Source organism: Carcharodon carcharias, chromosome 27, assembly GCF_017639515.1.
Source record: "Carcharodon carcharias isolate sCarCar2 chromosome 27, sCarCar2.pri, whole genome shotgun sequence".
Classification (NCBI taxonomy): domain Eukaryota; kingdom Metazoa; phylum Chordata; class Chondrichthyes; order Lamniformes; family Lamnidae; genus Carcharodon; species Carcharodon carcharias.
This window is the reverse complement of record NC_054493.1, coordinates 19,795,459-19,867,547: the sequence shown is the minus strand read 5'-3', so window position 1 is coordinate 19,867,547 and position 72,089 is coordinate 19,795,459. Positions and strand designations below refer to the sequence as shown.

At 44.5% G+C, this 72,089-nt stretch overlaps 2 protein-coding genes and 2 long non-coding RNA genes across 10 annotated transcripts; 1 reads left to right on the top strand and 3 right to left on the bottom strand.

Moving 5' to 3' along the window:
- Positions 1-25,205: 25,205 nt before the first annotated feature.
- Positions 25,206-27,141, bottom strand: LOC121270353 (zinc finger protein 239-like; the record flags this gene model as incomplete). The annotated part of the gene is made up of 1 exon (XM_041175644.1): positions 25,206-27,141. A coding segment is annotated over one exon (963 nt), but the record flags the coding sequence as incomplete, so codon positions are not given.
- A 12,819-nt stretch (positions 27,142-39,960) lies between these two features.
- Positions 39,961-57,027, top strand: LOC121270508 (gastrula zinc finger protein XlCGF8.2DB-like). 6 transcript variants are annotated; one of them, XM_041175849.1, is made up of 4 exons: positions 39,984-40,070; positions 40,907-40,952; positions 44,162-44,407; positions 53,597-57,027. In XM_041175849.1, the coding sequence occupies exon 4, from the start codon at positions 53,906-53,908 to the stop codon at positions 54,941-54,943; it is 1,038 nt and encodes a 345-aa protein (XP_041031783.1). In that variant the 5' UTR covers positions 39,984-40,070; positions 40,907-40,952; positions 44,162-44,407; positions 53,597-53,905; the 3' UTR covers positions 54,944-57,027. The 6 variants fall into 6 exon arrangements, 5 of the variants coding, with proteins under 5 accessions (XP_041031786.1, XP_041031782.1, XP_041031783.1 ...); XR_005941556.1 differs by lacking the exons at positions 40,907-40,952; positions 53,597-57,027 and adding an exon at positions 49,079-50,505 and having other exon boundaries at positions 39,961-40,070; XM_041175852.1 differs by lacking the exon at positions 44,162-44,407 and having other exon boundaries at positions 39,961-40,070; positions 40,907-42,215; positions 54,016-57,027.
- Positions 57,028-63,924: 6,897 nt separating this feature from the next.
- On the bottom strand, positions 63,925-64,872 carry LOC121270542. Its single transcript, XR_005941564.1, has 2 exons — positions 64,815-64,872; positions 63,925-64,203 (listed from the first exon to the last, which is right to left on the bottom strand). It is a non-coding gene; the product is annotated as an uncharacterized LOC121270542 (long non-coding RNA).
- Positions 64,873-64,875: 3 nt separating this feature from the next.
- LOC121270540 lies at positions 64,876-70,628 on the bottom strand. Of its 2 annotated transcripts, XR_005941562.1 has the most exons (4): positions 70,473-70,628; positions 69,557-69,608; positions 67,948-68,054; positions 64,876-64,930 (listed from the first exon to the last, which is right to left on the bottom strand). It is a non-coding gene; the product is annotated as an uncharacterized LOC121270540 (long non-coding RNA). The 2 variants fall into 2 exon arrangements; XR_005941561.1 differs by having other exon boundaries at positions 69,557-70,628.
- Between the last annotated feature and the right edge of the window lie 1,461 nt (positions 70,629-72,089).

Here is a 72,089-nt window from a genome sequence, read left to right as displayed (position 1 = left end):
GATAATGGTACTTGCCAATATCCTTTCAGCAAGTCAATCTTTATGATAAACTTTGATTGTCTCAATTACTGAATACAATACAACAACCATGGTATAGGACATGAATCCACTTTTGTCACCTCATTCACCTTTCGCTAGTCCACACACAGTTTTTGTGTTCCATCTGGTTTCGCTATCAGGGACAATAGGCGAACTCCAGTTACTGCAACTAGACTCAATGATATCATTTTGAAGCATGAAGTTAATTTCTTTTTGTACTTGTGATAACTTTGTCGGATTTAATCTATAAGGTTGTTGCCTCACTGAAGTTGCAACTTCTACAGACATATCATGTACAGCTAAATCTGTCTTCCCCAACTTATTTCCACAAGTAGCTTTGTGTAACTGCAATAGCTTTTCCAAATCACTTTGACACTTGTCTGGAAGGTAACTCAATGTTACATTTAAACTTTCAAGTACTCCCTCGTTATCCAATTTGATTAGAGGAAAATCAATTTCAGAATCCTGCATTTCTACTTCTTTCTGTTTATCTCCGACCATCAACACCTCCTTTTGGTCCTCTTCCCTGTCAAAGTACTTTTTAAGAATATTTACATGACACTTCCTCTGTTTCTTTCTTCTATCTGGAGTATTTATTAAATAATTTACTTCACTCAGTTTCTTTTCAATCATGTAAGGCCCATTAAACCTTGCCGTTAATGGGTCACCCAGTACTGGTAACAGAACGAGCACTTTCTCTCCAGCAACAAAATTCCAAACTGTAGCTATCCTGTCTGCTTTCACTTTGATCACTTGCTGTGATATCCTTAAACGTTCCTTAGCTGACTCACATGCTCTGTCTGAAATTTGATACGTAATACAGGAGAGTAGTTTATGAATATTGACCCACCAATTCCTCATAAATCAATTTTAGTGGTTCCCTTGCCTCATGACCATAGACTAGTTTGAAAGGACTAAAACCAGTCGATGCATTAGAAGCGTCTCTAATAGCAAATAAGAAGAATGGAATTCCATTACCCCAATCCTGTGGATAATCCTGACTGTTCGTCTCATCATAGCTTTTACAGCTTGATGCTATCTTTCCAAAGCCCCTTGTGACACAGCATGATAAGCTGTTGCCTTAAATTTTTTATCCTTAAACTGTTCATTACTTCCTTAACCAGCTGTGACATAAAATTTGAACCCTGATTTGATCGTATTTCCTTAGAAAAACCATATCTTGTAAAACTCTTTCACAATCTTTTGTCGTAATGTTTCCCAAAGGTATTGCTTCAGGAAGCCTGTGGACACATTCATTGTTTTAGTCTTAGAGAGGGCTCCTACACAATCAATCATGACCCTAGCAAAATGTTCTTCAAATGGTGGAATTGGACTTAAAGTTGCGGCTTAATCACTGCTTGTGGTTTCCACAATACCTGATGTGTGACATGTTCTACAAAATTTGACTACATCCCTATGCAATCCAGGCTAATAAAAATGTTTTTGTATCTTCGCTTGTGTCTTTCTGTTTCCTAAATGTGCCCCCACCATTGGAATGTCATGAGCTATCCTCAGAATCTCATTTCTATACCCAACTGGGATAACAGTCTGATGTCCCCACCCCCCAGCTTTCATTTGCTGAAACATGATACGGCCTCCATTTTCTCCTTAAAATATTACCCTTCAGGTAATGACATTCAAGAATACATTTAGCCTCTGTTCCTGAGTAAGCTGTTTGATATAAATGTTGTATTTGCAAACCTTTTTTCTGCAGCTCCACTGTTGAGTTAAATACTTCAGCTGTGCCCTTTAGCCTTTCTTCCTGAACAATGTTATCAAGTACAGTGGGCAGGAATTTCCACGCAGCAGGCGGGCGCGTGCCTGACCCGCTTGAGTGTGAAATGGCATGGGTTGACGTCAGTCGAGCATGCCCACGTCAACGTGCAGGCGTGCGATCGTTTGGTCGGCGGGCAGGTGCTGGAGCCGGCAGCGCGCCTGCCGACAATTAATAGGTCAATTAAGGCCATTATGTTGTCAATTAAATTAAAATTTCTGCTGCCCAGCAGGCAGGTGAAAAAGCCCAAGCGGCCTCTGCATTCTTTTGGAAACTGCATCCACGGGCAGGATGAGGCTTCCAAAAGTAAATAAAAATAAAATAAAAACTTTAATTTTTCATTCACAACATGTTCCTGCTCATGTGACAGAGTCATTTAGAGACATTTTTATTTAAAATTTTTAAAAAATATATCTCTACATCTCCATGAGGCAGCTCCGTGCCTCAGGGAGATTATGCAGCACTCACTCGTGCGCAAGTGCGTAGTTTTCGCTCGGCCAGCTCAACCCCCACCTGCTTGCTCACCCCCCTCCCGCCCAGGCAGCTACTTCGGCGTGAAATCGCAGTGCGGTGCCAATTGTGGGCAGCCGTTGGCTTCCTGACCACCCCAGCCGAGCTTGCCCGCCAAGGGTGAAATTCTGCCCGGTGCCAGCTAATTGGATTTCGACATCTCCTTTCTGCCTTTGAACTGCCTGCCCCTCCTGTTTTCTCTTGTTTCAACGCATTAGCCTGTGATCTCGTTATCACACAATCTGGAAACAACCCAGGATGCTCGCTCTGCAACGTTTCTGTTGAAAACACCTCTACAGGCTGCTCAACTACTACAGGCATTGTCCATGTTTTTGTGATCCAGCTACTTCATTACCCAGAATAATTTGAACCCCTGCAATGGGCAATTTTTTCCACCATTCCATGAGTCACTTCACCTGTTTTCCACTTGCTCTTTAAATTTACCTTCTACAATGGATCAGGTTTAGCATTTCCATGAACCTCATTTATTATCACCTGTTCCTGCAATACTCCCTCTGAACAACAAATGTCACTATCCCACAACATTAATGACTGACTAGCCCCCGTGTCTCTTAAAATTTTAACATCTTTACCTCCTCCACCCTGGACACATGGAAAGACTTTCCCTCCACATACAAAATCTGCAACCTGCTCCTCCGAATTATCTTGGATAAATTGCGAACACATTCCCACTTCTTTACCTATCACTGATTCTCCCTGTTTCACCTGTACACAAACCACTGGTTTCTCCTGTGCTTGAACCTCAGAACCTTTATTTCCAGTACTTTTTTTGCACCCCTATAATTCCAACAGATTTTCCCTGCAATTTCCAACACACTGGCTTTGTGTGTCCAACTTTATTACAATGAAAATGCCTCAATTTTCAAATGTCTTTTAACCCTCAGCACCTTCCTTTTTATTCTGAAAGAAAAACTTACTGGGAAGTTCCACCTACTCCTCTTTCCTAACTACCCACCTTCATTTCACCTTCCCACGTTCTATCCTTTTCCAATTTGAAAGGGTGACAGAAAAAAGGTTTGGCTCTATGAACTAACTCATAATCATCAGCTATCTCTGCTGCTTGGCTTACCGTTTGAACTCTCTGTTCCTCCACATGAGTTCTCACTACCAAAGGAATTGAACCTTTAAATTCTTCCAAATGAATGACTTCTATAAGAGCTTCATATGTTGTCTCTATTTTTAATGCCCAGTGTCCACCAGTCAAAATTACTTTGTTTTACTCTTTCAAAGTTTGTCCAGGCTGTTTTCTCATATTCCTAAATTTCTGCCTGTATCGCTCAGGAACCAACTCATCTGCACTCAAAATAGCCTTTTTTTACGACATCTTAATTCACCGACATTTCTTCTGTTGTCTCCCCACCTCACGTTGTCTACCCACCAGCAAGGATTGTAACAACAATGTCCAGTTTTCCTATGCCCATTTTGTCTGTTTTGCTACCTTCTCAAATGAAATAAAGAATGATTCAACATCTCTCACCTCAAACTCTGGAAGAGCTTGTACAAATTTAAACATCTCCCCACTAGGTTTTAAGTGAAAGGCTTTCTCATCATCAGAACTTCCTTCAGAATTGTTAACTTCCAGCTTTTTAAGCTGATATTCTCTGTCTCTTTCCTTAATTCTGTCTTCCATTGCTAATTTTTCCCTCAGGAGATCAAGTTTGCGTTTTTCCATTTCTTTTTGAAATAATCTCACTTTTTCACTTTCTTTTCCTGCTGCCTGTAGTTCCAGTTTTGTTTCATTTCCAATTCTTTTTCCTTTGCCTCCAATTCAAGTTTTCTCATTTCCTTTGCTTGTTCACATTCAAGCCTCTTCATTTCAAACTGAAGTCTCACTACCTCCAGCTGTCAGCTATCACTTCCAACTTTAAATGCTGTGCTATACCTTCAATTATATCTGCTTTCTTAGCCCTTGCACGTAACCCCAATTGTAACTTATCTGCCACTTCCAGCAACAACTTTAGTTGCCTTTTATAAACCAGCCAAAGTTACAACTTCAACTCGCAGACAAGTCTGAGCGACTGCCAAAGCCATATTGCAGCCTCACCACTTCAGAAAAAAACCTCACATCAACTCCTGACTTCAAAGTGCTTCTCATTCTCAGGACCTTAAGATTCACCAACTCCAAAAAAAAATCAAGCAATTTCAAATATATCCCACAAAGTGCCCCCAAATTTGTTATGACACAGCAGATGGTAAATGCTGAGCTGCTCAAATCCCTCAGGGAAGCTTGAAACAACTGTCACAACTAATTTTCAATCTGTATAAATTTCAAGATGCATGCCTTGAACTCAGTAGCAATAAGAAAACCAAGCTTTATAGGTTTTTGTAGAACTAGTTTAGACATTTATTAATAAGAGAAATGATCTTAAATACATACATAGATCTACAAATTACTACTATGATAACTTCTTTGGAAGGTGTTTTGTAGTGGTGACTGAAGACAATGTCTTTGGACTTCCCGATTTTTAATTGGAGGAAATTTCTGCTCATCCAGTACTGGATGTGGGATAAGTAGTTTGATAATTTAGTAACGGAGGAATGGAGAGGGATGGTGGTGAAGTAGAGCTGGGAATTGTCATGTGAGAACTAACACGGTGCTTTTGGATGCACTTTCTCAAATCTTTCTCACACTGCCTCGTGGCAGCGTGTAGATGAGAAATAGGAGGGGCCAAGGACAGATCCTTGGGGGACACCAAATACAAGGACTTTGGAGAGGAAATGGAAGTTGGAGATGGACAGCAGTTTGTAAAGACAATGGGGTGAACAGTTTTTTGTTTAGGATGGGTGATGACAGTGGACTTAAAGGTAAGAGGGACTGTACCAGAAGAGAGAGAGAAAACCATTAACAATATCAGCTAACATGGAGAAGTTGGATGGTCAGTAGTTTAGTGAGAATAAGGTCAAGGGAGTAGAAGGTGGGTCTTATGGACAAGATGAATGGGCATGAGAGGAGGTGGGAGAGAAACTGGAGAAAGATGTGAGCTCAGGGCTTGGACGAGGGGAAACTTTAGAGACAGTTTGTCCCGGTGGGTTAGTGGAAGGGAGGGAAGCAGTAGAGGCAGCTGATTGGATTGTCTCAATCTCAGTGACAAAGAAGCTCCATGAGCTCCTCACACTTGTTGGAGGTGAGGATGGAGGAGACAGGGGAGAGGGAGAGCCCTTCAAAAGGAACTAACTTGTCTCCGAGACATTCAAAAGACGCTGTGTTGTAGAACGGAATGCTGGTTTATTTGACTTTAACCCGAATATTAGCTCCAATAACTGGACTAGAGTTTATTAACAGATTCTGATGAACATGGTTCAGTCCTGGCTGTGATTAACAGCAAAATCCAATCACTAAAGTTACATGTGAACTTGCTGGTGTCTCAGTAGGACAGATGACTGAATGAATCCCTGTCCACACTGGGAGCAGGTAAATGGCCTCTCCCCAGTGTGAATGCGCTGGTGTACAGTGAGTTGAGATGATCGCCTGAACTCAGTCCCACAGTGAAAGCACCTTAACAGTCTCTCATCAGTGTGAACACGTTGATGGGATATCAGGTTCCTGGAACTTTTATAGCATTTCCCGCAGTCTGGGCATTTAAAAGGTCTCTCAACATGTGAACTCGCTGGTGTCAGTAATTTGGATGGCCAAGCGAATTCCTTCCCACACTGAGAGCAGATGAACGGCCTCTCCCCAGTGTGACTGCGCTGATGAGCTTCTAGCTCACATGAGTAACGGAATCCCTTCCCACAATCCCCACATTTCCACGGTTTCTCCCCAGTGTGACAGCATTTATGTTCTGACAGGCCAGATGAGTGGCTGAAGCCTCGTCCACACACAGAACACGTGAAATGGTTTCTCCCCACTGTGAACGGTGCTTTGCCTTGCCAATTTCAAAATCCCATCATATTCAGGTTACGATATATTGACCGACTCCGTCAGAACCTGATGTGATGTTTGGTTTGAGATTCCTGACTGCAAATCCTCCCCCTCTAATACCCTGTGAAATTGATTTTAAACAGAAAAAAAAGGGAGTGAAAGAGAACCCACAAAAACACAAGGGCAGGTTGTGAAATTGAGCTGAATGAATCTGGGAATTTGTGGGGCCGGCATGAGGAAAAAGTGACCATGAAAACTGCTGGATTGTCATAAACACTCAACTGGTTCACTAATGTCCTTCAGGGAAGGATGTGAGGGATTAAAGGTCAAATAACATGGAATTAATACAGGAATATTAGGTTAAAAGTTACTCTGCATAAATTCACAGTAAAGCATAGTTTCACAGGGGTCAAAACTAGCTCGCAAAAGCAGCGAGGTTAACTCCCCTCACAACAAAGGTGAGTTTGCTGATAAGAAATTCACACACCTAAAAATTGGGATTCCATGGTTCTTGCTATGACACTAACGCACAAGCTACAATGCTGGCTCTGATAATTAAAACCACAAAACAAGAGAAATGAAATGCTCAGCCCCAATTTTCATTATCTCACTGGTCACAATACCTTGATTCAGCAACATTGATCAACAAGACTGTTACAGGGAAGTCCAGTTTTCAGGAATAAATTCAAAATAACATTTCCTGGAAATTGGGCACCCTTGTCGAATCGCAACACAACTACGAGAACCCTGACTTGTTAGAAGCAAAACTATATTTATTCAAGCACGCTTGGGAGTCGGCTGCTCAGGACACCACACGTGGTTCCTAGTCAGTCTAACACCCTGAACAGAGAATCCAGCGTTGTTTATACCGCTCATAACAGGAAATTCATAACATATAAGGTTCGTACATCAAGAAATCACAGTTATGTCGTGGTTAGTACGATCAAAGGGAGAACGCAGCAATACAATTACAGGCAGATGGTACATTTCACAATAAGACAGGAGACAGTTTAACTACAACTATGTTAGATAAAGATTACATAAATTACCAAATCAGCAGATATAATCAGGGCACCATTGTTTCGTTTAGCATATATCAAGACACAGTTGTAACCAAAAACTTTTCAAAGATACGCATGATAAGTTTTACACTGCTTGATTAGTTTACATCATTCCTTACTGCAGTATAGTCACTTTTAGACCATTTAACCCATTAGACAATTTAGCTGACTAAAGCTCTATTCCACATTCCCCCCTTTTGTCCTTTAAAGGACAATCCTTACAGTCTGTCATATTCAGACCACCGGGTGTTACAACTTTTAATAAGGCCAAGAGTTTCTTAAGTCAGTTTACAGTCCAAGCGTTAATCTTTTTCTTTAAGACAATTGCTAGGATGATTAAAATGACTATAACCAATGCTTGGAGGGTTACTAGTACATGGGAAAATATTCTCAATTCTATATAATCATGATCTTAATGTATTATCCTTAGTTTTTGGTACATGCAAAACCATTCCTAAAATTATTATTTCCGTCTTTGCATTATTAGCACGGTGAGGAATGCGGGTTGCTACAGAGACATCCTTAACATTCATCAAGGGGGATCCTGTCCATTTCTGTAAAGCCCTTTCTCCTATCCAATCCAGTGCTTGATGGGTTTTAAGCTGTAGTAAATTTTTGTCCACCTGAGCCAGCACCCAAGACCCATACAAGGTGCATACAGCATCCCTTGTTTTGTTCATTTCCTCACTTTCCTCAGTGCATTTATTGTATTTGTTACTGGCTTCAGGTATTTAACCATTCCTGGATAAGGACAGTTAATTGCTTGCTAGTCTGGGCTGATTCTCCTTGGACATCATATTGTTCCTGAACTATCTGTTTCATACGGGCCTCTAGTTTGTCAATCTCTGTTTGCAACGTACCTATATCTAAGGTATTTACCGTGGCAGTTCCTGCTGCATATCCTATTCCTGCTACCTCTAGAATACCTCTTTTCTCACGGTGCTTTTGAGTGGGGTTTGTGGTCATGGCACTTACTAATTGTTCCTTTTCAACCTTCAATTTTAATCCTGTTTGGCTAATTTCTCTTAATAGTTTAGTATGCAAGTTCCTTAGTCCATTAGGGCACCATTCTGGCATATTGAGCTTGGTCAGATTTACTACTATCTTTACATGAGCGTACCCTGGTATTATCACTACTCTTTCTCTTTCAGGTATTGCCACCAATCCCGTACTTAGGGGCACTGTGTCTGTGTTGTTTCTGAGACACTCCGCGGGCCCCAGGGTAGTTACTGTAGTGGCAGTAGTTTCAGTGGTGATCAAATTGTGGCTAACCGTCTCTGACACAGGAGTGGTTGTTGGTGCTGGGGTAGTTATATTGCCATAGTAGGCGGCCCACCTCATCGCAATTCATAACATATCCGTCTCCTATCTGGGTACCCATTTGGCAGTTTACCTTATATTTATAATCCTTACAGGGTCCGCATGGGTTAGTTTTTAAATTTGCAAACTTGCCTTGCGCAGTTGTAACACCCTAGGTTTCCTCTGATGCATGTTATTGCTTCTCAATGATCATATACCTGCTTTCCAACGGTGCCTGTTTCCCTTTGGCCAGTCCCCTGTTTTAGGGAGCAGTTTGGCTCTCCCGCCTTTAGGTTACTTTTTACTATACAAGCTCCTGCAAACATTAGAACCACAATCTTAGCAAAGCATTGAGGTGCCATTTTCTAGTATGACAGTTTTTACTTTGCATTGTATATTTTGAAGCAGTTAATAGCTTAGTCTCTTGGTTTTAGCACTCTGGACTATTCCTTTCAGAACTGGTTACACTGTCACAGGGTTCTGTACGTCCTCCTGTTGCAGGGGCCTTTTTGCAGTGAGAGGCGTGTATCCACGTTGGTTTCCCTTCAAGCTTTAAAGCCATATAGGTAGTCAAAAACAGCAGGTACAGTCCCTCCCAACGGGGTCCCAGACAATTCTTCCGACAGAAGGTCTTTACGAATACGTGGTCCCCTGGCTCGTAGGTATGGCAGACCTCAGCAGTTGCTTCCTTCTGCGCTTCTTTTACCTGAGAATGAAAACTTTGCAAGGTCTTAGTCAGCGCTATGCAGTAAACTAACATATTTTCACTCATGTCGTGCATGCTCATTTCCTTGATGGTCAGGTGAGCGCTTATAGGCAATTTTACAGGACAGCACATTATTATCTCATGGGGGGACAGCCCTGTCACTCTGTTGGGGCTAGATCTCATTAGCATAAGTGCTAGGGGAAGAACTGCCGGCCACTTTAATCCTGCTTCTGTACAGAGTTTTGCTATTTTTGTCTTAAGGATACCATTTTGTCTTTCTACTTCTCCGGCTGATTGTGGATGGTAGATGCAGGACAATTGTTGCTTACATTGTAGTCCTTTCATCACCTCCTTGACCACTTGAGTTGTAAAGTGGGGTCCATTGTCGCTAGAAATCCGTTTAGGTATTCCAAACCTAGGGATAACTTCTTTTAAAAGTAATTAGGCTACCGTGGTAGCATTGTTTTTTCTGATGGGGAAGGCTTCTACCCATCTAGAGAATAAGTCCATTATTACTAACACATCTTGTAGTCCCACACACTTGGGTATTTGTATAAAGTTCATTTGCATATGTACAAAGGGGCCCCATGGTTGAGGCTGTGAAGCAGGTTTAACACAAGGCGTTTTTCCCACATTATACTTTTGACAAGACCATAAGACATAGGAGCAGAAATTAGGCCATTCGGCCCATCAAGTCTGCTCCTCAATTCAATCATGACTGATAAGTTTCTCAACCCCATTCTCCTGCCTTCTCCCCGTAACATTTGATCCCCTTACCAACCAAGAACCTATCTATCTCGGTCTTAAATACACTCAATGACCTGGCCTCCACAGCCTTCTGTGGCAATGAATTCCATAGATTCACCACTCTCTGGCTAAAGAAGTTTCTCCTCAAATCATACATTTGGTAGCAATGCTTTTCACAATAGAAGCAAATCCAGGCGCATACCAGGATTTTTGCCGAACGTAATTCATCCCCCCTTTTGCACCATGCATGAAAGAACGAAATGCATGCGCAAGCCAGGGGAGCAGGTTCTTTGGAGCCACCACGCGGCCGTCATGGGAGATCCAAAGACCATCAGGCTTCTGGCAACAGCCAGCGGCAAGCCAAACCCTCTTTTCCTCAGCATCAGCAGTGCTTTGTAATCGGAACACTTGGTCAATTGTAAAAGGGTTAGCGGGAGCACTGGAACTGGGAGCTGCTGCAGCCTTAGCCGCCCGATCTGCCTTTGCATTTCCTTTAGAAACATCATCTTTTTGAGTGGTGTGAGCAGCGTGCTTAGTGACAGCTACAGACTTGGGAAACAAAACAGCCTGGAACAAGTTTCTGATAAGCAACCCCATATTTGACTGGATTTCCAGAGGCAGTGATAAAATCTCCCAATTTCCAAAGTGGACCAAAATCATGAACTACCCCTAAAGTATATCGCGAAGCAGTATATATATATAGACGGATTTCCCTGGGGCTAAGACGGAGGTCCTGGTAAGAGCAAAGAGTTCTGCAGCCTGTGCAGCTCCGAATGGTGGCTGGGTTAGGCACTACCGGGAAGGTTGGGATTACACAGTCATTTACAGCTTGCAGATCTTGAATGAATCGCTATTCTTCCTTACCGGGTTTTATTTACAGGTAGGATAGGGATATTGACTGGGATGAGAACTCCTTGCTGGAGGAGGGCCGCTACTACCTCCTGAATGCCCTTTACTGCTGCCGGACTTAAGGCAACGGTTTGGCGGGGTTAACTTGAACACGAAACGGTTCGGCAGATAGAATTCGTCCTACCTCATTCGAGTGCTTAGCCCACAGCCGTGTTGGTACTGGCTGAAGTAACTCCTGTTCCTGTTGTCCCGCTGCTTTCGGGGTGGAATCATCTCCCAGTTGTTGGCGCTCAAACATTGTGGGAATCCTCCTTCGAGTAATGATGATCCGTACCTCGGAGTCCGGTAAAACATCGATTCTTCCGCAGGGCGTCAGCCTTGAGTACGTGGGTTTCCGAGTTGAGAGTCGCTTAACCGTCAGGCCCAAATCTTTTGCATAGTGGCCAGGACGAACGTACAAGGTGCAGTGCGGTGCCGAGACGTCTGCATTATGGAATAGCAGCTTCGCTTTTGCTGGCAAGTCAATTTGCAAGGCTATTCCTTCATGGCCCATATCGATGTTTCCTGTTTCCAAAAGAAACAGTGGTCCCACTTGTGGGGCTGCCATTAGTGCATAATCCTTATCATAATATGCCATACAATGTACCTCATAGTGCCACCCCTGACGGCCGGGGGGAGGGAGGGGAGGGCAATTACGGGCCCAATGTCCTTGTTGTCCACAATTGTAACAATTGAAATTATCTCTGTTCTGCCTTCCTCTGTACCTCTCTCTGCCTTTTTGCTGGCGCCCACTCTACGGTGGGCGCGGAGCAGGTTTAACCGGACCTGTGTACATAAGCATCTCGTTCGTCTTTTTAAAGGGTTTTGGCTGCTGATGCTGATTCTGGCGTTGGCAATGTTGCAACACACTCATTACCTCAACCAGGGGTTTGGCTTCCCATACAATACAAGTTGTACAAAACATATTCTTCAGACCGGGTTGCAAACCGTTTACAATAACATTAACCATTGCAGGTCCTCCTTCACCCTCTTTTAGACCTGAACATTCTGAAAACACTTTTCGTAATCATTTAGCATAATCACGCAAGTCTTTGCCTGGCTTCTGCCGTGTCGCATTAATTCTAAACCAGTCTACAACCTGGGGTTAACAGTCCCTTATGGCCGTTAAGATTAGATCTCAGAGGCTAGTGAGCTTGTCCCCTGGGGTACTCACTTTTGTCCTTAACCTGTTTCCATTTGTTTGTTCCTAAACAGGTGTCCATTAACACCTCAATATCCTCTTTAGTGGGCTGGTGGCATTTTCGCAAAATTTCCATCTTCCCCTTAAATCTTCTAAATACCAATTATAATAGGCATCCCACTGGGGTTGTTCTACCTTGCCTCTTTTTGATTCTAGAGCTCCTCTTAAGTGCACTAATTTATCGAGATCCCGCGTGTCTTCCAATGGGAATTGCTTCTTGGGGTCATCTCGGGTGATCTAATTCCATTTTTTTAAAATTTACAACTGGGTGCTTTGATGGTGTCAAGCTTCTTGAGTGTTGTCATAGCTGCACTCATCCAGGCAAGTGGAGAATATTCCATCAGACTCCTGACTTTGGGGAGTCAGGAGGTGAGTTGCTCGCTGCAGGATTCCTAGCCTCTGACCTGCTCTTGTAGCCACAGTATTTCTATGGCTAGTCCAGTTCCATCTCTGGTCAATGGTAATCCCCCTAGTGGGGGATTCAGTGATGGTAATGTCATTGAATGTCAAGGGGCGATGGTTAGATTATCTCTTGTTGGAGATGTTCATTGCCTGGCACTTGTGTGGCACAAATGTTACTTGCCACTTGTCAGCACAAGCCCATTTTGCTGCATTTGGAAATTGACTGCTTCAGTTTCTGAGGAGTCGGTAATGGTGCTGAATATTGTGCAATCATCAATGAACATCACCGCTTCTGACCATTGATGAAGCAGCTGAAGATGGTTGGGCCTAGGACACTATCCTGAGGAACTCCTGTAGTGATGTCCTGGAGCTGAGATGACTGACCTCCCACAACCATAACTACTTTCCTTTGTGCTAGGTATGACTGCAATCAGCAGAGAGTTTTCTCTCTGATTTCCATTGACTTCAGTTTTGCTAGGGTTCCTTGATGCCACACTCGGTCAGGTACTGCCTTGATGTCAAGGGCAGTCACTGTCCCCTCACCTTGGGAGTTCAGCTCTTTTGTCCATGTTTGAACCAAGGCTGTAATGAGCTGAACTCAGGAGCTGAGTGACTCTGGCAGAACCCAACCTAAGCGTCAGTGAGCAGGTTATTGCTAAGCAAGTGCCAGCTTGATAGAACTGTTAATGACCCCTTCCATCACTTTACTGATAATCTTTTAAATGAAAACCAAATCAACAAAATTGGGATAAATCAGGCACAGCCCCTAATTCAGGTCAGCTGTAAAACCAAGGACAAAAGTTTAAAGGAAACTTACAAACTTTAAATCAAAGTGTGATTAAAGGGGTCAACAAAACACCCCAGTCCCCGCGGTGCCCACCGAGCACGGAAGGCCTCGAGAGTGTCAGCAGACACCACGTGCTCCCTCTCCAGGGACATCCGGCAGCGAACGTAGCCGCGGAAGAGGGACAAACAATCGGGCGGGAATCCCCCATCGATCGCCCGCTGCCTGGACCTGTTAATGGCCAACTTGGCCAGGCCCAGGAGCAGGTTCACGAGGAGGTCCTCCTCCTTCCCGACCCCCTTCCGCACCGGGTGCCCATAGATCAGGAGTGTGGGGCTGAAGTGCAAACAAAACATCAATAAAAGGTTTTTCAAATAACTAAAGAGGGAGTGATCACTTTACTGATGATGGAGTGGAGTGATGGGTCGATAATTGGCCAGGTTGGATTAATAGGATGGATGGGTGACTCTCCTCCTGTACAAAAGCAATGGGCTTTCTGGCCCATCTCTAGGGCAAAAATACACATTGTGTATTTGAATGATTGCATACAAACTACTCTGAAGAAGAGTCATACGGACTCAAAATGTTAACTCTGTCTTTCTCTCCACAGATGCTGTTAGACCTGCTGAGTTTCTCCAGCATTCTTTGTTTTCGTTTCAGATTTCTAGCATCCGCAGTATTTTGCCTTTACAAACTGGTGTGATTGTCTATTTCCCCATGCCACTCCATTCCAACTCTGGCCTCTCCCTACTGCACTGCTCAAATGAAGCTTAAGGGCATTAGTAAACCAGATGAGTTTTTATAACAATTGACAATGGTTATCATTAGACTTTTAATTCCGAATTTTTACTGAATTCAAATTCCACCACTGCCATGGCAGGATTTGAACCCAGGCCCCCAGAGCATTAGCCTGGGTCTCTGGATTATTAGTCCAACAACAATACTTCTACAGCTCCCCGGTGCTGGCACTGGTTCTGCTGTTACCATTTATACCTCCTCTGGGCCTTAATCACTCCAGCCTTCCATCCTATCACAGACCGTTTGTCTCTCCTCCTCTGCCCCTCTCTTTTTGTTTATTCTCTTGTCCCATCAGTTTATTTCCTTGTCTCATTACCACCCAATGTTGCCTTGCACCATCATCCTCTTTGTCATTTAATCACTCCAGCCTTCCAGCCTGTCACAAGTCCACTTGTTCTTCTCTTCCCTCCCCCTCTCTTTTCCCTGACTCTGCACGTTTCTAAACTATTACATCTCTAAATTCTTCCAGTTTGGAGAAAAGGTCGCTGCCCTGAAACATTCACTTTCCCTCTCCACAGAAGCTGTTTGACCTGCTGAGAGTTTCCAACATTTTCTGTTTTGAGGTCGGATTTCCAGCATCTGCAGTATCTTGTTTTTGGGTCACAGTGGATCAGTTTTCTCGGATTTATCGCTCCCTGTTTAAAGATGATGAAGAGATTTTACAGAATGAGACAATAACTGTCCCCCTGTTCGACATGAGGCTAAACTCACTGTTAATTCCTCCTCAGTAACTATTGTAAACACAAAGTTTCCAGCCGGGATTGAACCGGGGACTTTCTCATGTAAAGTAAACGTGATAATCAGTGCACTAGGGAAATGAGTGTGAATGCCCCCCGGACAGAGGGGAACTGACCATCCATCTCTAGCTCTAATTCCCAAACAGAAAACGCTGCCAAGAATCAGCAAGTCAGGCTGAGTCTGTGGCCGCTCTCAGCGTTTGAAACCATCACAATGCCCGGCTTGATTGACGGCAGCTCCAGACCAATAGGAAGAAGGGTCGAGCCTGGAGGACCCAGCGGGAGCCGGCTGGTCCTCCAACCAATCAGAGTGAATGAGATGGGGGGGGGGGGGCCGCTGGTTTGGCAAGCACGTGATCGCACACCGCTGCAGCAGCCGCGCAGGCGCAGTATCGTCGTGACAACTTCAGGGAGTGCAGGAGAGGAGGTGGGAAAGGGTGCGTCATAGCGGAGAGTACAGGAGAGAAGCGGAGCCAGTGTGGACTGAGAGGTTTCATAAACACTCAAAACCCGAATTAGAAATTCAAGGTCGTGCGTTTGCATCAAACCGACAGCAGCTCCAGGTCCGGGGTAACGGCCGCCATCTTCTCGGCTCAATGTGCAGCAGGGCGCATGCGCGGTCATTCTGGTCCAAGTGGCAGGAGGAGAGAATGTTGTGAATTTCTAGCCTGGACTGGAAACGCCTTTCACAGAAGGAGGGGGGTGGGATTTACACACAGCAAACTCAAACCCAGAGAAATGTTTGCCTCTTCTCAATTTCTATCCTGGACTGAGAGTAATGTGTGTTATGTATGTACTTTCTTTGCAGGGTACCACAATGGGATTCTCAGACAAGAAACTCAAAGTCAGACAGAATCACTCCATTCATCAGGACCTGCATATTAGGAGCCTCTCGGTGTGAGTATTGAGTTCCAGGTCATTACCGCTCACTGTGTAAAATTTCTTCCTCACATCCCCCCCTGTAGATCTTGCACCAGATCTTAAATCTGTGTCATGTAATCCTTTTACTGTCAGCTATTGTGAATGGCTTTTCTTTTCCACCTTATCTAAACTTATCATTAACTTGCACACCTCTATCAAATCTCCCTTCAATCTACTTGGCTTCAAAGAGAACAACCCCAGTTTCTCCAACCAATGTCAGCAGCGTATACCATCTACAAGATGCACTGCAGCAACACACCAAGGCTCCTTCGGCAGCAACTTCCAAACTAGCGATCTCTAACACTGAGACTTGTCAGGGCAGTACACACATGGGAACACCACCACCTGCAAGTTCCCCTCCAAGTCACACACCATCCTGACTGGGAACTATATTGCCATAAGTCTCAAAGGGGAACTTGGAGGTGATGATATTCACATACACCTGCTATCCTGGTCCTGCTAAGTGGTGGAGGCTGTGTTTGGGCGATTCTGTCGGAATTCTGATCAAGCTGTAGATATATAAAATCCCGCTGCTTCTCCCACCTTTCTCTGTTTCTGTCTCTCCTCCTTCCCTCCTCCCTTTTGGGCCAGACTCTGTGTAGGCCCAGACCAGGTGGCAGGTTCCCTTCCCTGAAAGACATTAGTGAACCAGTTGTGTTTTTATGACAGTCCAGCAGCTTTCATGGTCAGTTACTCCTAGTGCCAGCCCAGATTCATTCAGCTCAATTTCACAACCTGTCTTTGTGTTTTTGTGGGTGTTCTCTCACTCCCTTTTTTGTTTTAAATCAATTTCACAGGGTATTAGATGGGGAAGATTTGCAGTCGGGAAACTGAAACTAAACATCACATCAGGATCTGAGAGAGTCTTTGGATTCATCGGGACCTGAAGATCAACAGCCTTTGAACATGGAAGGAAAAAGCACCGTTCACACTGGGAAGAAACTGTGGAAATGTGGGGACTGTGGGAAGGGATTCAGTTACCCATCCCAGCTGGAAACTCATTGGCGCAGTCACACTGAGGAGAGACCATTCATCTGCTCCGAGTGTGGGAAGGGATTCCCTCGGTTATCCCACCTATTGACTCACCAGCAAGTGCACACTGGGGAGAGGTCGTTCACTTGTTCCGAGTGTGAGACGGTATTTCCTGGTTGATCCACCCTGCTGAGACACCAGTGAGTTCACACTGATGAGAGACCTTTTAGATGCCCAGACTGCGGGAAGTGCTTGAAACGTTCCCAGGGACTGATGTCCCATCAACGTGTTCGCATAGACAAGAGACCGTTCAGGTGCTCTCACTGTGGGACTGGGTTCAAAGCCTTGTGTCACCTCATTGTACATTAGCGCCAAGATACTGGGGAGAGACTGTTCATCTGCTCCAAGTGTGGGATGGCATTCACCCGGTCATTCCACCTCACTGAACACCACCAAGTTCACACTGGAGAGAGGCCATTCACCTGCTCCGAGTGTGGGAAGGGATTCACTTGGTCATCCCACCTGCGGAGACACCAGTGAGTTCACACTGACAAGAGACCTTTTCAATGCCCAGACTGCGGGAAGTGCTTTAAATGTTCCCAGGAATTAATGTCCATTCGGGTGCTGTCACTGTGGGACTGGGTTCAAGCAACCATCTGACCTCACTGACAATCATCGCACTCTACACTGAGGAGAGGCCGTTCACCTGCTCCGAGTGTGGGAAGAGATTCACTCATTCATCCAACCAGCGGAGACACTGGTGAGTTCACACTAATGAGAGACCTTTTAAATGCAAAGACTGCGGGGAAATCTATAAAAGATCTAAGGAACTGATGTTCCATCAACATATTCACACCGATGAGAGACTGTTCAGTTGCTCTCACTGTGGGACTGGGTTCAGGCGTTCATCTAAACTCACTGTCCATCAGCGCATTCACAGTGGGGAAAGGGCATTTAAGTGCTCCATGTGTGGGAAGGGATTCACTCAGTCATCCCATCTACTGAGATACCAGCGAGTTCACAAGTAACTACAGTGATTGGATTTTGCTGTTGGTCACATCCAGGGTTGAACCATGTTCATTGAGGTCTCTTTCTGTTGATGTTATCCCAGTTATCGGGTATAACATTCTGAATAAAAGTCAAATACATCAGCTTTGTGTGAAATACACTGTGTCAAATATTTTTATTATCTCAAACACAAATCAGTTCCTTGTGAAGGGCTCTCCCTGTCTCTTCCATCCTCACCTCCAACAACAAGTGTGAAGAGCTCATGGAGTTTCTTTGTCACTGAGATTCTGATCAGCTGCTTCCCTCCTTTCCTCTAGCCCACGGGGACAAACTGTCTCTAAAAATCTGCCCTGAACTCGCATCTCTCTCCAGTTTCTCTCCCATCTCTCCTCATGCTCTCTCTGTGCTCATTTTGACCATTAGACCCACCTTCTGCTCCCTTAACCTTATGCTCATTAAACTGCGGACTATCCAACTTCTCCATTTTAGCTGATATTGTCAATCATTTTCTTTCTCTTTTGGTACTGTCCCTCTCAGCTTTAAACCCACCATCATCACCCATCCTGAAAAAAGCAACCTTTGCAAACTACCGCCCCAGAGAGTCATCGAGTTTTACAGCACAGAAAGAGGCCCTTTAGCCCATTGTGTCTGGTCCGGTCATCAAGCTCCTATCTATTCTCATCTCATTTTCCAGCACTTGGACTGTCGCCCTGTATACTTTGGCATTTCAAGTGTTCATCTAAATACTTCTTCAATGTTGTGAGGATTCCCGGCTCTACCACTCTTTCAGGCAGTGAGTTCCAATTACCCCCCACCCTCTGGGTAAAAAAAAAATTCCTCAAATCCCTTCTAAACCTCCTGCCCCTTACCTTAAATCTATGGTTATTGACCCCTCCACTAAGGGGAAAAGTTCCCTCCTATCTACCTTATCTATGCCCCTCATAATCTTGTACATCTCAATCAGGTCCACCGCCACCCCACCCCCCCCCCCCACCCCCTCAGCATTCTCTGCTCTAAGGAAAACAACCCCAGCCTATCTAGTCTGTCTTCGTAGCTGAAGTGCTCCAACCCAGGCAACACAGTGGTGAATCTCCTCTGCCCCCTCTCCAGTGCAATCACGTCCTTATAGGTCAAGATGTAGAATCTGTATGGGTGGAGGTAAGAAATAACAAGGGGAAGAAGACACTGGTGGGAGTAGACCATAGGCCCCCTGACAGTAGCTATGCTGTAGGACAGAAAATAAATCAGGAGATAATGAAGGCATGTAAAAAAGGCAGTACATTAATCATGGGTGACTTTAATCTTCATGTAGATTGGAAAAACCAAAATGGTAAAGGTAGATATGAGCAAGAATTCATAGAGTGTATTCATGACAGTTTCTTAGAACAATATGTTGTGAATCCAACCAGGGATCAGGCTTTTGGATCTGGTAATGTGTAACAAGGCAGGTTTAATAAATGACCTCAAAGTAAAGGATCACCTAGGAAACAGTGACCAAAATATGGTAGAATTTAGCATTCAGTTTGACACTGAGATACCTGGCTCAGAAACAACTGTGCTAAACTTAAATAAGAGTAATTACAATGGAATGAGAGCAGAGTTGGCTGGAGTGGACATGGAATATATAATGTGGCAATGATTAGTGGTAAGCCAGAAGATTGGTAAGTTTTAAAAACCAACAAAAGATGACCAAAAAAAGGGGAGAAAATAAACTTTGAGAGTAAACTAGCAAGTAATATAAAAATAGACAATAAGAGCTTCTTTAAATATATGAAAAGGAAGGGAAAGGCCAAAGTGAACATAGGCTCCTTAGAGAATGAGGCTGTGAAAATAATAATGGGGAACCAGGAAATGGCAGAGGAGTTGAATAAATACTTTACATCAGTCTTCATGGTAGAAGACACTAATAAAATTCCAAAAATACTAAATAGAGGGGAGGAAATAAATACAATAATTATCATGAGAAAAAATGCGAGGGAAACTAGTGGGGCTAAAGGCTAATAAAACCCGTGGACCTGATTGGTTGCACCTAGGATATTAAAGGAAGTAGTTACATTGATAGTAGATGCACTGGTAGTAATCTTCCAAATATCCTTAGATTTTGGAAAAGTCCCAGAGGATTGGAAAACTGCCAGTGTAACACCCTTATTCAAAAAGAGAGGGAGACAAAAAACAGGTAACTATAGGCCAGTTAGCTTAACTCTGTCATTGGGGTCTATTATAAAGGATGTAATAGAGCATTTAGAACTACATAATCTAGTCAGAGTCACCATGGCTTCATGAAGGGGAAATCATGCCTAACAAATTTATTAGAATTCTTTGAGAAGGTAACAAGCAGGAGAGATAAAGGGGAACTACTAGATGTAATATATTCAGATTTCTAAAAGGCATTTGATAAGGTACCGCACATAAGGCTACTTAATAAGAGCCCATGGTGTTGGAGGTAGTTTATTAGCATGGATAGAGGATTGGCTAACTAATATAAGACAGAGAGTTGGGATACGGGTGCATTTTCAGGTTGACAACCTGTAACTAGCGGAGTACCACAGGGATCAGTGCTGGGGCCTCAATTATTTACATCATATATTAATGACTTGGATGAGAGAAGTTAATGTACTATTGTCAAATTTGCAGATGGTGGGAAGGCAAGTAGTAAGGATGATGCAAGGAGTCTACAGAGGGATATACACAGGTTAAGTAAGTGGGCAACTTGGCAGATGGAATATAATGCCAGGAAGAATAGAGGAGCTGAATATTATTTAAATGGAGAAAGACTGAAGAAACCTGCAGCAGAGGGATTTAGGGATCCTCTTGCATGAATCCCAAAAAGCTAACAGACAAGTTCAACAGGTAATAGGGAAGGCAAATGGAATGTTGACCTTCATTTCAAAGGGAATGGAGTATAAAAATAGGGAAGTCTTGCTAAAACTATACAAGGCACTAGTTAGACCACACCGAGAATATTGTGAACAATTGTGTTCCCCTTGTCTATGGAAAGATATACTGGCATTGGAGGCAGTCCAGAGAAGTTCACGAGGTTGATCCCGGGTATGGAGGGATTTTCTTATGAGGAGAGGTGAGAGTAGGTTGGGCCTGTACTTATTGGAGTTTCGAAGAATGAGAGGTGGCCTTATTGAAACATAAAATTCTCAGGGAGCTTGACAGAGTAGATGCTGAGAAGTTATTTCCCCTTGTGAGAGAGTCTAAGACCAGAGGGCATAATCACAGAGTAAGGGGGTGCCCACTTAAAACAGAGTTAAGGAGGAATTTCTTCTCTCTGAGGGTAGTCAATCTGTGGAATTCTTCACAGCAGACGGCTTTATACGCTGGACCGTTAAGTATATTCAAGGCTTAGATAGACAGATTTTTAATCAGTAAGGGAATCAAGGGTTATGGGTAAAAGGCAGGAAAATGGAGTTGAGGATTATCAGATCAGCCCATGATCTCATTGAATGGAGGAGCAGACTCGATGGGCCAAATGGCCTACTTCTGCTCCTACGTCTTATGATGTGGTGACCAGAACTGCACACAGTACTCCAGTTGTGGCCTAACTATTGTTTTATACAGCTCCATCATAACCTCCCTGCTCTTATATTCAATGCCTCGATAATAGTCCTATATGCCTTCTTAACCACCTTATCTACTTGTCCTGCTGCCTTCAAGGATCTATGGACACGCACACCAAGGTCCCTCTGATCCTCTGTACTTCCGAGGATCCTACCATTCATCATGCACTCCCTTACCCTGTTAGTCCTCACAAAATACCTCACCCCACACATCTCCAACCTTCCTTTCCTCTCCAAAGTCCTTGTACTTGGTGTCCCCCAAGGATCTATCCTTGGCCCCTCCTATTTCTCATCTACATGCTGCCACGAGGTGCCATCATCCAAAATCAGCGTGTTAGTTTTCACATGTACACTGACAACGCCCAGCTCTACCTCACCACCATCCCTCTCCATTCCTCCGCTGTTACTAAATTATCAAACTGCTTATCACACATCCAGTACTGGATGAGCAGAAATTTTCTCCAATTAAAAATTGTGAAGACCAAAGCCATTGTCTTTGGTCGCCACTACAAATTCTGTTCCCAAACTACCAACTCTATCCCTCTCCCAGGGAACTGTCTGAGACTGAACCACACTGTTCACAATCTTGGTGTTAGGTTTGACCCTAAGATGAGTTTCTGACCACATACCCACATCATCACTAACACCAGGTATTTCGATCTCCATAACGTTACCTGTCTCTACCCCACCCCCAGCTCATCTGCTGCTCAAACCCTCATCCATACCCATGTTACGTTTAGACTTGAAGATTCCAATACATTCCTGACCGGCCTCTCATTCCTGACCCCACCCCCACAAGGAAATGTGAGATCATCCAAAACTGCTGACCATGTGCTTACTTACATTAAGTCCTGTTTATCATCACCCCTGCGCTCTCTAACCTACATTGGCTCCTGGTCAAGAAATGCCTCCATTTTAAAATTCAAATCCTTGTTTACAAATCCCTCCATGGCCTCATCCCTTCCTATCTCTGTAACCTCCAGTTGCTCACCCTCTGAGATATCTGTACTCCTCTCATTCTGGCCTCTTGAACATCCCTGATTTTAATTACTGCACCATTGGTGGTCGTGCCTATGTGTGAACCTCTGAAATTCCCTCCCTAAACCTCTCCACCCCCTCCAGCTCTATCTCCTGATTAAAGATGCTTGTTGAAATCTGCCTCTCTAATCTAGTGTTTTGTCCATTTACCCTAACATCGTCCTCTGTGACTTGGTGTCAAGTTTTTCTTTATGAACCTCTTCTGAAGCACCTTGGGGTGTTTTATTACATTAAACATGTCAGATAAAGACAAGTTGTTTCTGTTTCATGACAGCCAGGTTGTGCAAAGTAAGATTCCACAAACAACAATCACACGATTAATCCATTTTTTTTTGGTGTTAGTTAAAGCATGAATGTTGGTCCCACTTCACCAGGAGAACTCCACTGTGGGACAGTATGTTGAGTTGTTGAGCTCTCCTGAACTGAGACTGGAGCTGATTGAGCTGTCAGGCCTGCAGTGTACCTCGAAGAACCGCTGCCTGGGATCTTTCCTCTTCATTCACTGACTCCCAGCTGAAGTTTTTATTTCTGCAGTTAAATAGTTCACTTTGAATATAAATCCTAATTTAATCTTTGAAGCAAAATCTACAACTTCAAATCAGCTGTAGAAGAGAAAGAAAGTTCTTGTGTTTATTTATCACCTTTCACACCCTCAGAACATCCCAAAGTGAATCACAGTCAATGGTGTATTTTGAAATTAAGAATGAGGAGTATGGTACATTAAGAATGGTACAATTTTAAACAGTGTGACCGAGCTGTTTAATAAAAAGCTAATGGGGTCCTCAGTTTATTCATGGAGACATGGAGTACAAAAGCAAGCAAGTTATCCTGAATCTTTATAAATCACCAATCGGTGATTCCTCAGCTGAAATATTATGTTCAATTCTGAGCACCTCAAGATGCCTCAGAGGAGGTTCATAAAGAAAAACTTGACACCAAGTCACAGAGGGTGATGTTAGGGTAAATGGACAAAACCTTGATTGGAGAGGCAGATTTTAACAAGCATCTTTAATCAGGATGTCAAGGCCTTGGAGAGGGTGTGGGGAAAATTCCCCAGAGTAGTATCAGGGATGAGAGGTTTTCAGTTCTGTTGACAGACTGGAGAAGCTGGGATTGTTCTCTTTACAACAGAAAAGGTTACGGAGTGATTTAATAAAGGGGTGGCCATTTTTGAGGAGTTTTCATCTACATAGGGAGAAATTGTTTCCATTGGCAGGATGGTTGGTAACCGCAGAACACGGATTTAAAATAATTTGCAAAGAATCCAGGATGGAGATGAGGAGAGGTTATTTTACTCAGCGAGGAAGGCGATGGCGTAATGATATTTTCATTAGACCAAAGACCCAGGGACACGAGTTCAAATCCCGCCACAGCAGATGGTGGAATTTGAATTCAATTTAAAAAAATCTGGAATTAAAAGTCTAATGATGACCATGAAACTATTGCTGATTGCTAATGCCCTTCAGGGAAGGAAATCTGCTGGCTTACATGTGACTCCAGACCCACAGCAATGTGGATGACTCTTAAATGCCCTCTGAACAAGGGCACTGAGGGATGGGCAATAAATACTGGCCTAGCCAGCAACACCCACATCTCATGAATGAATTTTTTAAAAAGTTCTGATGATCTGGAACACATTGTCTGAATGACTGGTGGAAGCAGATCCAACAGAAACTTTCCAAAGTGATTTGGACTGATCGCTCTGCACAAGTTCGGGGTTCACACATGTGCAGAGCGCATTCAGTGACCATGGCAGACTCTCTGTCTGTTAGTTCAGGGGCTTAAGTGGAACTTTCCACTATTGAACTCATCATTCATTGTACATTAGGCCGCATCTACAATCTTGTCTCTCACACTTCCAGTGAAGCCGAGCAATGGATGGATTACTTCAAGAAGCTCTTCACTCTCTGATGTTACTTACTCTCTTGAAAGCCAGTTTAGGTACCTTATTTCTGGGGGCCTTACATCAATCACTTATTCAATTGTCCATTAGCAAGGGACAGATATTCAAGGTAACCCCTCCTATTTCCATTGGAAGTCCATGAAGTATTTTTGTCACTCATCACTTGCTGGGACACCCTTTACACAGACAGTTGGTTTACATATAGGTCATGAGTTCCCCCACCCTATCAAGCTTGTCTTGTTTCAGGGTCTGTGCCAGAGAATGTCCTTGGCAGAGAAACAGGCCTCACTGTCCTCTGTTTCTCAACCCAGGAAGATTTCTTCATGAGAGGGAAACAGATATTCAATACATTTCTGATGATTTTATAAGGTTATTGTGAAAGTGATACTTACAGATCTCCCCAGCTTGAGAAGGGGATATCCTTACTGATTTCTCATAACTGATTTCTGACGAACCTCACTATTTCTAAGTGACGAGCTTGTTTTCCTAATTTCTTGATGACAAACTGTAGATAACGTACTAAAGCTACTAGAATGTTCAGAATCAGCAACACGAACCTTGAGCTGCCACCAAGAGTAAATGTCAAAACCTTTCCACTAAAATGTGATAACTGCCGACTTAGATTCATCCTCCCCACCTGCCGATCATCTCACACAATCTAAATTATTGACATGTCGTAAATACACCTTGTTCAAACAAAAGTTCATGCACGGACTTTAAAGATTCTCCAGCTCTCTGTTCACCTCCAAAAGCTATCAGTCGTCCCCTGTAATGTGTCAATGCCATTGTGTACTCCTGGCTTCACTTAGGAACTTTTCCATTCATGTTTAACTGAGACTGTTGCTTCTCAAGCCTATAATCTCGATGACTCCGATCCCACTCCTAACACCACTTGTAAGATTTAGATTCACAGATTACTTGAAAAGGGGGTCAAGCTCAGAAGTGAATTAGAGTAATTTATTGAGAAGCAACAGTTTAAATATGATGCGTAAGCTATAAATAGAAAAACACACGACCCGTGACAAATGAGAGCGGTTTACCGGTCCCGGAGGACAAACGGACGGATGATGCAGAGTGAGAACTGGTCTCTGTAGCTGGTGGTGACAATCTCCTCTGAACGGTTAACTGGTGTGAGCCAGAGTGTGGGTGTTGCGCTGAAGCCAATGTGGATCACATCACGATGTCTGTGCTCTCGAGAGCCTGTTTTAACCTTTACACAGGCAGTTGGTTTACATATGTGTCATGAGATCCAATTGTATCAGGGTGAGAAATGTCTTGTTTCAGGGCTTGTGCTGGAGACATGTCCTTGGCAGAGATAACAGGCCTGTCCTGTGTTTGTCAGCCAGCAAGCTGCTATGGAAGCTTTCTTCATAAGAGAGACAGTGAGCAATTTCTGTAATATTCCATAAATTTCTGAAGATTTTATAATGTTATTAGATGATGATTTCATCCAGTCTGTTATATGGATTGAACTTGTCTCCATTCTGTACCAAGCGGGAGGGGTAACATTCCCCACCAATTCCCATTCCCCTTCATTCTGCTGGATAATGGAGGTGTCACTGTGAGTAATGTGCAAGTCAGTAAGAATTGTCAGCAAGGATTAATCAGCACTTTCTAATTGGAGATGTTAATCAGTGGAACCTCTCAGACACTGAATTGTCCAAAGATCAATTTAGGATTGAAATAAAAGTCTAGAATCTTGTTGTAAATTAACTTCCAATGAGAGTTCCTGAATTATGGGGAAAGATCAGAGACAGCGCTTCTTAAAGGGACACTGCAGCCTCGAGAACAAAATTAGCGATAGATCCAAAATGTTAAACTCCAGCCCAGTTACAGGGATTATAAACATCAGCAGAAACAAACCCCAACTGTCAGAATGAACATGGTTCAGTCCTGGATGTGATTAACAGCAGCAATAACAGCAGAATTCATCCCCTGCAGTCACTTATGAACTTGCTGGTGTCTTCGTAGTTTGGATAACTGAATAAATTTCTTCCCACATTCGGAGCAGGTGAACGGCCTCTCTCCAGTGTGAATTCGCTGATGCTTCAACAGGTTAGAGGACCCACTGAATCCTTTCCCACACTGAGAGCAGGTGAATGGCCTCTCCCCAGAGTGAACTCGCTGGTGTGTTCGCAGGTGGGATAACTGAGTGAATCCCTTCCCACACTCAGAGCAGGTAAACGGTCTCTCCCCAGTGTGAACATGCTGGTGACGTAGGAGGGTGGGTAACTGGGTGAATCCCTTCCCACACTTGGAGCAGATGAACGGTCTCTCCCCTGTGTGAACTCGCTGGTGTACAATAAGGTTAGATGAAGACCTGAACCTCTTTCCACAGGAAGTACAGCTGAACGGCCTCTCCTCAGTGTGAATTCGCTGGTGCTTCAGCAGGTCAGAGGATCTAGTGAATCCTTTCCCGCATACAGGGCAGGTGAACGGCCTCTCCCCAGTGTGAACACGCTGGTGTGTCAGCAGGCTGGATAGCTGAGTGAATGCTTTCCCACACTCAGAGCAGAGGAATGGTCTCTCACCAGTGTGAACTTGCTGGTGTCTCAGCAGGTTCGATAACTGAGTGAATCCCTTCCCACACCTGGAGCAGGTGAATGGCCTATCCCCAGTGTGAATTCGCTGGTGCTTTAGCACATCAGAAGACCTAGTGAATCCTTTCCCACATACAGGGCAGGTGAATGGCCTCTCCCCAGTGTGAACTCGCTGATGTGTCAGCAGCTGGTATGACTGTGTGAATCCCTTCCCACACTCGGAGCAGGTGAACGGCCTCTTCCCACTGTGGCTGCATTGATGGTTTTCCAGCTGAGATGGATAATGGAATTCTTTCCCACAGTCTTCACATTTCCACGGTTTTTCCGTTGTGCGGGTGTCCCTGTCTCTCTCCAGGTTTGATGATCAGTTCAATCCTCACCCACACACACAGAACACGTGTACAGTTTCTCCCCAGTGTGAATGGTGAGATGCTTTTTTAGGCTGTGTAAAGCTCTTTCCAGAGTCAGTTCACTGGAACACTCTCACTCAGGGTGTGTGTGTATGTGTCTCGGTGCTTTTCCAGTCAAGCTAATGTTTGAAATCTTTTCCCACAGACAGAACAGACAAACATTTCTCCTTCCACATTCAGAGATGATGGCATTCACGAGTTGATGAAAAAAAGTTACCCTGTCATTTCTTGATGTGATGTTTGGTTTAAGTATTCTGTCTGTAAATCCTCCCCTTCTAATACCTTGTAAAAGGAATTTACAAAAGTCATCACTCTAAGTACAGGATAGAAATTCAGATCAGGGAATTCTAGTTTCTATTCGATAAGGTGCCACATAAAAGGTTATTGCACAAGATAGGAGCTCACGGTATTGGGGGTAATGTATTAGAATGGATTGAGGATTGGTTAACACACAGAAGACAGAGAGTAGGGTCTTTTTCAGGTTGGAAATATGTAACGAGTGGAGTGCTACAAGGATCTGTCCAAGGATCTCAATTATTTACTAACTATATTAATGATTTGGAGGAGGGGGCAGAGTGTAATGTATCCAAATTTGCTGACAATACAAAAATAGGTGGGAGGGCATGTTGTGATGAGGACATAAGGAACCTGCAAGGGGATACAGACAGGTTGAGTGAGTTGGCAAAAACTTGGCAGATGGAGTTTAATGTAGGAAAGTGTGAGGTCATGCATATTGGTAGGAAGAATCAAAAGGCAGACTATTACTTAAATAGAGAGATGCTGCAAAAATGTGCATCACAGAGGGATCTGGGCATGCAGCATAAAAAGTTAGCATGCAGGTGAAACAAGTAATTAAGAAGGCAAATGGAATTTTGGCCTTGTATTGCTTGGGGATTGGAGTTTAAAAATAGGGAAGTCTTGTTACAATTGTACAGGGTGTTGGTGAGATCGCATCTTGAACACTGTTTTGGTCCCTGTATTTAAGAAAGGATACACTGGCATTGGAGGCAGTTCAAAAGAGATTCACTAGGCTGATTCCTGGGATGAAGAAGTTGATTTATCAAGAATGGCTAAACAGGTTAGGCCTGTATTCTTGGAGTTCAGAAGAATGATCTTATTCAAACATACAAGATTCTGAGGGGGCTTGACAGGGCAGATGTTGAGAAGATGTTTCCTCTAGTGGGGGAATCTCGAACTAGGAGACATAGTTACAAAATAAGGGGGCACTCATTTAAAACTGAGGTGTGAAGAAATTTCTTCTCTCAGAGAGTAATGAACACCTGGAATTCTCTACCCCAGAGAGTTATGGAGGCTAGATCACGGGTAGCACTTAAATCCTTGAGATAAGTTCCTTGAGATATTGGGGAGTTGAGAGATACAAGGAACTTACAAAAGTCTTCACTCTAGGTACAGGATAGAAATTCAGAACAGGGAATTCTAGTTTCTATTCGATAATGTGCCACATAAAAGCTTATTGCACAAGATAGGAGTTCACGGTATTGGAGGTAATGTATTAGAATGGACTGAGCATTGGTTAACACACAGAAGACAGAGAGTAGGAAAGAGGAGTTGATGCACGGGGCAGATCAGCCATGATCTTATTGAATGGCGGGGCAGGCTTGAGGAGCCAAATGGCCTACTCCTGCTCTTATTTCTTATGTTATCTTCTTATATTCCATGAAACACATTTTCCTCTTGTTCCCCCAAAGCTGCAGATCCCCATCCCACACACTCTTTCTCCTCTCTAGCTGAAATTCTAATGAAGTGTTAGGTAATTCTTTCTGTATTTTTTTAACAAATTTGGACAATTAGAGATAACAGTATGTTATCTCCCAGTTTACCCTCCATAAGCTTGAAGACATCCCAAAGTCTGCTGTCCATGTCATAACTCACAGCAAGTCCCATTCCCCTATCACCCCTGATGTGTATTCGCACCTGGTCAGGCAACATCGTGGTTTTTAAATCCCTCCATGCCCTCACTCCTCAATATCCCTGCAATCTCCTCCAGCCCCTCCAAGATATCTGTGCAGCTCCAATTCTAGCCTCTTGTGCATTCTCTATTATAATTTCTCCGCCACTGGCGGCTGTGCCTTCAGTACCCTCAGCCCCAAGCTCTGGAATTCTCCACCACCCCCTACACCTCTCCCCCTCACTTTCCTCCTTTAAGACACTCCTTAAAATCTACTTTACTGCCTAAGCTTTTGATCACCTGCCCTAATATCTCCTTACATGTCAGTGTATCACACTTTGTTTTGTTATTATCCTGTGAAGTTCACTGGGGTGATTTATGATGTAAAATGCGCTATACAAAGAGAGCAAAAACAAAAATAAAAATACCTGGAAAAACTCAGCAGGTCTGACAGCATCTGCGGAGAGGAGCACAGTTAACATTTCGAGTCCATATGACTCTTCAACAGAACAGAGAAGTTGTTTCTGACTGTAATCCTGGCCTCCTGTTTGACAGTAACCCACTTATTTCACACAAAACTCCACCTCTACTTTATTGTCCCATCTTGCAGTTTATTAATCTGAGTTTGCAGCCTCCGTAAAGAAATTCTACAGCTGTCAATGAATCAATCACTTTTCTCTCCTGGTCACTGGGACCCTGATGCCCCGCCCACCCTCTGTTGCTTCACCAAGGTGGTCGCATACGAAGCAAAAAGCCCCGAAGCTGCAAGCGCTTAGAATTGCAGCTTCTTGGGGGTTTGCAGCCTCTAGCGGGTGCTTCTGAATCCTCTCCACATACCACTAGTTCTGTCGAAGGGTCATGAGGACTCGAAACGTCAACTCTTTTCTTCTCCACCGATGCTGCCAGACCTGCTGAGTTTTTCCAGGTAATTCTGTTTTTGTTTTTGTTTTGGATTTCCAGCATCCGCAGTTTTTTTGTTTTTACCACTTAAGGTTTCCTTCTCTCCCAGCCATCAGAGTCCTCATTGATTTGAGCCTAAAGTGTAACCTCTTATTTATTGCGCCCCTTCCTCCATCCAGACCAATAGGGACGAGGGGGTGGGGCTGGAGGACTGAGATTGGCTGCCGGCCCTCCATCCAATCAGAGTGAATGAGGGGGCGGATCTTAGCCCTGCTCTCTCTCTGATTGGCTCCTTGACCCAGCATGGCTGCGCATGTGCCCTGCCGCACACTCCCTCCAATAAAGATGGCCGCCGTTAACTCAGGTCTCTGATCGGGAGAAGACCCGCAGATGGGAAATACGCGGAACGCGTGTCTCCATATTCGGGGCTCAGGGCCTACGCTGGATGCTTATGAGGCCTTCCCGGCTGCCCGTTGCGTCCACCGATCCCTTTCCGACACCCAGTAAACTTACCGGCTGCAGAGAGCAACAAACAAAGGACTCTGCATCGCCATCATCTGTACTGCGCATGCTCCAACGGTTGCTCCTCACTGCGCATGCTCCGGAAACTGCGAGGACTTGCACATGCGCACTTCCGCCCCCAGCGGCATGGATAGGGGACATTCTCCACCGATAGGAATGCTGGGTACAAGACCTCCAGGTTCTGCAGATGTTGTTCATCTTCATCATTTACAACATTCAGGACAGACAGCAGGGATTATTAGAGAGAATTAACACAGTGTAGTGAGAAAGGAAATTCAGTGTCTGGTTTGGGGAGCTGGGACTTGTAACTGAAGCTTTGAGAACTGAAATAATCTGGAGTAAGAAAGAAGAAAATGACAACAAACTGAATAATCACAAACAGGACATCCTCTTATCAAAGAGAAATCATAAATTCAGGTCAAAAATTGAGGCAAACGGAGTGCAGCTGAGCTAACGTGGGCTGATGCATTTTGGGAGGACAATCGTGTCCATGCCGGCCATCAAGCCCCTATCTACTCTAATCCCATTTTCCAGCACTTGGCCTGTAGCCCTGTATGCTATGGCATTTCAAGTGCTCATCTAAATACTTCTTAAATGTTGTGAGATGTAGAAAATTATAAGGGGTATAGATAGGGTAGATAGAAAGAAACATTTCCCCTTAGCAGAGGTATCAATAACCAAGTAGCATAGTATAAGGTAGGGGTGGGAAGATTAGAGGGGATTTGAGGAAAATGTTTTTCATCCAGAGGGTGGTTGGAATCTGGAACTCACTGCCTGAGGGAGTGGTAGAGGCAGGAACCCTCACTGCATTTAAGAAGTATTTAGATGAGCACTTGAAATGCCACAGCACACAGGGCTACGGGCCAAGTGCTGGAAAATAGGATTAGAATAGATAGGCACTCGATGACCAGCACGGACACGAAGGGCCTGTTTCTGTGCTGTATAACTCTATGCCTCTAACTGAGTGAAGACTTGGAGTTTGGTGTGAGGGGGAGTATTAAGTATTAGTTTTGTTCGTAAATTTTGCTCTTAAAATCTCATACATGTAGTTACCAACAACAGACAGGTTGAGGAAGGAAGTTTTGCATAGTCAGTATGAGGAGCAGTGCTCAGAAACAGCCTCTTAGGAATCCTTCAAGCATCTTCCCTGTGATCGAGGTCACACTGATGGGCCTGTCATTCCCTGGCTCTGATTTTTCCCCGATTTGGAAAGTGGGAACTACGTGAGCTACCTTCCGATCCCAGGGAACAATCGCTGACTCTATTGAGCTGTTGAAGATATGGACAAGGGGCTCACAGACCACCGATCCCATCTCTTTAAACCCCCTTGGGTAGATATCATCTGGACCTGGAGCACCACCTAGTTAAAGATTTCCTATTTTCTCTAGGGTGACAATCCCTTTCTAATCAGAAAATTACAACAAAAGAGGGGGCCATTCAGTGCATTATGTCTGCACTGGCCAAAAATGACCAATCCAGTCTAGTCCTGCTTTCCAGCTCTTGGTCCGTAATCCTGTAGGTTACAGCATATCCCAGTACTTTTCAAAAGTGTGTATTTCTGCCTCCACCACCTTTCAGGCAGTGAGTTCCAGATCCCCACCACTCTCTGGGTGAAAACATTACTCAACTCCCCTCTAATCCTTCACCAATTACTTTAAATCTCTGCCCCCTGGTTACTGACCTCTCTGTTAATGAAATAGGTCCTTCTTATCCACTCCATCTGGGACACTCATTGTTTTATCCATCTCAATTAAATCTCCCCTCTGCCTCCTCTGTTCCATAGAAAACAACCCCAGCCTATCCAATCTTTCCTCATAGTTAAAATTCTCCAGTCCTGGCAACATCCAGATAAGTCTCTTTTGTACCCTCTCCAGTGTGATCACATCCTCCTGTAATGTGCTGACTAGAATTGTACTCAGTACTCTAGCTGTGCTCTAACTAGTATTTTTTATAGCTCTAGAATAATTGCGCTCTCCCCTTCCACTAACATCAACATGTTGGAAACTGACATCTGGAACCTGTCAGAATTTGAAAGATATTTACAAATGATTCGAGGGTTTCCTACAGTTGGGATCAGTTAGGATCTTTCTCTGTTCTGTCCACTCGAAATGTTAGATAACAGACTTTCTCCTGGGAATATCGAGCTGGAGTATTGGGCTGTGTTGTGTTTCCTTGTTCATCTTGTTGACTTTAAATATTGAATCTTGCTGTTTCAGACACCGGTTAATCAAGCTCAAAACAACAGATTGTCTCACACTGACTTTATTAACAGCACCGCAATAACATAGACAGGGTATAGTCCCCCAATCCGGAGAACAGAGATAATAGTGGTTTGAGAGCTCTGTTCTCCCCAGCTCTGACCTAACAAGCTGCTACTATACAGGAGATATTTATATTTAACTTGTCTACTATATTGGTGATCTGACCTTGTTCAAATCATAATCACAAGGATATCTGAGCATTTTTCTGACTATGAGCACTATGTCGCTATCACACACATACTGTTCTCTTGTTTCACACCTCCACACAAAGACCATCTTTTTACACAATCGCAGCAGATATGAACATGGATGTGAGGCTCATTAATATACACCCCACATTTCATAGCAGCAAAGGTTCCACTGCAACAAAGGTTCAGTCATTTATCATTACATAAGACCATAAGACTTACGGACAGAAGTAGGCCATTCGGCCCATTGAGTCTAGGGCATTCAATGAGACCGTGGCTAATCTGATAATCCTCAACTCCACTTTCTTGCCTTTTTCCCATAATCCTTGAATCCAATACTGATTAAAAATCTAACTCAGCCTTGAATACACTTAATGATCCAGCACCTATAGCCCTCTGCGGTCAAGAATTCCACAGATTGACTACCCTCTGAGAGAAGAAATTCACTCTCACCTCCATCTTAAATGGGTGACCCCTTACTCTGAGATTATGCCCTCTGGTCCTAGACCCTCCCACAAGGGGAAACAACCTCTCAGCATCTACTCTGTCAAGCCCACTAAGAATTTTGTATGTTTTAATAAGGTTGTCTCTCATTCCTTTAAACTCCAATGAGTACAGTCCCAACCTACCCAGCCTCGCTTCATCAGAAAATCCCTCCATACCTAGTGAACCTTCTCTGGACTACCCCCAATGTCAGTACGTCTTTCATTAGGTAAGGAGACCAAAACTATTCACAGTATTCTTGTTGTGGTCTAACTAGTGCCTTGTAGGCTTTTAGCAAGACTTGCCTATTTTTATACCCGTTTCCCTTTGAAATAAAGTTCCATTTGCCTTTCCAATTACTTGTGCTAGCTTTTTGGGATTAATGTATGAGGACCCCCAAATCCATCTGTTCTGCAGCTTTCTTCAGTCTTTCTCCATGTAAATAATATTCAGCTTCTCTATTCTAACTGGCAAAGTGCATAACCTCATATTTTCCCACATTATATTCCACCTGCTAAGTTTTTGCCCACTCACTTAACCTGTCTATATCCATCTGTAGACTCCATGTTTCACCCTCACCACTTGCCTTCCCACCTATTTTTGTGCCATCTGCAAACTTGGTGATAGTACATTCATTTCCCTCATCCAAGTCATTAATATATATTGTAAATAATCGTAGCCCCAGCACTGATTCCTGCGACACTCCAATAGTTAATTTGTCATCCTAAAAATACCCCCAGTATCCCAACTTTCTGCCTTCTATTAATTAGCCAATCCTCTATCCATGCTAATATACTACTCTCAACACCATGGGCTCTTATCTTATTAAGTAGCCTTATGTGTGGTACCTTATCAAATGCCTTTCGGAAATCCAAATATATTACATCTACTGTTTCCCCATTATCTATCCTGCTTGTTACCTCCTCAAATAATTCTAATAACTTTGTCAGGCATGATTTCACCTTCATGAAGCTATGCTGACTCTGTTTGATTATATTTAGCATTTCTAAATGCTCTGCTATTACATCCTTTATAATAGACTTCAATATTTTCCCATTGACAGATGTTAAGCTAACTGGCCTATAGTTACCTGTTTTTGTCTCCCTCCCTTTTTGAATAAGGGTGGCAGTTTTCCAATCCTCTGGGACTTTTCCAGAATCAAAGGATTCCTGGAAGAATACTACCGGTGTATTAACAATTCCTACAGCTATTTCCTTCAATATCCTAGGATGTAACCCATCAGGTCCAGGGGACTTACTGGCCTTAAGCCCCATTAGTTTCCCTAGTACTTTTTCCTCTAGTGCTAGCTATTGTAATTATTTCCTCCCCCACTTTTGCCCCTTGATTATTTAGTACTTTTGGTGTAATGCTGTAGTGTCTTCTACAGTGAAGCCTGATGAAAAGTATTTATTCAACTCCTCTGCCATTTCCTGGTTTCCCATTATTATTTCCCCAGCCTCATTTTCTAAGGGGCCTATATTGACTTTGGCCTCTCTCTTTCTTTTTATATATTTGAAGAACTTCTTACTGTCTGTTTTTGTATTACTTGCTAGTTTCCCCTCAAAGTTTACTTTCTCCCTCTTTATTATATTTTTGGTCATCTTCTGTTGTTTTTTAAAACTTTCCCAATCTTCTGGCTTACTATTAATCTTTGCCACATTGTATGTCTTTTCTTTCAATTTGACACTATCCTTAACTTCCTTGGTTAACCATGGTTGGTTTATTCGCTTCCTAGAATCCTTCTTCCTCACTGGGATATATCTTTGTTGTGAGTCATGAACTATTTTCTTAAACATCTGCCATTGTTGATCAACTACCTTTTCTGCTAAACTCCTTTCCCAGTCTACTCCAGCCAACTCTGCCCTCATTCCTTTGTAATTATCCTTATTTAAGTTTAGCACAGTTGTTTCTGACTCAGTTTTCTCACTCTCAAACTGAATGCTAAATTCCACCCTGTTAAGGTCACTGTTTCCGAGGGGATCTTTTACTGAGATCATTTATTAATCCTGCCTCATTACACATTACCAGATCCAAAATAGCCTGATCCCTGGTTGGATCCATAACATATTGTTCTAAGAAACTGTCCCAAATACATTCTTTGAATTCTTGCTCATGGCCACCTCTGCCAATTTGATTTTCCCATCTATATGAAGATTAAAGTCACCCATAATTAATATACTGCCTTTTTTACTTGCCCTCATTATGTCCTGATTTATTTTCTGTCCTACAGCATAGCTACTGTTAGGGGGGCCTGTAAACCACTCCCACCAGTGTCTTCTTTCCCTTGTTATTTCTTACCTCCATGCATATGGATTCCACATTTTCCAATTCAAGATCATCTCTTGCTATCTTACTTATTCCATCTCGCACTAACCACAACTTCCTTTCGAAAAGCCACATACCCCTAAATATTTAGTTCCCAGCTGTGATCTCCTTGTAACCATGTCTCCATAGTGGCTATAAGGTCATACCCATTAAACTCTATTTCTGCCATTAATTCATTAATTTTGTAAAGAGCCATTCATTTAGCCTTTTTACCATTTTCCCCTTTGACCCTATTTGCTGCTTTTTTAAATGTTTGTACATTCTGTCCCTTCCTGTCACACTCTGGGTATCATTACCTAAATATCTGGCAAAATACAGAGCAGTACAGGTGCACATCGACAGTTTAACAGAGGCTCATCATTCTGCAGGCTCCTGTTCAATACAGAGCAGTCCAGAAGCACACCGACAGTTTAATAGAGTCTACTCATTCTGCAGACTCCTGTTAAACGCAGAGCAGTCCAGGTGCACATTGACAGTTTAACAGAGGCTCATCATTCTGCAGACTCCTGTTAAATGCAGAGCAGTACAGGTGCACATCAACAGTTTAACAGAGTCTCATCGTTCTGCAGACTCCTGTTTAATACAGAGCAGTCCAGAAGCACAACGACAGTTTAATAGAGTCTCCTCATTCTGCAGTTTCCTGTTAAATGCAGAGCAGTACAGGTGCATATTGACAGTTTAACAGAGGCTCCTCATTCTGCAGGCTCCTGTTCAATACAGAGAAGTCCAGAAGCACACCGACAGTTTAATAGAGTCTCCTCATTCTGCAGACTCCTGTTAAATGCAGAGCAGTACAGGTGCATATCGACAGTTTAACAGAGGCTCCTCATTCTGCAGGCTCCTGTTCAATACAGAGCAGTCCAGAAGCACACTGACAGTTTAATAGAGTCTCATCATTCTGCAGGCTCCTGTTCAATACAGAGCAGTCCAGAAGCACACCGACAGTTTAATAGAGTCTCCTCATTCTGCAGACTCCTGTTAAATGCAGAGCAGTACAGGTGCATATCGACAGTTTAACAGAGGCTCCTCATTCTGCAGGTTCCTGTTCAATACAGAGCAGTCTAGAAGCACACTGACAGTTTAAAAAAGTCTCATCATTCTGCAGGCTCCTGTTCAATACAGAGCAGTCCAGAAGCACACCGACAGTAATAGAGTCTCCTCATTCTGCAGACTCCTGTTAAATGCAGAGCAGTACAGGTGCATATCGACAGTTTAACAGAGGCTCCTCATTCTGCAGGCTCCTGTTCAATACAGAGCAGTCCAGAAGCACACTGACAGTTTAATAGAGTCTCATCATTCTGCAGGCTCCTGTTCAATACAGAGCAGTCCAGAAGCACACCGACAGTTTAATAGAGTCTCCTCATTCTGCAGACTCCTGTTAAATGCAGAGCGGTCCAGGAGCACATCGACAGTTTAACAGAGACTCCTCAGCCTGCAAGCTCTTGTTTAATACAGAGCAGTAATGAATCCACCGACAATTTCAGAGTTTCATCATTCTGCAGGCTACTGTTAAATACAGAGCAATACAGGAGCAGACCAAAAGATTAACAGACTCCTCAGCCTGCAGGCTCCTGTTAAATACAATGCAGTACAGGAGCACACTGACAATTTCACAGAGTCTCATCAGTCTGCAGGTTCCTATTAAATACAGAGCAATACAGGAGCACATCGACATTTTAACAAGAGTCTCTTCAGTCAGGCTCCTGTTAAATACATTTGTCGAGTGGATTTAAGTTTAAGTCAGGTTTACAGGCATGGTGTTCTATGCATACATCAGAGGTGAGAGAGAAGCTGTGGAACACACACTAAGACCTATAATTAAATGTGATGAACAGACTGTCTTTTGTATTTAGTGATCCTGGGTGTGTTCCCGATACCTTCCAGAGTGTCTCTCCTTGCCTTGGAATCCAGGGAAGTTATGGGGAGCTGGGACTTGTCCATTAGAGTAACTGAACTGTAATAATCTGGAGTTAGACAGGAGAAAAGGTTCAGTCCTGGACGTGATTCTCAGCAGCAGCAACAGAATCCAACTCTGCCGGTAAAGTGTGAACTCGCTGGTGTCTCAGCAGGTGGTGTGAACAAGTGAATCTCTTCTCACACACAGAGCAGGTGAATGGTCTCGTTCCCGTGTGACTTCGCTGGTGTCTCAGCAGGCTGGAATACTGAGTGAATCTCTTCTCACACACGGAGCAGGTGAACGGTCTTTCTCCCGTGTGACTTTGCTGGTGTCTCTGCAGGCTGGAAGACTGGGTGAATTTCTTCTCACACACAGAGCAGCTGAATGGCCTCTCCCCTGTGTGGCTTCGCTGGTGTCTCAGCAAGTGGGATGAATCAATGAATCCCTGCCCACACATGGAGCAGGTGAATGGCCTCTCCCCAGTGTGAGTGCCCTGGTGTCTCAGCAGATCGGATGAATGGGCGAATCTCTTCCCACACACGGAGCAGGGGAATGGCCTCTCCCCAGTGTGAGTGCGCTGGTGTTTCCGCAGGTCATGTCTTCTTTTGAAGGTCTTCTCACATTCAGAGCATTCAAAGGCCCTCTTATCAGAGTGAACATGTTGGTGTTCAATGCATTCGGAGGACTGAGCGAATCCCTTCCCACACACGGAGCACGTGAACGGCCTCTCCCCGGTGTGGGTGCGTCGGTGTCTCTGGAGGTTGGATGACTGGGTGAAACATTTCCCACACACGGGGCAGGTGAACGCCTTCACCCCGGTGTGAACAGACCGGTGTGTCTGCAGGTGGTGTAGACAAGTAAATCCCTTCCCACATGCGGCACAAACGTACGGCCTCTCCCCGGTGTGAAGGCGCTTGTGAATCAAAAGGTGGCACGACCGAGAGAAACTCTTCCCACACTCAGAGCAGGTGAACGGCCTCTCCCCTGTGTGAACCCGTTTGTGTGTCAGCAGGTGGGATGACAGAGTGAATCTCCTCCCACACACAGAACAGGTGAACGGTCTCTCCCCAGTGTGAACTCGCTTGTGTTTCAGCAGGTCAGATGGACAAATGAAACCCTTCCCACACACGGAGCAGGTGAACGGTTTCTCCCCAGTGTGAATACGCTTGTGTGTGAGAAGGTGGATTGAACGAGTGAATCTCTTTCCGCACTCGGAGCAGGGGAATGGCCTCTCCCCAGTGTGAGTGTACTGGTGCCTCAACAGATCATTGCTTCTTTTAAAAGTCTTCTCACACTCAGAACACTTAAAAGGTCTCTTATCAGAGTGAACCTGTTGGCAGTCAGCATGTTGGGAGGACTGAGCCAATCTCTTCCCAGACTGGGAGCAGCTTAACAGCTCATCCTTGGTGTGAACTCTCTGGTGCTCAGTGAGATGCACTGACTCACTGAACCTCTCCCCGCACACGGAGCAGTTCAATGGCCTTTCGCTATTGCGAGCTCGCTGGCGTGTCAGCATGCTTGTCGCTGAGTCAGTCTTTTCCAGCAGAAGCAGCAGGTGAATGACCTCTCACCAGTTTCCAGTTGAGTGTGTGTATCCTGGTGCTTTTCAAATCACACGGATGTTTAAATTCTTTCCCGCAGACAGAAGTCAAATATTTCTATAACAAAAACAAAAATACCTGGAAAAACTCAGCAGGTCTGACAGCATCTGTGGAGAGTTGATGTTTCGAGTCTGTATATATTTCTTTTTGCACAAAGGACGATGCTTTTCAGGTCCTGGTGATTCTAGTGACTCTGTCAGATCCTGTTGTGATGTTTGATTTGATTCTCCTGTCTGTAAGTCTTGTAAATCTAATATCCTGAAAAAGAAAATAATCCTCACTCTAATACAGGATAGAAGTTCAGAACAGACAATTCTAGTTTCTATGGAACGTTATTTCCCCCAAAAGCTAAGTCCCCGTCTCTGCCTCTCATAGGGTGAGATGATGACAATAAAACAATCTATTTCAATGTGATTTTTCTCCAGGGCTGCAAACAGCAATGTCCTGGAGACTGATTAATTCTTGGAGGCTCCAGATCAATTCGGGAGGGTTGGGAACCCGGAACCCCAGCCTCGTGAACAGGACCTGAACCCTCTCCAAGGCGGCGGTGAGTGTTCCGGGTCCAGCCCCGCCCCTCATTCACTCCGATTGGTTGAAGGGCCAGCCGCTCCCGTTCGGTCCTCCCGCTCGCCCGTCAGTCACTCCGATTGGTTGGAGGACCAGCCTCTCCCGAACGATCCGTTCTCTTTTCCTATTGGCCCGGACTTGCCGTCAATCACCAGGGCATGGTGAGCTGGAGCATGCGTAATGTCGATATTGGTCCTGGACTCAGGCGACTTTGTCGAATGTCGCAGCGGGTGAGTAACCGGCGGGTGTGTGGGGAGGAAGGGATGGAGCGGCGGGCGGATTAGAGATTTTGAAAACCGCCTGTGTTGGCGTCAAACCTCGTGTAAGAAACTACTGATACGGCGTTTGAACCGGCGACAGGATCTCGGGCCTTTTACGGAATCAGGCCTCAGTTAACGGCCGCCATCTTTATAGGATTTAATATAAGGAAGTGCGCATGCGTGTTTTGTGAGAACGACCCCGGATCAGCCCCGCCCCCCCATTCATTCTGATTGGTGGTGGACAAGCAGCCGCCGTTTGGTCCTCCAAGCCCGCCCCCTCATCCTATTGGTCCGGAGCTGACGTCAATCACAACGGGTATTGTGAGCTGGTGCATGCGCGGTGATAGATTTGGGGAGGGGGAGGATTTGTGGGGGCGGCAAACCATGATCCCGAATTGGCAGCTCTCTGGTTTGCAGCTCAGGATTCTACAGGGCCCACGTTAACCGCAGACATCCTGGTGAGCAGGGCAGTCATCATCGTGATGCAAGAGAGAGTGGGCGGGACTTAAGGATCCCAATGACCAGGAGAGAAAATGTTTGATTCATTGTTTTTATTCACATTAACCTTGAGAACTGAACCTAGCCAAGGTAGAGGGAAGCGGAAAAGTGGGAGCGGAGGAAAGAGATGGTGGAGATGTTGCAATGGGTTAGGATTTCAGGACAGGGAGAAGGGAGAGTATGTGGAACGAGGATTTAAAGCTTTGGGTGAACAAGAGAAGGAGAAATGTTCAATAGAAACTAGAATTGCCTGTTCAGAATTTATATCCTGTACTCACAGTGATTCATTTTGTGAACTCTTTTGACAGGTATTAGAAGGCAAGGATTTGCTGATGTGAAGCTCAAAACAAACATGTTAGTTGAGTCACTTGATTATTTAGGAACTGAATGTCATTGGCCTTTGCATGTGGAAAGAAAACTGTTTGGCTGCTCAATATGTGGGAAAAGATTTGAAAAATCAGTGTGACTGGAAAAGCAGTGAGAGACACAAACACACACAACGCACACACACATGCGCACAAGTGAGTGAGTGAGAGTGTTCCAGGGAACTGACTGTGGAAAGAGCTTTAACCAGTTACACAGCCTGGAAAAGCATCTCACCATTCACAGCAGATGTAAACTGTACACACATTCTGTTTGTGGACGGGGATTCAACTGATCATCAAACCTGGAGAGACTCAGGGACACCTGCACCATGGAAAAACCGTGGAAATGTGAGGACTGTGGGAAGGGATTCAGTTACCCATCCCAACTAGAAATTCATCGTCGCATTCACACTGGGGAGAAGCCTTGGAAATGTGAGGAATGTGGTAAAGGATTCAATTACCCATCCCTGCTGGAAATCCATCGACGCAATCACACTGGAGAGAGGCCGTGGAAATGTAAGGACTGTGGTAAAGGATTCAATTATTCATCCCTTTTAGAGAGCCACCAACGCAATCACACTGGGGAGAGGCCGTTCACTTGTTCCGTGTGTGGGAAGGGATTCACTCAGAAAACCTCCCTGATGTTACACCAGAGAATTCACACTGAGGAGAGGCCCTTCAGCTGCACTTACTGTGAGAAGAGGTTCAAGCATTCTTCCACCCTCACTACACACCAGCGAGTTCACACTGGGGAGCGACCGTTCACCTGCTCCATGTGTGGGAAGAGATTCACTCAGTCATCTGATCTTTGGACACACCAGCGAATTCATACTGAGGAAAAGGCATTCAGCTGCACTTCCTGTGGAAAGAGGTTCAGACATTCTTCTACCCTCACTGTACACCAGCGCACTCACACTGGAGAGAGACCGTTCACCTGCTCTGTGTGTGGGAAGGGATTTGCTCAGTCATTTGATCTGGTGAGACACCAGCGGCTTCACACTGGGGAGAGACCGTTCATCTGCTCCGTGTGTGGGAAGGGGTTTGCCCGGTTATCCGGCCTCCAATCACACCAGCAAATTCACACTGAAGAGAATCCATTCAGCTGTCCTACCTGTGGAAAGAGGTTCAGACATTCTTCCAAGCTTGCTGCGCACCAGCGAATTCACACTGAGAAGAGACCGTTCACCTGCTCCGTGTGTGGAAAAGGATTCACAAAGTCCTCCAACCTGCAGTCTCACCAGCAAATCCATAAGTGACTGCGGGGTTGGATTCTGCTGTTATTGCTGCTGTTAGTCACGTCTAGGACTGATGGCCCGACTATAATTTGTTTGTTTCTGCTCATTTTAATAATCCTATAAACTATCTGGAATTTATTATTCTGGACCCATCACTGATTTTCAGGACTGCAGTGTCCCTTTTTAAAAGCGCCATCTGTGATCTTTCCCCTTCATTCAAGAACTCTCAATAGGAACTAACTTATAACAAATATTAGGAACTTTAACTTCAATTTTAAATTGACCTTTTGTACGAACTCTACAATTCGGTGTCTGAGAGGTTCCACTGATTAACATCTCCAGTGCTGATTAATCCTTGCTGACAATTCTTACTGACTTACGCATTCTTCACCTCCATTATGAAATTAAATGAACAAGGTACCTTAAACGAAACAGTGAAATATTTAACAGACACATCAATAAAAGCTTCATCGGTCAACATTGATATTGATGAAGCTTGGAAGTCACTGAGTTCAATCATTTCTGACACAGCAGCAGCAACATTTGGTAAACTTAACATCGGTGGTAGGAAAAATAATAAAATCCCAACTGAAGAAGGTTAGATAAGCATATGCGGGAGAAAGAAATACCGGGTTACAGTAATAAATGTAGAAGTGGAACGGCTTGAGTGGAAGATAAACACCAGGATGGACTAGTCAGGCCAAATGGCCTGTCTCTGTGTCATATAACCTGTGTAATGCTTTGTAAGGCTTCAACTGACCACCCAACCTGGAGAGGTACAACAGGGGAATGTTCAGTTTGATCTGTGACCATGGTGTTTTTTTTACAAGAAATCACATGTCCTCAGCTGGATGACCAGCAGGACATATGGTGAGAGAAGAGTTATTTTGTTTATTTGAGTTAAAGCTGGGCCTTCTAGAAACTAGGAGCAGGAATAGGCCATTCGGCCCTTCGAGCCTGCTCTGCCATTCATTATGATCATGGCTGATCATCCAACTCAATAGCCTGCTCCCGCTTTCTCCCCATACCCTTTGATCCCTTTCGCCCCAAGAGCTATATCTAACTCCTTGAAAGCAAACAATGTTTTGGCCTCAACTACTTTATGTGGTAACGAATTCCACAGGCTCATCACTCTCTGGGTGAAGAAATTTCTCCTCATCTCAGTCCTAAATGGTCTACCTCATATCCTCAGACTGTGACCACTAGTTCTGGACTCCCCCACCATCGGGAACATCCTTCCTGCATCTACACTGCTGATTGGTTGAAAATAACTGGCCTGGGAGAGGTTCTCTCTGGATATTTTATTTTGCACTCAGTGTTGTGTCTTTGAAGCAGATGGTGAAGGAAGGCTGTTTCTCTCTCGCTCACTCTCTCTCTCTCTCTCTCTCCCCCCACCCCGTATTGCCTGCAGTCCAGAGTGAGTTAAGCTTCAGCCAGAAAATCATCATCTCAGAATACCTCCGCTGTATTTTGAAAGCCTGTGAAGTTGTGAAAAGCGAGACATATCAAAGACAGTATTTCACCAAAGATCCATCTGAAAGGACTTGCAGAACTGCTGTGACCAGAACACTTGTCAGATTAACAGACCTTTTTGAATATTATCATTTTTGATGTGTTCCCTTATACCAATCTCAGCAGAGACCTTATTTGTCCCATCCTTTGATTTGTATTTGTGTATGGCTGTATGTGTGTTGGGATTTTCAAAAGGGGTAAATTGTTACACTTCCAGATCACAAACTGTATGTTAACCAGTTTTGCAATTCGTTTTGAAAAGAAGCTTTGTTTCATAATAAATCAATCATTCTTCTTTATTGAAAGAAGCTGGTTAAAGTCTCTTTTATGCCGGGTCTAGCAATAGTGAAGGTAAACAATTGGCCATTTTGGTGAGTGGATTAAACATTTATACTTATGCTACGGCCTGTGGAGTAGTGGGGCTAGAATTGACTTTGCACTTCTTTCCCAGTCGTAACAGAGAAACCATGGAAACATGGCGACTATGGAAAGGGATTCAGTCCTCCATCCCAGCTGGAAACTCATTGGCACAGTCACTTTAGGGGAAGGCCATTCACCTGCACCATGTACGGGAAGGGATTCACTGAATCATCCAGTTTCCTGAAAAAAACACCAGTGAGTTCACCACGAGGAGAATCCGTAAAACTCCGGATTTGGGAAGAGATTCATTCAATCATCCAGTCTTTGGATACAGTCTGTAAGAATTCTGTTCTTTTGTCTGTGTATTAATATAATCTGTAGTTGTGTTCTTTGTTTGTGTATTAATATAGTCTGTAAGAGTTGTGTTCTTTCTTTGTGTATTAACATAATCTGTAGTTGTGTACTTTCTTTATCTGTGTGTTGATCTGTAGGGTAGAATCTTTGGGGGTGATGCTGTGCTTTGAACTGGCTTGTATGAGTTTTGAACTGTGAGATGGTGTAAGTGCAGAAGTTATATGTAATCGCAGAGGAATGTGAGTGCTCTCATCAACAGGCGAATGCCATTTACACACATATAAGTGGACAAGAGCCACATGATTGTGTAGTGAAATGTTCATGGACAGTTCTAAATATTAGCCTCAGGGGTGCCAGTTGGGGGTGTTATGACGTGGCAGATGATGTGTGGACCAAATGCACAAGGGATACCTGGCCACAATGTCACAACGGTTTTACAATTTGTATTTATTATAAGATGTGTGCACTGAATTCAGAAGCAATGAGTCCACTAAGACCTTTAGTGATTTCAAAAATTAAAATATTTATTAATAAAAAAGATTTAAAGCACATACATAAGACTACAATTACTATTATAACACTCCTAAAATTCCTAATTAACCTGACTCCCAATTACACACCCCCTTTAAGGCAACAGTCCAAAATAGATTTTAAATTTTAAAAAGCCAGCAAGTTACCACAACACCCACTTGACAGTGCAATTCCAAAATCTTGCCTCCAACTTAAGCTACTGGATCCAGCAGACCTATGCATAAATGGGTGGAGGCTTTCCGAAGGCTGACAAACACCTGTTAGATCTTACATACCACCCCCCCCCCCCCCACAACATAGCCTTTCCTTCTTGATATATGTTTCTCCCTCTCTTTATTATGTAAATTCCAGTGTTCCATATGTCGTTGGAACTTTATCTTTCCCTTGATATGAAAATCTTTCATGTTGTCAATAACCTTTGGGAAAAATAAACACACTACTCTGCCTTGCTCATCTGGCTAGTTGTAAACATCCTAAAATCCTTTTGAAATCCAAACAACCCCTTCACTTATCTAAAATGGAAATTCCCTTCACACCTTACATGCTAATACCCCATCCATATTTACTCATTAGCATTTCAAGTACATTTCTACACATAACTTCTTTTGATAATTTCAAGCTTACTTCCAAATGCAATTAAATCACACAGGCATCCATACTCACATCCATAAACCTACTTTACAATAAACCAGGATGATATGAAAATTGTACTTTCATAACAAGGGTAGTGGTGGGGAGTGGGGTTACCAGCCACTGTCTGAACCTGAATCAAACTCGTCATCACCTCAGTGTTGATTTCACCCTGAGCTGAGTTTCTGACCCACATCTGCTCCATCACCAAGGCTGCCTACTTCCACCTCTGTGACATCTTCCCATCTCTTCTACTTCAACCTTTTTGCTGCTGAGACCCTTATTCCTGCTTTATCTTCCTTGAGACTCAACTATTCCAAAGCTTTCCTATGCTTCCTCTCATATTCCACCCGCTGTAACTCAAGAACACTCGTGCCTGTATCCTAACTTGCAGTTAGTCCCATTCACCAGTGCCGGATATGCAATCAGTTGCCTCGGTTCTAAGCTCTGGATTCCCTCCCTAACCATCTCCACCTTGGACCATAGAAAGGTTATGGGGCAGAAAGAGGCTATTCAGCCCATCGTGTGTGTGCCGGCCAAAACAAGAGAAAAAATAAACTAGTTGCTCATTTTAATCCCACTTTCCAACACCTGGTCCATAGCCTTGCAGGTTACAGCACTTCAGATGCAGATCCAGATACCTTTTAAATGAGTTGAGCATTTCAGCCTCAACCACCAAATTAGGCAGCGAATTCCAGACGCCCACCACCCTCTGGGTGAAAAGGTTTTTCCTCATGCTCCCTCTAATATCTTCTACAATCACGTTAAATCTATGCCTTCTGGTGATTGACCCATCAGCTAAGGGCAAACAAGTCTTTCCTGTCTACCCTATCTAGGCCCCTCATAATTTTGTACACCTCAATTAGTCATCCCTTAGCCTCCTCTGTACTAAGGAAAACAACCATAGCCTGTCCAATCTCTTCTCCTAGCTGCAATTTTCAAGTTCTGGCAACATTCTTGTAAATCGCCTCTGTACTCTTTGCAATGTGTTGACCAGAACCGGACACAAAATTCTAGCTGTGGCCTAGCCAACGTTTTATACAGTTCGATCATTACATCCCTGCTTTTGTATTCAATACCTCGCCCAATAAAAGCATTCCATATGCTTTCTTGACTACCTTGTCCTGTCACATTGAAGGACCTGTGGACAGGCACTCCAAGGTCCCTCACGTCCTCAATCCCTCTCAGTAACTCCTCATTTATTGAGTATTCCCTTGCTTTGTTTGCCCTCCCCAAATGCATTGCATTACCTCCCAATTTGCAAATTGAACACTGTTTGCCACTTCTCTGCCCACTCACTTATATCATTCGTGAGTCGACAGCTATCCTCTTCACTATCAACTACACTACTAACTTTTGTATCATCTGCAAATTTGTTGTATATATCAATGAATTAGACTTAAATGTGGGAGGCGTGATTGGGAAATTTGCAAAACAGCAAGGGCCCCAACACTGAGCCCTGTGGAACATCACTGGAAATTGTTTTCCATTCGCAAAAACATCCAATGACAATTCCCCTTTGTTTCCAGTCACAGAGCCAATTTTGGATCCAACCTGCCGCCTTCCCCTGGATCCCATGTTTTAGGGAGAATATAGTAAGGATTTATCCAATGGGTAAAAGGTTTCTTTTGAAGAGATGAATTAAATATGAAAGGAAATGTACATCCCAACAGCACTGTTATTTGAATTTGGGACAATCTTGAGATGTAAAGTGCAGTTTAGAAGGTGACTTTTGAATAACTAGGATGTTATCCAAGATAAAGAATGTGTCGATAAGCATATGGGACTTTTAATCTGGATACAAATCAATACACATGAGAAAGAGGTAGTTTTAATTTTGATAGTGTAAATTACAGTTCTTACAAAGAATTGCGGTTTCCAATAAAGTTCTCAAAAGGGAATTTTTATTTTAAAAGGTTTGACAACAATTGACACTAATTCAAATGCTGCAAGCTTTTGTAATTGTCAGTCAGTTCCTAAAATATACAGTTAAGCTGAAGACCATGACGAAGTTTGGCAGAAATCCAATTTTTGGCTGAGTTAATGAATCCGGGATAATTTTTAAAAAAAGGGTCAGGCACAATTTAGTGGGTGACTTTTGAGACAATAAAATGTTGTTTGAAAAGAAGATAAGGAAGCAAAACATGTCAATGCCTGATTTCTGTCTTAAAACTGTTATAAGAATACTTTATTGGACTGTAAAGTCTCCCCAGACAACCCGAACAAGATAAGATGGTAGCTATTGCATGTGTAAAATGGTATGAGGAAAGGATTAAGAGTAGGAGAAAGAGTTAAGGAAAGAGGACACAATATACAAACTGTTTTAAGGGAACTGAATTCGATAATTTGGCCATCAACTGAGATATTGGAACCACACAGGGGGAGATAAGCAAAGATATAGAGACAGAGATCCCCGTTGACGTGGAATAGTTAATATGGCCTAAGGAGTAAGGAAACATCTTAAATGATCAAGACAATAGAGAAACTGACCTCAAGAGAATCTTAGGATGATCATGTTTAGGAAAAAAAACTTAGAGGTAAAACTGTGTGGAATCTGTGGTTGAGGCAATTGAAGAGTAAGGAGAAATAATACTTAACAACAATTTACCACAAGTGGATACAGGTAAAGGGAAAGCTGGAAAAAGGCTAAATAGATGTATTACTGATTATATTAATGCGCCTGCAAGCTACAAAACGTATGACCATAGGATTAACACCCTGATGACAGGCAAAGTTAAGAAGCTTCCAGAGAGAACCACCACTGGATGTGAAGATACTGAGCCATTGAAAAGTAGGATAAGAAAGTGCATTGTAGAGTTGTGTAGACAGCTTAAGGAATTGAGGTCCAATGTGGGACAGCAGCAGGAGGTAGTAGACTGGAAGGAGTGGGGGGTGCCTACCCAGATAGATTCAGATCAGGTAACTCATTTTGCAGGAAGAGTCATTAAGAAATGTGTAAATTTATGGGGATCAAACTGAAATTCCACATTCCCTACCAACCACAGAGCTTGGGGATGGTGGAAAGGATGAACCAAACTTTAAAAAAAAAACATCAAGAGCAAAAGCAATTCAAGAGATAGGGCCACAATCTTGCCCAATATTCTGAAGCGCCTCAGGGCTACCCCAAGCAGGACCGCCGGGTTCACCCCATTTGAACGAATGACAAGGAGAGCAATGCAGTTGCATGAGGAGGAGATGTAGGACCACCGAAGCAAGGCTATGTGAGGGAAATGAGTAAGCAAGTGCATGAGTTAAGGAAGGAAGCTGACAGATGATTAAGAACATGGAAACAAATAAATCCGAAAGGCAACAACAGATCCCCCAAGTGATGGTTAAAATAAACCCAGAACGAATGAGGTTTGCATCCAAGTGGGTGGGACCGTATGAGGTAATCATGACGAGTGATACATGTGTGTGTGTGGACTTTAGGGGAAAGGTGCACTGGAAGCACTGGTCACAACGGAAGCATTTTATTAACTGATTCTATCCACAGAACCAATCTCAATAACTGACCGGTGATGACTGGGATGGTTATTCTGTGTAAGTTCACAGAATGGTAATTGCAATGTCAATGCTCGTGGACATGACGATACTGGCAACAAGGTCAGGGGTTATCATGGCTCGTCTCGCACCGCAGGAGGGACTTTAGTACAGCACGGACAGTGCTGAATGCGACACGCAATGAGGAATGCCAAATGTAACTGTAGAAGAACAAGTGATTTTGAATTGTCGCAAGGATTTGCTTCAGATTGGGCACAGAAGTGTCAGGGATATGACATGCACAGGCTGTTCGGGAAAGTTAGCTCTTATGTTAAGTTTCCAAATCTAACTACTGTGTTTTAAGCATAACTCCGTGAAACAGAGTTATTTTATGCAGCATGCTTGACAATGTATGCATTGATGATTGCTCATTCCCACCCTAAGAATTCCAGATGGAACATTTGTGGCCCAAACGATAATGATGTACCCACTTGGGCAAATAGCGATGGCATAGGGACATGGGCGATACACCCTAGAGGGAAGATTAGTATGGTCCCAGCTTAGATAGGAGGAGAAGGCTCTATCTGGGGGAAGGCTGAACAATGTTCTTGTCAGTGATGTATAACTAAGCTGTATACTTGTAATTTGGTAGAGTGCTATCTCAAGCTGCTTTGAGGTGGTTCTCTCCTTGCAATTGCTCGAATAGATGATTGTAACTTGTACCTGAACCTCCTATTGTCCATTTATCAAAGATACCACAACACATGAGATCTCACTTTCCGGACTAGTCTGCCATGTGGGACCTTGTCAAATGTCTTAACTGAAATCCATGCAACATCCACTGCACTACCTTCCTTGTTGCTTCCTCAAAAAATCCTGTTAATTTAATAACGCACAATCTTCCCTTAACAAAACCATGCTGACTATCCCTGATCAATTCAGTTTATCCTGTCTCTCAGAATTGTTTCCAATAATTTGCCCACCATTGAAGTCAGACTGAATGGCCTCTAATTTTCTGGCCCATCCCTCACACCCTTCTTAAATAATGGTACAGCATTTGCAGATCTCCAATTCTCAGGGACCTCGCCTGTATCTAGTGAGAATTGGCAAATGATCCTCAGAGCATCCGTTGTTTCTTCCCTGGCTTCCTTCAACAGCCTGGGATACAACCCATCTAGCCCTAGTGGTTTATCCACATTCAAATATGCCAATCCCTCCAGTATTTCCTCTCTCATTATACTTATTATATCAAATGCTTCACACTCCTCCTCTTTAACTAAAATGTCTGCATCATTCCCCTCCTTAGTGTAGAAGAGACATTGAGAACCCTGTCCAATCTTCTGCATCAACCCCCAACATACCATGTACATCTCTGATAGGCCCTCCTTTTCTTTAGTTATTCTCCTGCTCTTAATTAACTGGTAAAACATCTTAGGATTTTCTTTGATTTTACCTGCCAATATTTTTTCGTATCCTCTCTTTGCTTTCCTAATTTCCATTTTTACTTAACCCACGTCCTTTCTATGCTCCTCTAGGCTTTCTACAGTATTAATTCTTTTGTGACTGCTATAAGCATTTTTTTTCTGCTTTATCTTGGCCTGTATGCTTCTGGGCAACCGGGGGTCCATAGATTTGGCAGTACCACCCTTTTTCTTTGTTTGCCTTGTGCTGATGGAATCTCCCTTTTGAATGCCTCCCACTAATCTGACAGTTTTTCCTCCTAATAGATATATCCAGTTCACTCTCGCCAGCTCATCCCTCAGCTTTGTAAAATTTGCCTTCCCCTCTTTGCTCCTTTCCTTTAAGAGGGTCCTTAAAATCTGCCTCGACTGAGTCTTTGGTCACCTGTCCTAATATCTCCTTTTGTGTCTTGGTGTTGAGGTTTCTTTGATAATACCCCCATAAGGCACCTTGGGTTGTTTGACTGTGTTAAAGGTGCTCTGTAACATACAAGTTGTTATTACTGCTGTTAATCATGATCTGGACTGAACCATCTTCATTCTGACATTTGGAGTTTGTTGCTGTTAATGTTAATAAACTCCAGCCAGTTAGATAGAGATTAAAATACTGGATATAATGTCATAAATCATTTTGTTTCACACACGCTGAGATGAAATTTCGATTTCTCTCCGATAAGAGGAGACTGGTTGATGAGACTGGTCAAAAGTAAAAATACCTGGAAAAACTCAGCAAGTCTGACAGCATCTGTGGAGAGGAACACAGTTAACATTTCGAGTCCGTATGATTCTTCAAAAGAACTAAGGAAAAATCGAAAAGAGGTGAAATATAAGCTGGTTGAGGGGGGTGGGACAAGTAGAGCTGGATAGAGGACCAGTGGTAGGTGGAGATAGCCAAAAGATGTCATCAACAAAAGGTCAAAGAGGTGTTGAAGCTGGTGATATTATCTAAGGAATGTGCTAATAGGTGACATTACGGGTAGAAAGCAGGACGATCAAAGTACAGATAGCCCTAGTGGGGGTGGAGGGATCGAAATAGGCCAAAAGGTAGAGATAAAATGGATGGAAATACATTTAAAAATAATGGAAATAGGTGGGAAAAGAAAAATCTATATAAATTATTGGAAGAAAGGGTGTGGGGATGGAGGAGAGAGTTCATGATCGAAAATTGTTGAACTCAATATTCAGTCCAAAAGGCTGTAAAGTGCCTAGTCGGTGCTTTTATCCTGTTACTGATAATTCAGTTTGCTGTCATTTATTCCTTCCTCCAGATTATTTCAGTTCTCAAAGCTTCAGTTACAAGTCCCAGCTCCCCAAACCTGACACTGAATTTCCTTTCTCGCTACACTGTGTTTATTCCCCCTAATAATCCCTGCTGTCTGTCCTGAATGTTGTAAACAATGAAGAACAACATCTGCAAAACCTGGAGGTCTTGCACCCAACATTCCTATCGGTGGAGAATCTCCCTGATCAGTGCGCATGTGCAGGTCGGGGCGGCGGTTATGAGCATGCGCAGTTCATCGCAATATTCGGGGCATGCGCAGTGCGGGTGATGGCGATGTGCAGATGCTTGTTTGTTGCTCTCTGCAGCCGATAAGGTCATTGGGTGTCGCAAAGGGAGCGATGGACGCACTGGGCGGGCAGAAAGGCTTCATAAGCACCCAGCGTTGGCCCTGAACCCCGAATATCGAGTCGCCGGTCCCGTGCTTTTTCCGCCCGGGACCCCGTCTGCGGGTCGTCTCCGGATCAGAGACCCGGGTTAACGGCAGCCATCTTTATAATAGGAGGAAGTGTGCGGCAGGGCGCATGCGCAGGCACCCATGCCAGAGGAGCCCATCAGGAAGAGGCTGGCTAAGAACCGCCCCCTCATTCACTTTGATTGGTGGGAGGACCTAGCGACTCAGTCCTCCAGCCCCGCCTCCTCGCCCTATTGGTCCGAATGGGAGAAGAGGCACAATAAATAAGAGGTTACATTCTGGGCTCAAATCAATGGGGACTTTGATCTCTGGGAAAGAAAGAAACCTTGGGAGAGGGGGGTGGGAGGGTTCAGAAACACCTGCTGGAGGCCCCAAAACCCCAATAAGAAGCTGCAGCTCCCTCGTTTACAGCTCCGGGGGCTTTTTGTTTTGTGTGCGGCCATCTTGTTGAAGTAACAGAGGGTGGGCGGGGCTTCAGGGTCCAGTGACCAGGGGAGAAAAAGATTCATTCATTGGCAGCTGCAGAGGTTATTTATGGAGGATGCAAACCTGGATTAATAATCCGCAAGGGGCGGGGGGGGGAAATAAATCATAGAGTTTGATGTTGAATCAATATAATCAGGGTTACAGTCAGAAACAACAGCTTCTATTTATATGATTATAAATCATCCTGGTGAACTTCACAGGAAAATTATAAAGCAAAGTGTGACACCCAGACACATAAGGAGATAAGTTGACCAAAAGCTGGGGCAAAGAAGAAGGTTTTATGGAATGTCTTCAAAAAAGAAAGTGATGTAAAGAGATAGAGAGGTATAGGGAGGGAATTCCAGAGCTTAGGGCTGAGGGAACTGAAAGCATGGTCACCAATGATGGAGCAATTATCATTTGGAATATAGAAGAGGCCAGGATTAAAGCAGCACAGATATTTCGGAGCGTTGTGGAGCTGGAGGAGATTGCTGAGATGGTGAGGGATGAGGGCATGGAGAGATTTGAAAACAATCATGATTTAAAAGTTAAAAATCAAGATGTTGATTGACCAGGAACCAATGCACATCAGGGAGCACAAGGGTGATAGGGGAATGGGAGTTGCCGTGAATTAAGAAATGGACAGCAGGCTTTGGGATGTCTGCAAGCTTACGGAGGGTAGACTGTGGGAGATAACATTATTATCTCTAGCACAAATTTGTTAAAAAGATACAGAAAGAATAATCCAGCACTTTATTTGGATTTCAGCACAGGGAGGAGGGAGAGTGCAAGATTCAGGCATTTGCAGCTTTGGGGAACAAGAGAGAAAAAAATGTTCTGTAGAAACTAGAATTGTCTTCTGAATTTCTAACCTGAATTTAGAGTGATGACTCTCGTAAATTTCTTTTACAGTGTATTTGAAGACCCTTTTACAGAAAAAATACTGAAACCAAATATCCAATCAAGAACTGACAGAGTCTTTGTATTCAGGACCTGAACACTTTTGTCTTTAAATGTGGAAGGAGAAATGTTTGTCTGTGGAAAAAGGTTTCAAACATCTGTGTGACTGGAAAAGCATCATGTGAGAGTGTTCCACTGCTCTGACTGAGGAAAGAGCATTAACCAGTTACACAGCCTGAAAAAACAAATCACACCATTCACAGCGGGGAGAAACTGTACGTGTGTTCTGTGTGAAGACAAGGCTTCAACTGATTATCCAACATGGACAGACACAAGGACACTCACACAATGGAGAAACCGTGGAAATGTGAAGACTGTGGGAAAGGATTCAATTACCCGTCCCAGCTGGAAAATCATCAATGCAGTCACAGCGGGAAGAGACCGTTCACCTGCTCCGAGTGTGGAAAGGGATTCACTCAATCATACCAGCTGCTGACACATCAGCGGGTTCACACTGGAGAGAGGCCATTCACCTGCCCTGTATGTGGGAAAGGATTTACTAGGTCTTCTGATGTGCTAAAGCACCAGCGAATTCACATTGGGGCGAGGCCATTCACCTGCTCTGAGTGTGGCAAGGGATTCACTCAGTCATCGAACCTGCTGAGACACCAGCGAGTTCACACTGGAGAGAAACCATTCCTCTGCTCCGAGTGTGGGAAAGCATTCACTCAGTTATCCAACCTGCTAAGTCACCAGCGAATTCACACTGGGGAGAGGCCGTTCACTTGCCCTGTATGTGCGAAAAGATTCACTAGATCCTCTGACCTGCTGAAGCACCAGCGAATTCACACTGAGGAGAGGCCGTTCAGCTGTACTTCCTGTGGAAAGAGATTCAGGTCTTCATCCAACCTTACTGTACACCAGCGAGTTCACACTGGGGAGACACCGTTCATCTGCTCCGAGTGTGGGAAGGGATTCACTCAGTTACCCACCCTGCTACGTCACCAGCGGGTTCACACTGGGGAGAGACCGTTCACCTGCTCCGAGTGTGGGAAAGGATTCACTCAGCTCTCCCACCTGCTAACACACCAGCGACTTCACACAGGAGAGAGACCATTCACCTGTCCTGTATGTAGGAAAGGATTCAGTGGGTCCTCTAACCTGCTGAAGCACCAGCGAATTCACACTGAGGAGAGGCCATTCAGCTGTACTTCCTGCGGAAAGAGATTTAGGTCTTCATTCCACCTCAAAGTACACCAGCGTGTTCACACTGGGGAGAGGCCGTTCACCTGCTCCAAGTGCGGGAAGGGATTCGCTCAGTTATCCACTCTGCTGACACACCAGCAAGTTCACAAGTGACTGCAGGGGATGAATTCTGCTGTTATTGCTACTGTTGATCACATCCAGGACTGGACCATGTTCATTCTGACATTTGGGGTTTGTTTCTGCTGATGTTAATAATCCCTGTAACTGAGCTGGAGTTTAACATTCTGGACCTAAAGCTGATTGTGTTCTCAGGGCTGCAGTGTCCCTTTAAGAACCGCTGTCACTGATCTGCCCCCATAATTCAGGAACTTTCATCAGAAATTAGTTTACAACAAGATTCTGAACTTTGACTTCAATCCCAAATTGATCTTTGGGACAAACTGTACACATTCAGTGTCTGAGAGATTTCCCTGATTAACATCTCCAATTAGAAAGTGCTGATTAATCCTTGCTGACAATTCTTACTGACTTGCACATTACTCACAGTGACACCTCCATTATCCACAAGAAAGAAGGGGAATGGGAATTGATGGAGAATCAAGAGTTCCCAAATGTTACCCCTCCCACCTGGTACAGAAATCCCCTGGGCATGGGAATGGAGACAAGTTCAATCCAAGTAACAGACTATACGAAATCTCTCTCTAATAACCTTATAAAATCTTCAGAAATTTATGTAATATGACAGAAAAAAAGCTCACCCTCTCTCTCTCTTATGAAGAAAGCTTCCATAGCAGCTTGCTGGCTGACAAACACAGGACAGGCCTGTTATCTCTGCCAAGGACATGTCTCCAGCACAGGCCCTGAAACAAGACATTTCTAACCCTGACATGATTGGATCTCATGACCCATATGTAAACCAGCTGTCTGTGTAAAGGTTAAAACAGGCTCTCGAAAGCATAGAGATTTTGAAGTGATCCACACTGGCTTCAGCCCAACACCCACACTCTGGCTCACACCAGTTAACCGTTCAGAGGAGACTGTCACCACCAGCTACAGAGACCAGCACTGGCTCTGTATCATCCATCCATTGTCCTCTGGGACTGATAAATTGTTCTTATCTGTCACAGGTCGTGTGTTCTCCTGTCTATTTAGCTTAAGGATCATACTTAACCTGTGGCTTCTCAATAATTTACTTTAAAATCACTTCTGAGCTTAACCCCCTTTTTTAGGTAATTTGTGACTCCCGAACCTAAATCTTACCAGCAGTTCTGGTCGCCATATTATAGTAAAAGATATCAAGTGACTGGATAGGGCCCAGAGCAGATTTATAATGAAGATACCAGAAACAGGCAGGTAAACATATCAGGAAAGGATTGACAGATTTGGTCTCTTTCCTCTTGAGAAAATAAAGCTAAGGTCTTTAAAATGATGAACGGTTTTGTTAGAGTGGATACAGAGCGAAGGTTTCCTCTTGTGGGGAAGAGCATAACTAGAGGCCGTCAATATAAATTGTCACCAAGAAATCCAATAGGGAATTCAGAAGAAATCTTTTAACCCAATGAGTGGTGAGAAAGTGGAACTTGCTACCACTGTGAGTGATTAAAGTGAATTGTATGACTGTCGTTTAGTTGAAAAAGGCACAATGCGTGGATGTGATTTTTTTTGCAAAGGATGGGGCTGTGTGTGTGACTTTCTGTAGCTTCTAGCATGTGTAAGTGAGCCACAATCTTAATTTGGTTTTTCATGTAATTCTTAGCACAGTCAGGATTGTTTAGCAAGTGTTGTCCAATCATGGAATCACATGTAATATTATTTACGGGGAAGCTAGACAAGCACAAGAGGGAGAAGGGAATAAATTGTTATGATAGATTTATGTGAGGAAATTCAGAGGAGGCTCTAGTGGAGCATTAACACCAGCATGGATTGGGGTTGGGCTGAATGGCCTGTTTCTGTGTCCCGTGTTCTATGTAATTACACTCCTGAAAGGTCCGGTTCCAAGTTTTAGACTATAACACGTATTCCTAGACTGCATAACCAGTGGAAATAATGTAAATTTACCCTCTGTTCCCCTTAATGTGTTCGATTCTGCTGTTACTGTCACTGTTAATCACATCAGGAACTGAACCACTCTCATTCTGACAGTTGTTTTATTTCTACTGATGTTAATAATCCCTGTAACTGGTCTGGAGTTTAATATCTTAATATCTCTTAAATAAATCAGCTTTGTTTCAAGCGCACAGTATGTTGAGTCATTGATTTCTCCAGGATAAGAGGATATCCTGTTACCAACTGTTCCATTTTTGTATCTTTTCTTCTCTCTAACTCTAGATTCTTTCAGTTCTCATACCTCTGGTTACTCTCATGGACAAGTCCCAGCTCCTCACACCTCCCAGAGAACCTCTCTTCACCTTGGGATCCAGGGAAGTTATCGATATTAAAAACTGAAAATGCAGGAAATGATAATCTATACTTTTCCAAGTGCTTATTGTCTCCAACCTTTCCCCACCACTGATGTGAAGCTGATTGTCCTGTAATTGCTGTGTTTTTGAACAGGGGTGTAACATTTACAATCTGTCAGTCCTTTGACACCACTACTATATATGGAGGATTGGAAGATTGTGACCAGAGCCTCCACAAGTTCCATCTGAAGGGTGCTGTCTCTGACAGTGCAGCAGTCCCTCAATGTCACCTTGGAGTGTCAGCATAGATAATGTGCTCAGGTTTATTAATATTTCCTCTTGTTATTGATGTGGATCATTAAGAAACAATGGACTCTTATGATGTTATCTAGTCCCAGTGCAATGAGGTCATGAAGACTATTAAATACCAGCAGAGCCTTAGTGGTGAAAAGTTTTGTTCGAGATGGCAGCAAGTCCATTACTGATAGATCAGCAATGGAATTAATGGGAAAGAAAGTGAGGCAAACATGAACATCAGGAATAGTGTTGTAAATTATGAAGATGAGCAATGTGTACAGTATACAGGTCCCATCTCCAAACGCACTGAGCACATCTCCCAATACTTCCCCCACCTTGCTTCCCCACCTCTCGACCCACTGCCCCCATCCCCGACCCACTGCCCCCATCCCCCGACACGCTGCTCCGTAGAAAAGTTACAGCACAGAAGGAGGCCATTCAGCCCATCTTGTCCATGCCAGCCCGAGGACACACAGGTGCCCTTTCTAATCCCACCTTCTTGAACCCGGCCCATTGCCCTGCAGTTTATAGTACTTAAGATGCAGATCCAGGTACTTTTTAAAAGAGTTTAGAGTTTCTGCCTCTACCACCAATTTAGGCAGCGAATTCCAGACACCCACTACCCTCTCCATAAAAAAGTTCTTACTACACCTTCTGCCACTTATCTTGAATCTATGTCCCCTGGTTCTAGAATTATCCACCAAGGGAAACAATTTTATCCTGTCCTCTCTATCTATTCTCCTCATAATTTTGTACACTTCAATCAAGTCACCTCTCAGCCTTTTTTGTTCTAAGGAAAATAATCCCAACCTATCCAATATCTCCTTGTAGCTACACATTTCTAACCCTGGCAACATTCTTGTAAACCTCCTCTGCACTCTCTCCAGAGCTATTACGTCCTTCCTGTAATGTGACCAGAACTGCACACAATACACCAGTTGTGGCCTCACCAGTGTTTTATATAATTCCAACATTATATCCTTTTATATTCTATACCTCTGCCAATGAAGGAGAGCATTCCATATGCCTTCTTTACAACCTTGTATACTTGAACTGCTGCCTTCAGGGACTTGTGTACTTGTACGCCAAGATCTCTCACTTCATCTACCCCTCTTAGTATATTCCCATTTATTGTGTAATCCCTGTAACTGTTTGACCTCCCTAAATGTATGACCTTGCACTTCTCTATGTTAAAATCCATCTGCCACTTTACTGTCCACTCCACCAACTCATCTATATCATTTTGGAGATTATGGCTATCCTCTACACTATCCACTACTTGGCCAATCTTTGTGTCATCTGCAAATTTCCCAATCGTTCACGTCCAAATCATTAATATATAACACAAACAGCAAGGGTCCCAACTCCGAGCCCCGTGGATCACCACTGGAGACAACTTTCCACATGCAAGGGCATCCATCATTATCCATTACCCTTTGTTTCCTGTTACAAAGCCAACCATTTATCCAGTTTGCCACATTACCCTGAATCCCAAGGGGTTTTACTTTCCTGACCAATCTGCCATGTGGGACCTTGTCAAATGCCTTGCTAAAATCCATGTACACAACATCCACTGCACTACCTTCATCAACCCTTCTTGTCACTTCCTCAAAGAATTCAATCAAATTTGTGAGGCAAAACCTTTTAACAAATCCATGCTGACCATCGCTGACTGGTCCATGCCTTTCCACATGACAGTTAATCCTATCTCTCAAGATTGATTCTACTAATTTGCTCACCACCGATGTAAAACTAACTGGCCTATAATTGTTTGGCATCTCCCGACAATCTGCCCCCATCTCCCAACATGCTGCCCCCCTCTCCCGACAATGCCCCCATCTCCCGACACTCTGCCCCCATCTCCCGACACGCTGACCCCATCTCCCGACAATGCCCCCATCTCCCAACATGCTGCCCCCATCTCCCGACACGCTGCCCCCATCTCCCGACATTGCCCCCATCTCCCGACAATGCCCCCATCTCCCGACATTCTGCCTCCATCGCCCGACACGCTGCCCCCATCTCCCGACACTGCCCCCAACTCCCCAACACGCTGCCCCCATCTCCCGACATTCTGCCCCCATCTGCCGACACTCTGCCCCCATCTCCCAGCTGCCCCATCTCCCGACACTCTGCCCCCATCTCCCGACACTCTGCCCCCATCTCCCGACTGCCCCATCTCCCGACACTCTACCCCCATCTCCTGACACTCTGCCCCCATCTCCCGACACGCTGCCCCCATCTCCCAACATTGCCCCCATCTCCCGACAATGCCCCCATCTCCCGACATTCTGCCCCCATCTGCCGACACTCTGCCCCCATCTCCCAACTGCCCCATCTCCCGACACTCTGCCCCCATCTCCCGACACTCTGCCCCCATCTCCCGACACTCTGCCCCCATCTCCCGACTGCCCCATCTCCCAACACTCTACCCCCATCTCCCGACACTCTGCCCCCATCTCCTGACACTCTGCCCCCATCTCCCGACACTGCCCCTATCTCCCAACACTCTGCCCCCATCTCCCGACTGCCCCCATCTCCCGACACGCTGCCCCCATCTCCCGACACTCTGCCCCTATCTCCCGACACTCTGCCCCATCTCCCGAATGTCCCCATCTCCCGACACTCTGCTTCCATCTCCCGACACTCTGCCCCATCTCCCGACACTCTGCCCCCATCTCCCGACACTCTGCCCCCATCTCCCGACACTCTGCCCCCATTTCCCGACACTCTGCCCCTATCTCCCGACACTCTGCCCCCATCTCCCGACACTCTGCCCCATCTCCCGACACTCTGACCCCATCTCCTGACTGCCCCCATCTCCCGACACTCTGCCCCCATCTCCCGGCACTCTGTCCCATCTCCCGACACTCTGCCCCATCTCCCGACACTCTGTCCCCATCTCCCGACACTCTGCCCCATCTCCCGACACTCTGCCCCCATTTCCCGACACTGCCCCCATCTCCCGACACTCTGCCCCCATTTCCTGACATTCTGCCCCTTCTCCCGACACTCTACCCCCATCTCCCGACTGCCCCATCTCCCAACACTCTACCCCCATCTCCCGACACTCTGCCCCCATCTCCCGACACTCTGCCCCCATCTCCCGACACTCTGCCCCCATCTCCCGACACGCTGCCCCCATCTCCCGACACTCTGCCCCTATCTCCCGACACTCTGCCCCATCTCCCGAATGTCCCCATCTCCCGACACTCTGCTTCCATCTCCTGACACTCTGCCCCATCTCCCGACACTCTGCCCCATCTCCCGACACTCTGCCCCCATCTCCCGACACTCTGCCCCCATTTCCCGACACTCTGCCCCTATCTCCCGACACTCTGCTCCCATCTCCTGACACTCTGCCCCCATCTCCCGACACTCTGCCCCCATCTCCCGACACGCTGCCCCCATCTCCCGACACTCTGCCCCCATCTCCCGACACTCTGCCCCATCTCCTGACTGCCCCCATCTCCCGACACTCTGCCCCCATCTCCCGACACTCTGTCCCATCTCCCGACACTCTGCCCCATCTCCTGACTGCCCCCATCTCCCGACACTCTGCCCCCATCTCCCGACACTCTGTCCCATCTCCCGACACTCTGCCCCATCTCCCGACACGCCGTCCCATCTCCCGACACTCTGCCCCATCTCCCGACACTCTGCCCCCATTTCCCGACACTGCCCCCATCTCCCGACACTCTGTCCCCATCTTCCGACACTCTGCCCCATCTCCTGACACTCTGCCCCCATCTACTGACACTACGTCCCCATCTCCCGACACTCTGCCCCCATTTCCCGACACTCTGCCCCATCTCCCGACATTCTGCCCCCATCTCCCGACACTGCCCCCATTTCCCGACACTCTGCCCCATCTCCCAACACTCTGCCCCCAACTCCCAACAATCTGCCCCCAACTCCCGACACGCTGCCCCCATCTCCCGACACTGCCCCCATCTCCCGACACTGGCCCCATCTCCTGAGCAGCCTGTCTCTACCTCTGCTGAACCCACCCAGGATGCACCATGTTGAAGCCAGAGTAAAGGACTGGGCTACAAATTATAATTCACCAAGAGTGTGCACATGGGGGTTTGACAAAATATTAACTTTCCTGTTTTTGACAAAACCACTTCCAGCTCTTATCCATTCTGACATCCCATGGGTCAGCTCGCCCTCACACTGGGTTCATGCTGAATGTCAATCCAGGCTGAGAGCCATTGGGTGGATGTGCAATGGGTGGATGAGTGGGTGGAGGAATGTTCAGTTCACAGGGAGGGGGATGGGGGAGCGGGGTTGGAGTTGGTGGTGGGAAGTGTTCATTCTGAAGGAGTCCCAACTGAAACTGACTTATCCCTACCAATGATGGTTGACCTGCTGTGTATTTCCCCAGGTTTGTGCTGGTCAGATTTTCAGTATTTATATATATTTTTATCTTTGCTCAAACATATTCTTGTTCTGACACTGAAATCCAGAGGATTTTAACTCTGTTAGAGTCAATCCTCATCGAATAAACAGGAGGACTCAACTGGTCCTAACTTTTTATGGTATCAATAAACAAAGATCCTACAAGATGTTTATATGGGGAATTGTTTTTGTCTGAGACCTGGGATGGTCAAACTATGGCCCCAAAGCTCAGGTTTGGGCCTTGAGCCTAGGCTATGGGCCCACATACAAGGAACACCATTACCGGATGTCCTTCATCCCCGATTTTAATCACTCCACCATTGGTGGCTGGGCCTTCAGCTGCCTGGACCCTAAGCTCTGGAATTTCCTCCCTAAACCCCTCCATCTTTCTACTTCACTTTCCTCCTTAAAGACACTCATTATAACCGACCTCTTTGAACAATCTTTTGGTCATCTGGTCTAATATGTCCTTATGCTCCTGTGAAACTCATTGGGATGTTTTATGATGTTAAAAGAGCGATATAAATATAAGTTGTTGCAGTTGTAGTAGTTCTGTCAGACCTGATCATTTACTGACCGAATGAGTCTTGGTAAATGTAACTCAGATAGACATGGCTTGTGTCACTGAAGTCAGACCTGATCGCTTTACTGAGTGAGTCTGCATCAATGTAACTCAGATAGATGCAGCCTGTTAGAACATTCCTGAGAAGGAAGTTCTGGGACTTTTGTTCTCCCCCAATGGGAAAAGCTGATTCTTTCAAACATTCAAAATTAATAATAAAGTTATTCAAGATGATTTGTTGTAGTGAGCTGAATTATTTGGTAGAATTAGAGTGAAGAGTGGGATTGACCCACAGCCTGAGTCACCACTTTAAGGACAGGAAAAGAGAGAATCTGGAGAGGAGAAAATAATTAGTAGGAGACCAGGCACTGAATCTGGAACAATGAGCAGAGAGGGGGAGGAGTGTGTGGGACAGAGATTTATGGATTTGGGGGAATGAAAGGAGAAAGAATATTCCATAGAAACTAGAATTGTCTGCTCTGAATTTCTATCCTGTCCTGACAGTGATGGCTTTTGTTAACTCTGTTTACAGGGAACTAGAGGGAGAGGATTTTCAGATGGGGAAACTCAAACCAAAAATCTCGACAGGATCTTATAGAATCACTGAATTCATATATGATCAGCAACTGATTATGGAAGCAGAAATGTTTGTCCATTCTGTCTGTGGGGAAAGATTTAAACATCTGTGTGGCTGGAAAATCACCGGGGACACACACACCCGAGTTGGAAACTCATCTCGGGGTCAAACATGGCATCAAGCATGCAAAATGTCTGGTTTGGATTCAGAGTTGCCAGGGAGAGGAATGGAGTTGGTAGCTAGGGAATGTAAATAATGGCTTCAGTCTTCCCAATATTTAATTGGAGGAAATTTCTGCACATCCACCACTGGGTGTCAGACACAGTCTGATAATTAAACAAAAGTAGAGAAGTGGAGAGAGGTGGCGGTGAGGTAGAGCTGGGCACTGACAGTGTCCATGTGATAACTGACACTGTGTTTTCAGATGATGTCGTTGTGGGGAGCATGTTGATGAGAAATAGGAGGCCAATTCTGGATCCTTTGGGGACACCAGAGGCAACTGTGGGAGTGGGAAAGGAAGACATTCCAAGTGATTCTCTGACTATGATTAGATAGAGAAGAATGGAACCAGGAGAGAGCAGCCCCAAACAGCTGGACGACAGTGTTGGAGCAGAATGGTGTGGTCAACCTTGTCAAAGGCTGCAGACAGGTCAAAGCTCAAGTAAATCAGTCTAAATTTGAGAGATATACATGTAGTTTCAAAAAAAAGAATATTTTCAGGATTATTAAAAGTTTTATGAGCCATAAAATGTTTGCAGAGAAAACACCTTTCTGACTGTACATCACACCAATAGCTTATGTTGAATATAACTAAACCCCTATCATAGTGACTACGATAAAATCTGCTTGTGTGTGTAACCGGCAGTCATGTATATGAAATATCCTGTACACGCAGAAATGAAACTTCAAGATTTTATTTAGTGAAGAATTATGGAGAGTTATAAAGAGAATTATTAAGAGTTAATTATACACGAGTCCAATTTACAATGTAGACTTCACAATACATTACATTTCTGTTGAGCTTATTGCAAGTATTTAGCTGCTTGAAGTGCTCTCTGCACAATAATGATTGTCCAAACTGTCTGTCAGAAGCCTCCTCCCCGCTCAACATCTCCTGCAACCTCCAGATTTTCACTCTAGGGTCACACCAAGTCTGGAGCATTAAAATGGGGTCTCACTGGGAAAAGATTTGGGAAGCACTGTATTAATAGACTCACACATGGTGTTTAACACAAAACTGTTTGATTTGACTTTTATCTGGAGTTTATTAACATCAGCAAAAACAGATCCCAATGCACAGCGTTCAGTCCTGGATGTGATTAACAGCAAAATCCAATCACTGTCATTACTCATGAATCCGCTGGTGTCTCAGCAGGTGGGATGAGGTAGTGAATCCCTTTCCACACTCGGAGCAGGTGAACGGTCTCTCCCCAGTGTGAACTCGCTGGTGTCTCAGCAGGTTGGATGACCGAGTGAACCCCTTCCCACACTCTGAGCAGGTGGACAGTCTCTCCCCAGTGTGAACTCGCTGGTGTCTCAGCAGGTTGGATACCTGAGTAAATTGTTTCCCGCACATGGAGCAGGTGAATGGCCTCTCCCCAGTGTGACTGCGCCGATGTGTTTCCAGCTGAGACGGGTAGTTGAATCCCTTCCCACATTCCCCACATTTCCACAGTTTCTCCCCGGTGTGACTGCGCCGATGAGTTTCCAGCTCAGATGGGTAGTTGAATCCCTTCCCACATTCCCCACATTTCCACAGTTTCTCCCGAGTGTGAACAGTGCTTTTACCTTCCATGTTCAAAATCCAATGATATTCAGGTTACGATACATGGGGCAACGCCATCAGATCTTGATGTGATGTTTGGTTTCAGTTTCCCGACTGCAAATCCTCCCCTTCTAATACCCTGTGAAATTGATTTGAAACAGAAAAGAGGGAGTGAGAGAGAACCCACAAAAACACAAAGGCAGGTTGTGAAATTGAGCTGAATGAATCTGGTCATTGATCTGTGGGGCCGGCACTAGGAACAAGTGATCATGAAAACTGCCGGATTGTTATAAAAACCCATTAATATCTTCAGGGAAGGGAAGCTTTCACCCAGTCTGGGCCTACACAAGACTCTGGCCTCTTTGGGAGCAGATAGAGAGAGAGAGAGAGATGGCAGTGGGTGTGGGAGGAGTGAGAAGAGAGAGTGATACAGGGGGTGAAGGAGAGGGATATCTGGCAGCATCTGTGGAGAGAGAAACAGAATTAACATTTTGAGCCCGTATGACTCTTCTTTGGAATTGGTGAGGCAGAGGGGGTTTATATTTCTACAATTCAACCAGAATGTGGAGAGAATCTCCCAAACCCCCAGCCTGAGCACTGAGAAGGACCAGGGTAGCAGGTGTATGTGAACACCATCACCTCCAAGCTCCCCTCCAAGTCACACTCCATCCTGACTTGTCTGACATCCGGTACTGGATGAATAGAAATTTCCTCCGTTTCAATATTGGGAAGACTGAAGCCATTCTCTTCAGACCCCGCCACAAACTCCACTCCCTAGCCACTGACTCCATCCCTCTCCCTGACAACTGTCTGAGACTGAACCAGACTGTTCACAAACATGGTCAAATATTTCACCCCAAAGGAGCTTCCAACCACATATCCACATCATCACCAAGACCGCCTATTTCCACCTCAGTAACATCGTCCGACTCCAGCCCAGTCTCAGCTCATCTGCTGCTGAAACTCTCATCCTTTCCTTTGTTCCCTCTAGACTTAACTATCCTAACACACTCCCAGCCGCCTTCCACATTCAACCTCCCTGTAATCTTGAGGTCATCCAAAACTCTGCTGCCAGTGTGCTTACTCACACCAAGTCTTGTTCACCCATCACCCCTGTGCTCACTGACCTAAAAAGGCTCCGAATTAAGGAGAACTGAAATTTTAAATATCTCATCCCTGTTTTCACATTCCTGCTCCCTAACTCAGAAATCTCCACCAGCCTCGCAACCCTCTGAGATATCTGTACTCCTCTGATTCCAGCCTCCTGACCATTCCTGATTTTAATCACTCCAGAGTTGGTAGCCATTTTGTCAGTTTTGAAGGCCCCGAGGTCTGCAATTTGTCCCCTAAACCTCTCAACCTCTGTAAGTCTCCAGAATTATAATTGCCAGTCTTCAGCCAATTCAATTCACTACACGTGATATCAAGTAATGGCTGAAGGCACTGGATACTGCAAAGACTATGGGCCCTGACAATATTCTGGCAATAGTACTTGAAGGCTTGTGCTCCATGTTGCACTCCTAGCCAAGCTGTTCCAGTACAGCTACAGCACTGGCATCTACCGCAACATTGCTCAGGTATGTCCTGCACACAAAAAGCAGGACAAATACAACCCAGCAAATTACCACCCCATCAGTCTACCCTCCATCATGAATAACGTGATGAAAGGGGTCATCAATAGTACTATCAAGTAGTGCTTGCTTAGCAAATGCTGACTGACGCCTCGTTTGGGTTCCACCAGGGCCACTCAGCTCCTGACCTCATTACAACGTTGCTTCAGTATCTGACAAAAGAGCTGAACTACAGAGTTGAGGTGAGAGTGACTGCCCTTGACATCAAGGCAGCATTTGACCGAGTGTGGCATCAAGGAGCCCCAGCAAAACTGGAGTCAATGGGAATCAGGGGGAAAACTCTCCGCTGGCTGGAGTCATACGGAGCACAAAAGAAGATGGTTGTAGTTGTTGGAGGTCAATCATCTCAGTTCCAGGATATCACTGCAGGAGTTCCTCAGGTGGTGCCTTAGGCCCAACCATCTTCAGCTGCTTCATCAATGACCTTCCTTCTACCATAAGGCCAGAAGTGAGGATGTTCACTGATGATTGCACAATGTTCAGCACCATTCGCGACTCCTCAGATACTGAAGCCGTCCATGTCCAAATGCAGCAAGATCTGGGCAATATCCAGACTTGGGTTCACAAGTGGTAAGTAACATTCACGCCACACAAGTGCCAGGCAATGACAATCTCCAACAAGAGAAATTTGAATCACCGCCCCATGACATTCAATGGCATTACCATCACTGAATCGCCCACCATGAACATCCTCGGGGTTACCATTGACCAGAAACTGAACTGGACAACAAGAGTATATCAAAGGCTAGGAATCCTGCAGTGATTAACTCACCTCCTGACTCCCCAGAACCTGCCCACAAGGCACAAGTCAGAAGTGTGATGGAATGCTCTCCACTTGCCTGGTGAGTACAGTTCCAACAACACTCAAGAAGCTCGACACCATCCAGGACAAACTAGCCCGCTTGACATTCACTCCCTCCACCACACACACACACACACAGTAGCAGCCAGTGTATACCATCTACAAGATGCACTGCAGGAACTCACCAAGCCTCCTTAGACAGCGCCTTCCAAGCCCATGACCACTACCATCTAGAAAGGCAAGGGCAGCAGATACATGGGAACACCACTATCTACAAGTTTCCCTCCAAGGCACTCACCATCCTGACTTGGAAATATATCGCCATTCCATTACTGTCACTGGGTCAAAATGCTGGTACTGCCACCCTCACAGCACTGTGGGTGCACCTACGCCACAGGGACCTCCGCGGATCAAGAAGGCACCTTCTCAAGGGCAATTAGGAATGGGCGATAAATGCTGGCCTGGCCAGCAATGCCCACAGCCCAGGGAGTGATTAAAAAGATTCTCTTTAAAACCCAGATCTTTGACCAAGCTTTAGGTCACCTGCCCTAATATCTCCTTATGTGGCTCAGTGTCAAACCTTTATTTGTAACATTTCTGTGAAATGTTTTGGAGCATTCCACAACATTAAAAGTGTGATAGAAAGTGAAATGGTTGCTGTTGATTTGGAATTATTTCTCTGTTCCTTCAGCATGGCTGGGTGATTAACCTGTAACTCCTTACCGATCAGCACTGTGGGAGCACCTTCACCACACAGACTGCAGCGGTTCAAGAAGGTCAAACATCATCTTCTCCACAGGCAACTGGGGCTTCGCAATATATGTTGGTATCTGTGGAGAGGGAAACAGACTGAAGACTTCAAGGTGTGCAGAATGAATTACTGGGAATAAAAATGCTGCAGAATTTGATGGTCAATATAAGCTCAGAGGTGGAAGAGAAATGGACTGTAGCACAGGAAAAACAATTCCTGACTGTGAAAGATATTGTGGGAAGAAGAACAAAGCTAAAATACACCCATTATTAGAGACAGAGGAAGCTTAACAATAGCAGAGAGGTGATCAGAGAGGACAGAGCTGAAACAGAGCAATGGATGGTGTTATGAATTAATTTCATCCTATGTCCCTGAGTGCTAACTTAGTAACCTGTGGAGATTGTAACATTTAAGGTACAGTTACGTTGGTTCCTGTCTAGTAACAAGGGTGGGACCCTCTGGCAGTGTTTTGATAGGTCATCAGATCGCTTCAAGGGCTTCAACAGCTCTTCTTTAGGGAGTTATTTTCAGGAGTTGCCAGGCAAAAGTGCCACAGAGACAGGGACAGGCAGAGGTCCGAGTTAAGTTAAAAAGTTAGAGAAAAGGCTGTAGGGAGAATTTAAATAAAGAGCTGTTGAAGCAAAGGTACCCCTTTAGAGCAGTGGTGTTCTGCTTGGCACAGCTGTAGATCTGAAAATGTGTTTGTAAGCTAGTGTTTCAGTGTACTCAGGAATCCAGGGAGAAGGAATCTCGGAAAGCGAGATTGAAACTCTGTGAGGTGGACTATTGATAAAGCTGTCTGAGTGGGAGTGACTTTTGGAGAGAAGTCCAGGTGAGATCTTCGAAGCTTGAGATTGGAAACCCTCGTGAGAAAGACAAAGTTTCAGTGAGGTTGGTTGACTCACAGTGGGACTCATGTGGGTTGTTGAGAAATCCTTGGAATCTGCTTTGGCTGCATCTGTCATTTACTCTGTAACATGTTGCGTTAGACCACAGTTCATCTATTAATTCACATGTACCTCATACTTACCTTGAATGTTGGAGTATCAGATATGTATTGTAAATTGCTTTATCTTTCTGAGCTTGTATGGTAAATTTTGCTTAATTGTCGTTCAAAATCCTTGAGGTTTTATCCCAAAAACAGGTGTCTTGAAACTCAACCTTTATCTACTTTAAGTAAAATGGTATTGATCCCGAACCAGATCTCCCCCCATGTCCCAGGATCTGCTCAAGGATCATAACAATGGACATGGATTCAGATCCAGAGGAAAGAAGCCACAGCAGCTTTTAACAGGGTCCATGTCAGCTGGTGAAGTCAAAACTAAGACATAAAGCCTTTTCTTGCTGTGGTAGACTTTGTTCAGTGTCAACACTCCGCATCCACACCCGGTGTCCCAGCTATCCCTTATTTATAAGTGTTCAAAAACCCATCACCTGTTTCCTTCAACAATCTAATTGACATTAACAAGCTTTAACAATGTAACTGATAACACATTCACATCAACCTCAGAGCCATGGAACTTCGCACAGATAACAGAGCATAAAACTTTAAATTGTAGGTGAATAGTCAAAAATACTCACCTGTGAAACAATTTCAAGGTTCAATTTTAAACTCTCCTGCTAGAGCCTGCAGCTGGAAAGATATCAGAAGCACTGGAGTCAGAGAAAAATCTCCCAGTTGAGGAAATACCCGGGGAGCGGGGTGATGTCACAGTGTAATTGTCGATGTGTGATGATGTCACAGTGTAATTGTCGATGTTTGATGATGTCACAGACACAGAACATCTGGGTCTGTGCAAACCAGTGATCACCACACATTGTAAAGGATGTGAGGGGCCTTGAGAGGGGGCAGAGGAGATTTAACAGAATGGTTCAAGGGATGAGGGATTTTAAAAGTAAGGTTAGGTTCTCCTTGGAGAAAAGGGGATTAAAGGGAGATTTAATGGAGGTGTACAAGTTTATGATAGGTTCAGATAAGGTAGATAAGGAAAAGCTGTTCCCATTAACTGACTGTAAAAGGATTACAGGACACAAATGAAAGATTTTGGGCTAGATCTGCAGGGGGAGATGTGAGGAAAAACGTTTTTACTCCTTGAGTAGTAAAGACCTGGAACTCAATGCTTACACTCAGAGGCCGATAATATCTGGGTCCTGAATTTCTATCCTGGACTAAGTGACAGCTTTGGGAAATGGTTTGTACTGAGCATTAGAAAAGGAGGATCCCAGTCCTGATGAATCGAGTGGCTCTGTCAGGTCTTCCCCGTCTGTAAATCCTCCACTTCTAACCCCCTGTAAAAGGAGTTTCCAAAATCCATCCCTGTCAGTCCAGGATAGAAATTTACAACATTCTCTCCTCCTGCCACCTGGACCAGGGGTGATCGCGCATGCGCCCTGCTGCACTTTGCCCCCTATAAAGATGGCGGCCGTTACCCCGGGCCTGGCGAAGGGAAAAATCCAAACTTTTTCGGTTCGTTCTCGTCAAACACAAGACCGATACCTTGTTAATGGGATCTGCGGTCTGCACTGTGCCTTTATGAAGCCTCCCTGCCCACTCCGCTGGCTCCATTCCTCCTCACACACCCACTAACTCTGTTAGTTTGCTCCACTCGACGTTCTCTAACCCTCAGAGCAGCTTCTGTCACAGAACAGCAATGCGCATGCTCATGACTAGACCGCAATGCGCATGCTCCAATGACACTGTCATGCGCATGTGGGAGAAGTGGTGACGTAGCGGTACTGGACTGGTGAATCAGAGACCCAGGGTAATGTTGGGGAGATGGGTTCGAATCCCACCACGACTGATAGTGGAAATTGAATTAAATAAAAATTTAAATTGTCTTAAAATCTCAATCTGGTCCTTACCTGTGACTCCAGATCTACAGTAATGTGGTTGACTCTCAAATGCCCTCTGAGCAAGGACAATTAGGGATGGGCCATGAATCACATGAATGAATAAAAACAAAGTGCAGAAAGCTTCCTGAGTGAGCTTATAACATAAGAAATAGGAGTAGGCCATCCTTCCCCTCAAGCCTACCCCGCTATTCAATAATCAGACCTGCCCCAGACCTCAACTCCTCTTTCATGCCAGCTCCTCATAGCCCTCAACTCCCTGATATTTCAAAAATCTATTTACCTCTTTAAGTACTTCCGGTGATCTCGCCTCCACAACTCTCTGGGGTGGAGAATTCCAGACATTCACTACCCTCTGAAAGAAGAAATTCCTTCACGTCTCAGTTTTGAATGAGTGTCCCCTTATTCTGTAACTATGTTATTTTTTATGTCCCCTAGTTTGAGGTTCCCCTATTAGTGGAAATATCTTCTTAACATCTACCGTATCAAGCCCCTTTAGGATCTTCTACATTTCAATAAGATGACCCTCCATTCTTTTAAACTCTAATGAACAAAGGCCTAAATAGCTATTTAGCCATTCTTGATAATTCAATCCTTTCATCCCACGAATCAGCCTAGTGAATCTCTTTCAAACTGTCTCCAACAGGGCACATTCTGCTCTCCTTTGAATGTTGGGTAGTCCCACTGCCATTGAAAGCCCTTTTTTTTGAACAGAAAATTATGTTTTGTGATCTGATGACAATTGGAGCCCAGGGCCAAGATATAACATCATTTATCAATTGATATGACAAACAAAGCGCACAGGTCCTCTGCCATAGTTCTGTTCTGGGTGTAATTAGCAGCAGAACAAACCCCTAAGGTTAAATGTGAACTCACTGGAGTCTCACTGGGCAGTGTGAACAAATGATTTTACTTCCCATATGCAGAAGAGTCAAGCTCCATCTTGTCAGTAACATACGAACAAGGAGCAGGAGTCAGCCATTCGGCTCCTTGAGCCTGCTCTGCCATTTAATATGATCATGGCTGATCTGATCTGATAGTAACCTCAAATCTGCACCCTGCCTGCCCCAATAACATATCACTCCCCCCTTTGCTTATCAGTAATGTATCCACCGCTGCTTTAAAAATATTCAAAGACTTTGCTTCCACCATCTTTTCGGCAAGAGAGTACCAAAGATTCATGGTCGTCTGAGAAAAAAAATGTTGCCTCATCTCTGTTTTAAATGGGTGACATTTTATTTTTAAACTGTCTAAATGACTAGAT

Coding starts and splice junctions, on each gene's coding strand:
- LOC121270508 (XM_041175852.1), top strand. CDS start 41,293: ATGGAAAAACCGTGGAAATGTGAGGACTGTGGGAAGGGATTCAGTTAC. Junction 42,216..54,015: donor TCTCACCAGCAAATCCATAA/GTGACTGCGGGG, acceptor ATGCAGTCACAG/CGGGAAGAGACCGTTCACCT.